This window comes from Glycine soja, chromosome 16, assembly GCF_004193775.1.
Source record: "Glycine soja cultivar W05 chromosome 16, ASM419377v2, whole genome shotgun sequence".
Classification (NCBI taxonomy): domain Eukaryota; kingdom Viridiplantae; phylum Streptophyta; class Magnoliopsida; order Fabales; family Fabaceae; genus Glycine; species Glycine soja.
The window spans coordinates 3849524-3919537 of NC_041017.1; the positions used below are offsets into that span (position 1 = coordinate 3849524).

At 32.1% G+C, this 70014-nt stretch overlaps 10 protein-coding genes across 15 annotated transcripts in view; 6 read left to right on the plus strand and 4 right to left on the minus strand.

Annotated features, from left to right (window-relative positions):
• The first annotated feature begins 3154 nt into the window (after window positions 1-3154).
• LOC114390547 (YTH domain-containing protein ECT4-like) lies at window positions 3155-7455 on the plus strand. Of its 2 annotated transcripts, XM_028351299.1 has the most exons (9): window positions 3155-3285; window positions 3848-3924; window positions 4194-4299; window positions 4441-4508; window positions 4797-5396; window positions 5783-6358; window positions 6452-6664; window positions 6751-6897; window positions 7053-7455. In XM_028351299.1, the coding sequence occupies exons 1-9, from the start codon at window positions 3258-3260 to the stop codon at window positions 7227-7229; spliced, it is 1992 nt and encodes a 663-aa protein (XP_028207100.1). In that variant the 5' UTR covers window positions 3155-3257; the 3' UTR covers window positions 7230-7455. The 2 variants fall into 2 exon arrangements, with proteins under 2 accessions (XP_028207100.1, XP_028207101.1); XM_028351300.1 differs by lacking the exons at window positions 3155-3285; window positions 3848-3924 and having other exon boundaries at window positions 4194-4304.
• Window positions 7456-8906: 1451 nt separating this feature from the next.
• Window positions 8907-11570, plus strand: LOC114389180 (photosynthetic NDH subunit of subcomplex B 2, chloroplastic-like). Its single transcript, XM_028349800.1, has 3 exons — window positions 8907-9481; window positions 10006-10446; window positions 11062-11570. Exons 1-3 carry the CDS (start codon window positions 9041-9043, stop codon window positions 11257-11259), a joined length of 1080 nt encoding a protein of 359 aa, XP_028205601.1. The 5' UTR covers window positions 8907-9040; the 3' UTR covers window positions 11260-11570.
• Window positions 11571-13255: 1685 nt separating this feature from the next.
• LOC114389555 (protein SINE1-like) lies at window positions 13256-16467 on the minus strand. Its single transcript, XM_028350251.1, has 3 exons — window positions 16390-16467; window positions 14609-15921; window positions 13256-13985 (listed from the first exon to the last, which is right to left on the minus strand). The coding sequence occupies exons 2-3, from the start codon at window positions 15911-15913 to the stop codon at window positions 13518-13520; spliced, it is 1773 nt and encodes a 590-aa protein (XP_028206052.1). The 5' UTR covers window positions 15914-15921; window positions 16390-16467; the 3' UTR covers window positions 13256-13517.
• A 3254-nt stretch (window positions 16468-19721) lies between these two features.
• Window positions 19722-23993, minus strand: LOC114389392 (PHD finger protein ING2-like). 2 transcript variants are annotated; one of them, XM_028350059.1, is made up of 7 exons: window positions 23752-23990; window positions 23581-23652; window positions 23213-23430; window positions 22096-22159; window positions 21009-21265; window positions 20838-20876; window positions 19722-20165 (listed from the first exon to the last, which is right to left on the minus strand). In XM_028350059.1, exons 1-7 carry the CDS (start codon window positions 23795-23797, stop codon window positions 20052-20054), a joined length of 810 nt encoding a protein of 269 aa, XP_028205860.1. In that variant the 5' UTR covers window positions 23798-23990; the 3' UTR covers window positions 19722-20051. The 2 variants fall into 2 exon arrangements, 1 of the variants encoding a protein (XP_028205860.1); XR_003661763.1 differs by having other exon boundaries at window positions 20063-20165; window positions 20961-21265; window positions 23752-23993.
• Window positions 23994-26089: 2096 nt separating this feature from the next.
• On the plus strand, window positions 26090-27133 carry LOC114390930 (NADPH-dependent aldehyde reductase-like protein, chloroplastic). The gene has a single exon (XM_028351860.1). It carries the CDS (start codon window positions 26127-26129, stop codon window positions 26922-26924), a length of 798 nt encoding a protein of 265 aa, XP_028207661.1. The 5' UTR covers window positions 26090-26126; the 3' UTR covers window positions 26925-27133.
• A 3483-nt stretch (window positions 27134-30616) lies between these two features.
• Window positions 30617-32054, plus strand: LOC114391078. Its single transcript, XM_028352069.1, has 3 exons — window positions 30617-30826; window positions 30958-31040; window positions 31814-32054. The coding sequence occupies exons 1-3, from the start codon at window positions 30617-30619 to the stop codon at window positions 32052-32054; spliced, it is 534 nt and encodes a 177-aa protein (XP_028207870.1).
• A 2008-nt stretch (window positions 32055-34062) lies between these two features.
• LOC114389168 lies at window positions 34063-41009 on the plus strand. Of its 2 annotated transcripts, XM_028349786.1 has the most exons (8): window positions 34063-34619; window positions 35919-35973; window positions 36392-36466; window positions 36673-36764; window positions 38127-38208; window positions 39315-39395; window positions 40226-40309; window positions 40507-41009. In XM_028349786.1, the coding sequence occupies exons 1-8, from the start codon at window positions 34273-34275 to the stop codon at window positions 40618-40620; spliced, it is 930 nt and encodes a 309-aa protein (XP_028205587.1). In that variant the 5' UTR covers window positions 34063-34272; the 3' UTR covers window positions 40621-41009. The 2 variants fall into 2 exon arrangements, with proteins under 2 accessions (XP_028205587.1, XP_028205588.1); XM_028349787.1 differs by lacking the exon at window positions 39315-39395 and having other exon boundaries at window positions 34065-34619.
• Window positions 41010-47291: 6282 nt separating this feature from the next.
• LOC114389330 (GATA transcription factor 9-like) lies at window positions 47292-48700 on the plus strand. Its single transcript, XM_028349979.1, has 2 exons — window positions 47292-47559; window positions 47802-48700. The coding sequence occupies exons 1-2, from the start codon at window positions 47446-47448 to the stop codon at window positions 48531-48533; spliced, it is 846 nt and encodes a 281-aa protein (XP_028205780.1). The 5' UTR covers window positions 47292-47445; the 3' UTR covers window positions 48534-48700.
• An 8136-nt stretch (window positions 48701-56836) lies between these two features.
• On the minus strand, window positions 56837-60777 carry LOC114390735 (glucan endo-1,3-beta-glucosidase 8-like). The gene is made up of 2 exons (XM_028351604.1): window positions 59700-60777; window positions 56837-58062 (listed from the first exon to the last, which is right to left on the minus strand). The coding sequence occupies exons 1-2, from the start codon at window positions 60026-60028 to the stop codon at window positions 56955-56957; spliced, it is 1437 nt and encodes a 478-aa protein (XP_028207405.1). The 5' UTR covers window positions 60029-60777; the 3' UTR covers window positions 56837-56954.
• A 4531-nt stretch (window positions 60778-65308) lies between these two features.
• The window catches only part of LOC114390734 (CCR4-NOT transcription complex subunit 3-like), a 10938-nt gene continuing 6232 nt past the window's right edge, over window positions 65309-70014 (minus strand). For 2 of the 3 annotated variants that reach the window (XM_028351601.1, XM_028351603.1), the window contains exons 10-17: window positions 69828-69995; window positions 68928-69075; window positions 68188-68333; window positions 67292-67570; window positions 67039-67173; window positions 66782-66963; window positions 66561-66640; window positions 65309-65570 (exon numbers count right to left, since the gene is read on the minus strand). In XM_028351601.1, coding sequence (XP_028207402.1) covers window positions 66574-66640; window positions 66782-66963; window positions 67039-67173; window positions 67292-67570; window positions 68188-68333; window positions 68928-69075; window positions 69828-69995 — 1125 coding nt within the window. In that variant the 3' untranslated portion in view covers window positions 65309-65570; window positions 66561-66573. Of the gene's footprint in view, window positions 65571-65616; window positions 65800-66560; window positions 66641-66781; window positions 66964-67038; window positions 67174-67291; window positions 67571-68187; window positions 68334-68927; window positions 69076-69827; window positions 69996-70014 lie in introns of those variants that run through there. The other variant, XM_028351602.1, reaches the window with a different exon arrangement.

Consider the following 70014-nt stretch of genomic DNA (forward strand, 5'->3'; position numbering starts at 1 on the left):
ACATGTATCCACACTAAAGACAATTTTAAGATTCTAATTAATCCAAAACCTCTAAAGTTGGAATAAACTCACACTATTTGATTTACATACCTGGTGATATAAATACATATTTTAGATTTATGATGAATAATTTATATTGTTATTTTTAATTACTGATAATTTACTTGAAAACTATTGAATTTCAAGTTAGAACTAAAAACATTGAAAATGATAAAAAAAAAATTAAGTTAAACAATCCGTCGATAATAAAACTATAATAGGATATATTAAATGCATGTTAGGCTCATGCTTGAATTTTGAATATAACATATAAAGAGATGAAGGATAAAATTAGTTGGTATAACTTTAAAAAAGTTACAGCAATTTTTACCCATTGATTTAATTTTAATCTTGAGGCCTTAAATCCTGAGGTGACTAACTTGTTAACCTGCCATGTAACTACCTAAAACTAAGACCCTGAAACACATCTCCTACGCTCCTACTCCCATTCAAAAGCAACCTGGAAATCCCCAAATCAGCGTATTTGTTTGTTTCTCTCTGCTTAGCAAATCCCTCATGGATGCTCCAAGCAACCTGTTAATCTTCGTGGAGCTTCCTCATCGTCCCCGAAACCGGCGTCTCATGCAATCTCTACCGTCCAATTTCACCCCCAAAAACTCGTGGTCACGGTGCTGGTTCTGGCATGGGCAGTGGTCATATGGTAGCACAATACCTTCAAGCATTGGGAATCATTTGCATGGATCAAAATGTTCATAAGGTGTTTGATGGAATGTCTGTAATGTTGCACAAGGTTATCATCCGGGAAAATTGGGTCACATCCTTGAGCTTGCATAGAGCATAACATCTCAAATTGTGACAGTTGCAACTATGAGGTGGGGGGCGAGGAAGGGGAAACCGTATAAGGTGCATAATGAGAAGTCGTGGTATGAGGTAGGGAGCCATAGGTTGTATATAAGATCAATGCAGTAATAACAGGCAAATTCAGTAATAATAATCCACTTTTCATTAATTAATTATAATAAATTTTCAAATAAATAATTTTTGTTATTAATAGATATATTCAAAACTTTTTTTTATCAAAAAAGTAATTAATAAAAATTTATATTTGAAAATATATTCAAAATTTTCTCCTTGTAAATTTAATCATAACAAAATTAATATTAATATTAAATTTATAAACATATTTTTAAATATATATATATATATATATATAAATCAGTTTAAAGTATTAAAAAAATACAGTTATTAAAGTTTGAATTACGAAAGATATGTCTGATTTTAATGACAAATAAATATATTAATATTTAAATTTAATTTAAAATTGAATCAAATTATTACGAACCGATGATGACACTCGTCATCTAAACCTTACGAGATTACCTTATTTCAAAACTTGTCATCTACACCTATTTTGTGTTTCCAAATTTAAATTATAAATTTGAGATCAAAAGAGTAAGTAAGAAATGGTCAATATGCCTAATTGTTGGATGTATATATTAAGGTATAAAGAAATGTTTTTGTTTTCCCAAAGAGTGTAGTTGAGGGGGAGAAGATTTTTAGGCTGAGTATAACAGCCAAATGGTTAGGAGAGATAAAGTGGGTTCAACCTGCCAACTCACTTATTTTTGGTGGGCTGAATTGATGTTTACAAATTGTCAATCTACTTTAATTTGGCCCATGCTAAAAAAATGGATTGAGAAAAAAATGAGACAAATTGACCCACCAATCCATTTTTTAAAAATAAATTTAATATTTTATTGATACTTTATATGTTTATTATTAATTTTTATTGTATTTTTTGTCTAAACAAATTATTATTTAAAATTTAATGTAATACATTCAAATTTTTAGTAAGTATTTATTATTTAATATTTATAAAAAATAAAATTAATAAAGTGTATTTATTATTTTAATTTTTGTGTTTGGTAGCTCAACTCAAGCATATAGGACATGAACGTAAATTCTCAATCCACTTTTCTTTGTGAGGTGGTACAGTCCAATCTATTTTTTACAAGGTGGGATGAGTTGACCCGTTTTATCACTCCACCGTGCTTGGAAAAAATATATTAAATGAATATCCACTAATTGTAATATTTTCCTGTACATGTTTAGGTTCATAATTCTGATGTACTTGTTGCATATTAAACTTTGTTGCCATCAACATCTATATATAAGTCATGGTAACGCATTACAATTTCTCTTAAATTATTTTAAAGCTTTATAGATGGCACGGTATATGACATGGTGAGGATATTTTGTAGATATAATTTACTCTTTTCATACAATTAAAACTTTCTCATAGTCAAGAATGTTAAATGAATATTTGATAGGCGATTTTTTTTTTAGTTTCCTAAAAATTTTAGATTGAGAAATTTAGTTTCTCATGTTTAGTACCTATTTTAGAAAATAACATTCCTATGAAAGAAGGTTTTTTGGGAAAAAAAATTAGCTAGTTTTTGGTAAAAGCTTTTCCATGAGGGAGATGAAATCTAATTTTTTCGAGTTAAATATCTTTTTAATTGCAATAAAAATATCATCAACCAAATAGATTTTAGAAATCATAACTCTAAGAATTTATAATTTTGAGGAATTATGATTCTCGGACAAAATAAAACTTTTTTCCCTCACCTTCTGGTAAAAAAGTTACAAACCTGAGTAAAATCATTCTTATGAAACATACTTTCTTGTGAGTGCTTATTTTTTAAAAAACAAATATCAAATATGGAAATCAAGTTTTTTGTCTACGATTCTCAAGAAATCAAAGACTTCTTCCTTATCAAAGCCATACGAGTAATTTATATAAAATTATAGATTCAAACTTTATTGATATTATTGTAAAAAAAACAAAAATGAATGGCACTGAAAAGTATGATAAATATAAAATCCAAATGATATAGCTTATAATTTTTTTAAATTTTATTTGTGAGAAAAATACATTAAAATTAGAAAAGTAAATTTGTGATATTTTGAATTAGTTAAGTACAATGACAATAACTGGATTATACTTTATAATTACTATTTTCTACATATTTTTATTTACAGCCATATTTTATAAAAATACATGCGGACGATAAAAAGTAATTTAAGAAATCCCCTTAGAAGATTCTGATGCTCAAAGTAAGCAACTTTTTTTTTTGGTAATTACTAATATAAATAGTTACATAGGTTCTTCTTAAATCTCCCTCTTCTCTCTTTCTGTGTCTCAAACCCAAAGAACACGGAGTTGGCGGCGACCCTTTCTCTCTCTGATTTCGATCATGGCAGCTGTTGCTCCTTCTTCTGACAGTATCCTTTTCTCGTCAAAACCCTTTTTTTGTTTTTTCGTTTCTGTGGTTCCCATTACCTAAAGTTTCAATCTTTTTTTCTTCAATTCTCTGGGCTATCTAGATTCTATGTTTTTTTACATGTGGGTTTTCTTTTTACATCTCGTGTGTAATTCACTCATAAGGGTTTCCTATGGGTTCTCTCTGTAATCACTGTTATGCACCATTCATTGGTTTTTAGATGTTTAGGTCATTACTGAAACATGGTGGTCAATTATTGCTTTGAAGTAAAAAATCCTCTTTTTTATTTATTCTTTTTGTGAACACTTATACACACTCTAGGGTTTTTAGTATGCTGTAAAAAACAAAAAAAAAAAATAATCTAGTAGGTGTATGTTAAGAGTCATAATTTTTCTGAGAGAATTTTATTGTGGTGTATAATAATGTTTAGTTGCTCAAATTTTCTTGTTTTTTGTTTTGTTCTGTTTTGCTGTTTATCTGAAGTGTTTTTTTTAAATCTCTTGTGTTTGTGAATTATGATGTTAGATTAGAGGTAAATTGTTTTCCTTTACCATACTATGTAGAAACTGCAGATTTATTGCAGAATTTGACCCTGGACTCTGAGTCCAAACCCATTGGAGTTGCTGAGCCTGCGAAGAAGGTACTTAACTGCTTTCCATTTCAATTTCATTGCTTCACTTTTTTTTTCTTGGTTAGTGAGCTATCTAAAGCATTAGAGTAGTTGGCGTTGTGCTAAGTTTTTATTTTTTATCGGCCTATGTTAGTTGTTAGGTGTTAGTTTTTGTTAGGGAAAGGGATTCAAACCCACAGGCCACAACCTCTTCCTCCTCGTCTCCCTTCAACCACCTAGCCAATCTTATAACTTTGTTGTGCTAAGTTGACTGATTATTTTATTCTATTTGTGTGCAGAATGGACCCACTTTTTCCAGTGGTGCAGCTAAAGGGAGGGCCAAGCCATTCAATCCAAATTCATGCTTTGTTCCAAATGGATACCCTTCTGCGTATTATTATGGAGGTAAGGTAAGCTACTATGGCTCCTGAGGATAGATATGTTGATTGATTACACCATATGGGTGCAAAGATTTTCCGATAAATATTTGAATGACCTGTATTATTCATTTTTGGGGAAATGACATGGTGTTAAGTGTTTTTTCAGGTTATGATGGGCAAGGTGATTGGAATGCTTATTCCAGATATATGAACCTTGATGGAGGGATGGCTCAAGTAAGAACCTTGTTCTCTAGTTTCCAGACTTGTGATGATTGTGTCTTTTTATCCTGTCATTGAATATCAATTGTTAAATTTGTAGTTTGATGAGCATGCAATTGCATCCTTCTTCCATCTTTCTCAGAAGTGTCATCTTGTGTCTTGTTATTTTTTATTTTATTGTTTTTATCCTTCTGTGTTATGATCTGTTTCTTATCATTTTTATATGATAATATATAGATTTCAGAAAAAAGGGGAAGCCTATAAGTATCTAATGAAGATTTTATTTGTTGGATCTAATGACAGGGTGTTTATGGGGATAACTGCTCTTATATGTACCATCAAGGTTATGGTTATGCACCATATGGAACATATGCATCTCCCAATTCCTCTTCTCCGATGATTCAACAGGATGGTCAGCAGTACGGGCTGCAACAGTACCAGTATCCATGTTCTTATTACAAATCTCCAGCTTCTGCTGATGTGTCATTTACTACCAACAAAATCAGTCTTCCAGAAGGAGAAATATCAACTACTGTTGATGTTGCTGATTGTGTTTCTTCAACAAATGCTATGAATAAAGGAAACAATGTTAACGTGGGCAATAGTAATTTCACTGATAAAAATGGGTTAAATCCATTTTTAACTAGTTCACAGCACACATCTTTGAATACAAATGATTCTTATCAAGGGGCTAGCTTGCCAGCTTATGCTCCTTTGTCAGGATATCAGGGTCCAAGAAGCACCCATGGTACACAACTGCCAGTCCCTTCGGATGCGTCCTTAGTATCTGACGGACAGGCCAAATATGGAGCCAAGGTTGGATTATCTTCATCAGTAGTGCCTGTCAAAGATTTTTCATCTCAAAGAAATCAAAGACTTCCTCAGCCACTTCCCCAATACTCAGTATGTTGGAATGGTCATCCCTTTTCCTGATTGCAATTTTCCATGCAGAAAAAGTGAACTTGAATTATTTGAGTTTTTTTTTCCTCTTAACACGATAAAACCTTTAACCTAAGCCTGTATTTTGTATTTTCTTAATTGAAAGTGTTCTAAAAATTAATTATATGTTCATCAATCAACTTGCTATTTATATTATTTTTGTCATTAGTGTTGCTGTTGTGATACAAGTTTTAATTGTTTCGGAATATCAGTGATGTCTTATTGTAATCTCTCCTGTAAATGCTGCTTGTCTTGCAGCAGATGCAGTAGACCTCTATCTGTTCAATATTGTGGCTTAAACTTCTAGAATCAATTCAAAATTCAACTTAAATATGATTTCTTAATTGCAGAACATGAGTGGTTCCAGACATCCTTCTGGACTTGACCTGGTTTCTGGATTCATGAACGGGATGTATCCGAGCAACAGGATGTACAGCCAATATGGAAACACATTCAGGCCTAATTCTCATTTCGGATCTGCTGCGTATGGATCTAGAATGGGCTCTTTCGATAGCAAACATAATGGTGCAGGGTATGGCTGCGGTCTTAACCATTTTAAAAAAAGTATGGATGGTTTCAGCGAGCTAAATAAGGGACCCAGAGCTGCCAAGAGTTCTGATAATAAAAACATCAAAAGTCTTGGACCTGTCACATTATTACACAAGGGACAGAACCTTTCAGTGAAGAGTGACAACAAAGAAGTTCCTTTGGTTCCCGACAAGGAACAGTACAATGGGAAAGATTTGGCTGAGAATTATTCTGATGCCAAGTTTTTTGTCATCAAATCCTATAGTGAGGATGATATTCATAAAAGCATAAAATACAGCGCTTGGGCAAGCACCCCTAACGGCAACAAAAAGCTGGATTCGGCATATCAGGAAGCCAAGGAGAAGCCCGGTGGCTGTCCCATATTTTTGTTATTTTCGGTCAGTGTCATAGGCAGCATTTAATTGGTAAATTCTTAGATTTTCTTGGTTTCTCTAACATGCTTGTTTCTTGTCATTCGTTTTTTGCTACAGGTCAACACTAGTGGGCAATTTGTTGGTTTAGCCGAGATGTTGGGTCCTGTTGATTTTGGTAAAACCGTAGATTATTGGCAGCAGGACAGGTGGACTGGTTGCTTTTCTGTGAAGTGGCATGTCATCAAGGATATCCCAAATAGCGTGTTGAGGCACATAACGCTTGAAAACAATGAAAACAAACCTGTAACAAATAGTAGGGATACTCAGGAGGTATTTCCTTAGGGCCTTTTTTCATGATACCACATTAACTTCACCTATTCATTGCTAAATGCTATTATATGTCCATCCTTGTGCAGGTTAAGTTTGAGAAGGGTGTTCAACTTGTCAAAATATTCAAGGAGCATTCAAGCCAAACATGCATCTTGGATGATTTTGGGTTCTACGAGGATCGTGAAAAGGTGACTCAGGAGAAAAAGTCTAAGGAACAGCAGTTACCAAAACAGGTAATCTAATGCCTTTTACATCTTGTGGTACAAGTTCTCACACTTTACATGTTTCTATAAAATTTTCAGTCCTTTCTTTTGTCAATTTCCTCCTTTTACATGCCAGCTAAATTGAGGATCACACCATCTATTTATTGATACTTTGTTCAAAACAGATCAGCAAGCCCAGTGATTTCACATTTGGGACGGTTACATTTCCGAAGTCTCTTGATGCAACCTTGATCAATGAATCTGCTACTGCAAATGCAGCAGATGGAAGAATGAATGCAGAAGGGCTGTTAGAAGGGAATGGATCGACTACAGCACTTGAAGATGCTTCTAAGAGCTGTTAAAGCAATGATAGTCATTGGCTGATTTTTGTTTTTGTTTGTTTATTCCCTATTGCTTTAGTCATGTAGTGAGTGGTGGTGTTTTTCAGTTTCAAATTATCTGTTATGTGATCTTGGTCTTGGTTTGGAGTGGAGCATCTAATTTTAGCGTTTTTCTTTGGTCTCGTTCAATAAAATGTGATTGTTTTTAGTAGTCATAAGTTTCATGGTGGGCCAAAGGAAGTTTTAATCAAAATATATTGTGTTATTGTAGTAATTGAGGTCTTTTTAAGTGTTTTTTAAAAACTAAAATGTTGACGAATCAATAGGATTTTATCATCAAGGGAAGGGAATCTAATTCAGTTAGTTAAGCATGACACATGAATTTATGTAAATCTTGATCACAAATTCAATAGGATTTTTCTCTCACAAATTTCCTTTTAAACAGCCTACTTTCTCCCTGAACTGTTTCGGTTTACTACTTAGCTGATGGCATATCTACTCCGAAATTGAAGTACAATAACATCTGTTGCTATAAATCTAGTTCTGCAGTTCAGATAGAGATTTATTTTTTCAATTTAATTCCTCACGTCAAATTATGTATCATGATTCCTATACAGCAGTTGCACATAAAAAAGCCTTGCTTTACATTGGACGAGAGATCGGAAAATAATGATTATCGTTTTTTCTTGAGCTGGAAAATAATAAATTTCTCTTTAAAATAAAGGTGTTCATACTGCTAATGATTATGTGATGTGGCATACGTGATGGAAAAGAAACAAGAGTTTTAACGAGGTTGAGAAAAATCTCAAATTTTCATTCAATAATAATCTTCTCCTTCAAAGGTCTTCGATATGAATATATAAGAAAAGAAAAGAAAAATTCTAATATTACTAATTAATATATTCGTAAGTTAATGCTATAAATATGATAAAGATATACTATCTTTATTAAAAAGAATAAAAACAAAATATAATAGTATTTATAATTTTCCTATTAAATCTTAATTAATTTCGAAAGGATACCTTTTTAAGTGATTTTTTCATTTTAAATTTTGTACTAATCTCTTGAGAAGTTGAATTTTGATACTAAAACTGTGATATCCTCTCTCATACTTTGATCCTTTTTTAGCTCATAGTTGCACCATATTTCTGCATCATTATCCAAGACTCCTGGTGATGTAAGACTTATTTTCTTTTTATTTTAAATCTGAAGGTAAAGAGGTGGGTTTGGGGGGAGAGTAAATTCATGTGATGCCACCAACATCCATGTACCCTTTTTTTTGGTTTCTAATGTGCTGGACTTAATTAACAACTCAAAAAATATTATGTATTATTAATATAAAAACTTTTATTCCGTTAATTAATAAAAAAATTATTGTTCATATAACTTTTGTAGTTATCATAAAAATCAATAATTTTTTTATTATATATTATGATTTATGATTATATGATATGTAAAATTATTTTACACACCGATAATGTATATCGTATTTTTTTAATTTAATTACTTGAAACTTTCCCCGACAGTAGCCAAATAAAAAAAAAGGAAAGAAAAATACACTAAAGCCAAAATGGATAACAAGGGAGACTTGTGGCACTGCTGAGTTGCATTTGTTGTCCGTTTAGAAATCATTGGATTGACCCTTTCAAGCTTTTACTTGGCAACATAAATCCCCGTTTTAGAGTAAGCAAAAAGCCAACAAAAAGCGCTTTTTTTATCCAAAGACAATAGTTGTGTTGTGTTCAGTTAAGGGTGAACCTTAGCAACAGCATGCTCATCACTATTCTGTGTGGAACCTGTTAAATGTGCTATAGCTTTATTTCAACTTCTCCATGGCTTCTTTTCTTTCCTTATCTCTTCCCAAGTTAAACTTAATAAAGGCCTCTTCAGCAGCTAACACCACTACAACAACAACAACCACTCTTCCCACAGCTGAGACACTCAATGAGAAATTTGGCAGAAAAGGCATCAAGTTCTTGGAGTCTGATAACACTCCCATAGTTGACTTAACAGTGAGAAATGGCAGCTCCTTGAGGCTGAGGATACCTGATGCTCATGTGACATCATACAAACCAAAAGTTAATTGGAAAGATGATGGATTTCAGGAGGTTCTTTACACAATTCCTGCAACTGAAACTGGCCCTTACAAGGCCAAAGGTGGTGTTGGTTTGGTCATGAATGAAGTGCTGCAACCTGGAGCCAAAGGGTTACTACCTTCCACTTTAGAGTGGACTGTAAATGATGTTGACTCTGATTCCATAGATGCTCTCCAGGTACCTTTGATATACCATTTTGCTTATGTGATTCTGATTTATCTATCACTCACCTTACCATTTACCACAACGTGCATGTTTGGATTGAAGTTAGGAGAGCTCAAAAGTACTTTTACTTTAGAAATAACATCCCCCCCCCCCCCTCAATTCATGCATTGGAACATACAATTTTACATTGAAATTTGCAAAAGTACTTTTGTAACTTTAAATCAAACATTGGCATAGTTAGTTTATGTTCGGATATTAGTTCAGAGTTCAAAAGTATTTTTACTTTTGTAACTTTAAATCAAACATTGGCATCCAAATATGCTTGAAAAGAAGACTAATGTTATTATGTTTGGATAAGAATTGAGAACATGCTTTTGAATTGTGTTTGGCATCCAAATATTCACCAATTCAAAAGCATGTTCTCAATTCTTATCCAAACATAATAACATTAGTCTTCTTTTGTACTGTGAAGCACTGAAACTTTGAATTTGCTTTTGTTGCTTGCTTCAATGCTTCTTCTATCCTCTATCTTGCAGGTTGAATTGAGCTGCACTAGTAGATTCTTTGACATCACTTACATAGTGACCCTCTATCCTGTGAGTATGGCCACAGCAGTTGTAGCCAAGAACATTGGCCCCAAGCCTGCCACTCTAACCAATGCTATTCTAAGCCATTTTAGATTCAAGAACAGACGTGGGACAGCAATTAAAGGCCTCAGAAGCTGCTCATATATTCCACATGCTCCTCTTTCTTCTCCCTTTCAAATCTTGACTCCATCAGAAGCTACCATATCTGAGCCTCCTAGATGGCTTTCCTTTGGTAATGAGACTGAAGCCAAGCCTGGCACGTGGGGTCAGCAGGCTTTGTCTATTACCCTCCTTGAGAATAAGATGAGTAGAGTTTATGCTGCACCTCCAAAAGAAAGATTAAAGGCATTCTATAACACCCCTCCTTCCAAGTATGAAACCATTGACCAGGTTAGAATGATCAACAAAGTTTACCCTCTTACCAAACATCCAAATTTTGTTAGGTAAAATATGTTTTCAGTACCTAAAAGTATTTTGAAATTCAAGTTTAGTAGTTATAAAAATTTAATAGTTTAGTCCTTGCATTTGAGGGCGAGCAAAGTTGTGCTTGGTGACTAGTTGGTCATGCGTTCGAATCTAGAAACACATAAGACTGTATATAATAACCTTTTCTCATACTTTTGCACGAGGAGGAGCTTTCTGCCACCGGAATATGTTGAAAATACTTGGTTATGTTAAAATGTAAGAACTAAAAACTTATTAAATTTAGAGAAAATAGGTGATGCACTGATATTATAAAAATGTTTTACACTAATATTTAATTACTAATTATTATGTATGATAATAAGTCTGTACCTCGAACGTCAACCAACAATGATTTCAAAATAATTGACACTATAAAACGGCACTTATGGTGAATATCATTAAACTCTTATATTTATATAGGAACTAAAACTAACATTTTAAAGTATTTTTAAGAGACAAAAACATATACTATCCGAGAATTTTGTTCATGCACAAAATTTAGTGAAAGCTTTTACTGAATAGTTCCTGTTGGATTTTCAGGGACGTGGGCTATGCTTCAGGGTGATAAGAATGGGTTTTGAGGATATTTATTTATCAAGCCCTGGTTCCTTGTCAGAGAAATATGGAAAGGACTACTTCATCTGCACTGGCCCTGCTTCAATACTGGTGCCTGTGACTGTTAATCCTGGGGAAGAATGGAGAGGTGCACAAGTTATTGAGCATGATAATTTGACATGATTAGCTTGTTCAAGAATTCATTGAGAAGTAAGAAATCGCGTCTAAGATGTGAAAGCTATAATATGACTATTAGCTGCTCAGTAAAGATGAAAAACCACGCTAAACATAAAAAATCTTTCCCTTCTTTCTTTCTTTCTTCCCTCCTGCTTCTTCTCCATTTTGATTTTTTTTTTTAGTTTTTTTTCTTGGAGCAGGATTTGTATTGTTCTTCCCTAAAACTATGTATATTTTGTTAATTTGATTTATGTCCAATAGTCAAATACTATATCAATAAAAGAGGTTACATAATGCTTGCATATTTTTCATTTCAATGGATTCCTAAACTACATTTTGGTGCCTTAAGGATGAAAAATACTTCTCATACTGTATTTTACATTTTATGCTTGATATGAGATAAAACCTATTATTTGAGTAAGAAGAACAAGAATGAATTTGCTATCTATTCCGGATTTTTGTGGCTCTAAATTACTACGCTTCCAACAAATAATAACGCTGGCAACACCTCCCTAAGGCATATTAGCTTAAAACCGAGGCCAGTGAAATCCTTATTATGTCATTTTACTTTGCTCTACTGTTTAAAGAAATTCAGTTTTCACACATGGAGTGCACTGATAATAACGCTCTCTCAAACTTGATGCTTCCGATGCTGTGAAGTGTGAACCATTCTGATAAATCTTGGACATTATGAACATGTTTGATTTTTCGGTTAGAGAATTGATTCCAAGTAGATAATTAATTTTAGATAATTTTTAATATGTTTTACTTTTGAGAAGAGTTCAAAATTGGTTTTGAAATTGATTTCAAGTTAAAATAACTTTTATGTTTGATAAAAAAATTATACTGAATTTCATTTCTAATTTAATATTGAATTTAATGTTTATGTGCTGACAATGTAAAATAATTTTATAACATTATTTAATTATAGACTATCATTTAAATTACTTTAAGATAATTATTTTGATAATTAATAAACTTATTATGGTGAATAGTGATCAAATGACTATAAAACTTTTTACATGGTCAGTATATAACTATTTTTCTCTTTAATTTCTAATAAAAACATTTTAACGTGAATCACGCCTTTAAAATTTACTTTAACCAAAATCAACTTTACTAATGCTCGGCCAAACAAACTAATGTTAATTATGTACAAAGATCACAGATATTATGAAAATTGTTCCATTAATCCTTTAATTTGTTATTTTTGTTACTCCAATTAAAAAGAATATTTTAAGATTAAATATTTCAAATATCAAATTTATACCAGCTAAAACAATATATTATATGTATTATATATTTATTTGTTCATTCAGTAACTTGCATTTAATCTTATTTAATTCACTGATAACATGTTTAGATACTCTTTAAAATTGGCTACCTCAAAATCACGGTGACATCATGATTTTTTCAAAACAAACTATATGTTACTTCACATTCATTATGGTTTCATAATTAATTTTAGCTCACCTCACGGCCAACCCTAAACATGCTATAAGACCAACTTTATCGGCAGATCTCGCATAGTATTTGAGGCAAGGGAATTGGTTCCAAACTGGTATCAGGAATGCGACGGTATGGGTATGGTGTTGAGTTTCTCCTTTTAGCACCGGTTCTCAAATTTAAAATGGTAGGACATGTTAGTTTTTTTTTTGGTTAAAAGAAACAGAAAAATGAGTGTATAGTGGTTGTATTGTAAAGAGTAAAAATAGGTAATATGTACATGTAGGACCCAATTAAGAACCTAAACAGAGATATTGGATTGTAGATGCTCAAAGAATATGTAAGATAAACTCAACTTATGCTGTTGCACCGTTCTACTGAAGTGCACGATTTACGTGTTATAAAGATTGTAAGGGTGCAGTGAGCCTTCGTGCATCAAGAGTCTTAAGTTTCAATGCTCGTTACAAATCATAGACAAGATGAGGTAAAACTTCTAAAAACATAGAATCCACCAATGCTATAATAAAAAATCAAAATATATTCATCACATCTAGTCTTCATATGTGCATCACCAGCTTCAATTTTAACTGAACATAACCCAAAGATTCAATTGTGTTTCCACTTTACTAGAAAGTAAAATTCAATAAAACAAGTTCTCAAATTGTTTACAGGAAAACAAAATGCACATTGAAGATGCTCAATGGAACAGAACATTACTAAATACACCTGCTATACTAAATTTTCCAACACTGTTGGAATTAACAACTACTTTCACATTAGCGTACCTAAAAGTGCTCTTAATTTTCAGGATCTACAATTTATGTTGGGACAAGATAATGGCCTTCATCTTGATTATTGATCCAAAGCAATGGAGTAGCCACTGCAAGTAGAACGCATGAAAGACCACAAACCAATTTGTATTTAGTCTTGGCATTTCTATTTTCAGGAACCACTTTGGTATGCATCTGCTTTTCGACATCTACAAGAATGTTGTTGTCATTTGTTGATGAGACTGACTCTGAGCCACCTTGAAACTCAACCTCAGCACAACCTTCGATTACTTCGCTATCACACTTGTTCATGTCATCTGAGAAACCGTTTTGGTTATACTTACAAGATGGACTCCACTCCATGTTGTCGTCTGAGGATAGACTCCTATACCTTCCATTCTGCTCCTTCTTAGAGCAACCCAAAGACAGATCACTTGAATCTTGAAGAGAGTGGATGAGCTTCCTAGGGGTCTCAAAGATTTTTATGCTGTCAACAGTTGCCTGAGTGCGTGACCTCTGTGATTAACAAGAGCAAAAACACAATGTGTGAACTCCATGAGTAAACAAGTGATTAAACCAGAAACATTGCAGCATTGAAATACTGCACTAAAATAGACAGCTTTTATTAAAGCATGCTAAAAACAAGTTTGCATAAAGATCTATGCATTCGAAGACTCTATTTAGGAGAATGATGCATAAAAATAAATATTATTCTCAATAAAGAAACATTGCAAACATTACATTCATAAACACTTTTGAGGGTATAAAAAAGTTAACCATTTCTCAATAAATAAATGGATGATAAGTCAAACTATTCCAAATGTTAACCAACTCTAAGAAAAGTTGCTTCTGTTAGAATTTTCCCGATTCTACAATTTGCAGTAGAAAAAAATGAGTCCAGGAGGTCAAGACTAGAAATAAGATGAATTTGGGATGAAAGAAAAGGACTCATACTCCATGGTTCTATTGGTAATTGGTATGTTCTGTCCTGTTAACTTTTCTCTAATATGGGAAAAAAGAATGCAACATTCAACCATTTAATGTTGACAAGGTTGGATATGAAAACCAGGGTACAAAATGACTATAGGAAATGTCTCCAATGTACAAACAATAGAAATATGACAAAAGGAGAAACTTACTAGTGGACTTGTGGTGGTACTTTTGGACACTCCATGGCTGGTATTTCTGCCCATGAAACCAGCAAACTCCTCTGTATAGTCTCCCTCTCCATCAGAAAACTCTGGAATCAATGAATGCTCTAACAAAGCACTTTCTTTTCCTATTTGTGAAAACAAACCATCCTTTAGAGACACATCAACTCCTCCATTTTCATTACTCCAAAGCTTCCTAGTCACACTTCTTCGTCCAAAGTTGCTTGAAATAGGAGAATCAACATATTCATATCCAGGGAAAAAGTCAAATGTCCGCGATTCAGGTGTAAGAGAAGAAGGAGTATGTTCTCCATCACCAGAAGAAGTATTCTCTCCCTCCATATAGTCTTCCTCTCTCCTACTAAAATTTGATCCTGTCACTGAAGCCGGACTTTTTGCATATCTTGGCTTTTTATCACTTGCAATTCTCTTGGCAGTTTGCAAAGCCTCAAGTGCTGCACCTTGCACAAATGCCATTTTATCAGATTGGCACTTGTCCATCTCCTCAATTATCAATTCAATCTCTGAGAATATGCTTCTGGAGTCCAAACTTCTCATCAAGTAGTTGATCATCTGAATTGATGAAAGCCTTTTCTGAGAATTCCCCTCCACAAGGCCAGCATTCAGTATTCTTATTCCAGATTGTATGAGCAACCTTGCATACGCTTCAATGATCAACGCATTGCGCCTGGCCAACGACATAACCAGACCAAGATGGGAGTTGGTTTGACCAGACTTTCCATCTAATGCCGCAGCAACATTCTGGCAAACCCGATTGACCAATTCATCTGAAGCAAACCTCCAATTATCAGAATCCACCAGAGCCTTCAAGCAAAGGGCAGCACCCGAAGTAAGGCTCTCCTGAGAACTCGAGAGAGAATTGGAAAGAGGCGTGCAAAGGGACCAAATTATGTGCCTCCTTTTGTCTTCTGGGGTTGAGGGGTCAATTCCATATCTTGCAACTGCAGGAACCACCTTTGAGCAAGCCTGTTGGAGAGGGAAGGACCCTGCACTTGAAGCCAAAGTCTTTACTATGGTTCTCATGATGTTGTCTATCAAAGGAACAATTTTGACACCGTGAACCCTAGCAAGAACTTCAAAGATTGAAATTGTGAACTCCCCTGAACAATTTTCTTTGCTCTCAGAAACTTTTGCGAGAAAGAAAGGAATGGCCTCTAAATCCAAATCTTTCACATAAGATTTCAACGCCTTCATGGCGGATTTGCGGCTATCTTCATCTTTCTCAAGATTTGCCAGCTCTTGCCTCACCAAAGGGCTTAGACTCCTACCCATTTTTTGAACTACAACCAAGCACACACCACTATAAGCAATAATGAAAATGAAGTAAATATATATATATATATATATATATATATATATATATATATATATATATATATATATATATATATATATATATATATATATATATAAACACCAAGTGCAAACATTTCAAGGACATTGCAGTAAGACAAATTAAAAGTTCACAACTTTTCTAAAATAAAAAAAAGGGTGAAAAAGGCACTAGCATGAAACCCTATTGAATCCTTCCCCTAACACTAAATCTTCCACCATTATCAACCATTAAACATAAAAACAGAATCTTTTGGGACATTCAAACATTCAAGAGAAGGGTAAGCTCAGTTTTTTGTTTTTTCCTTGAAAAGAAAACGTGTAAATTCAGTTAGTCCAAGAAAGAAGGAAAATGATGATAATTAAACTAGTGGAGAGGGAAAAGGTTGAAAATTGGACAAAACAAAAAAACTCACCTTAGCGTGAAGAAGATGCAGAGATTGCGCAGCTGTTGAGTGAAGGAATGCAGAAAGAGATCTTAAGAAGAAGCAGTGAGAGTATGAGACCAATATTCAAAAATATGTTCTTTCAAATTCCGCCGCTCTCCCTCACTGTGGGCCCCACACGATTCAATCTATGCTTCCGAAATTGCCCTTGATTTCATGACTTTTTGCATATTATTACCGGTAACTAACCATAATAAAAGAGCTTTGACCAGCATATAAATATATAATTAAGAGCTTTGACCAGCAAAATCCTACCAATTACCAAAGCATTCTTTAATATTTGTATTACTATTATTTGGTTACTGAGAAAAATTATTAGAAATTTATAAATTTATTTAATAATTTTCACTCATAATTTAATAATTTTTAGTCAACAACAAAAAAAAATATATTAAAAAATGTACTAATATCACTTTTTTTTTAAATTAAAACCAATGTTTATCCCACCTAAGCTTGTTTTAAAGCCCAACTTGAATAAATTAATTATTTGTCTATAAATATTTATTAAAAATAAGAAGATAAATTTGAATTGGTTCATAAAAAACTTAATTTATTTCTTTTTTATTTTATTTTTCTATCGGTTATTTTGGTGATTTTTTTTTCAAAAATGAGGTCATATTTATTTCACAAAAAATGCTATATGTTGCGATTGTGTCTTTCGTCAAAATCACACTATTGGTTATTTGTATCAAATTTTGTCTTTGTTGTTTTCAATATTTTTAATCAGGATTTACTTTAAAAAAATCACAATCGTTTATTTCACTTTTCGTGCAATTCGTGTGTTTATGTTACAAATATTTACAAAAAAAAGTTTTTCTTAACAAATAGAACAGCTCTTTATTTTATTATTGTTATTATTATTATTATTTCTTGGTAGTATTTTTGCAAAGTTGAAATAGAAAAACACATTAATAAAATGATAAATTAATTTAGTCAGATGTAATCACTTTTTGTAATTGAAAGAATTTGATAATTTTTGTTAATCTTTATACAAAAACCTTAGTGACTAATATTCTATAACGGATATAAAATCTTTCCTTAAAAAAATTAACGGATATAAAATCTTAATCAATATTACAAAAATATAATTATTTAAAGATAACATTTGATTTAATAGCATACAATAACATATCATTGCATCATTTGGCCTATCATGTTAATTATTGAAAGAGTTAAATTCTTTTTGAATATATCAATTTGTTATTTAATCATAAGTTTACCATGATATGATCGAACTTCTGAATCAAACTCTAATTTTAACAGGTGATCATTAATACAACAATTTTTTTCCATATGAAGCGAATAATTTTTTTGGTGAATAGAAGCGAATAAATATGATACAAAAGAATTTTTCTATTTAGTCAAAATTTAATAAAATATTTTGAAAAAAGGAAAATATTCTGATTATTTAGTTTTTTTTTCTTGGAAAAGTTTAAATGAAGATATTACCCGAGTCTAAAAGATAGGAAAAACTTTCGGACACAAAATTTTTACAGAATGCAGATTCTGTCATGTTTTCCTTGATTAACTCCTTAGAATTATCATTATTATTAATCAGTACAACCTTTATTTTTTTTAAAAAAAGAATATATTAACTACAACACCGCACACTTAATAAACAAGCTCACAATGATGTAAATAAAACGTAGATAAACACCCAAAAAAAAAGGAGGCTGTTTGATGGGACCGCAGAAGAAAAATAGTAATTGTTATCCCAGTGTAATTTTTTATCATTTTCAATTGTAATGTACTTTTTAACTTGTTAATTACTTTTTTTTTTCTAAACAAAAAACTTAAACTTTTTTGGGTGGATCAGTTCAATGTATTAATAAAAACAAAATCGTACACTCAATGATTACTCAATTATAGTCCAAAATGATGCCCAAATAATGTGTGTATTTGAATTAAGTTATACTATAGTATTGGTAAGAGGGTAATATCGTCGTGTGGTTTTGAATTTGTCCTTTAGCCTTTGATTTTGTCTTGTTTGCTCTAACCGCGCAGTGCTTTCTTCCGATATTCATCATAGCTTTTGGTAGGACCGTTTCCCGCCTTTAAAATTTGTGTGTTGAAACTTCAAAAAACGCACCCTGTTACTACTTACTAGTTACTAGTAATGCTCCCGTTAGATATGTCATGTGGGGTAATTATTTAAAGCATCTCATACTTGTTTTGATGTATCCAAGTGTATTATGGATTGCTGTATAAATACAGATTGTCCAATCCGTAGTTTACTTCGGATATACGAAAATAAGTAATGAAATGGTCATGGACTGGACTGTGCATGAAGACTGTTAGGTGCCACTCATATTTGCACTAATCTTTAGTTTTAGTAGATTTATATAGACAGTTTTGTTATGAGATATAATAAGAGAGAGTATATGCCACTAGACAATCTTTCATCAGAAAAACAAAAAATTGAATCTTAGGTAGAGTGAGCTGAATCAACTTCACTAGTTTAGCTTTTCATTCAAAGGTGCTCGGATGCCATTGATATACAATAACCCAATAAATGTTAAATGTGTGTTTGGTTTCATGTTCAAACCATAAAACATGCATTAAAAAGTGTGACAAAGTGAAAGCTATGTATTATTGCTTCACTTATAATGTGAAAATTTGAATTGATTTTAGCAAAAGTGAAGCAAAACCAAAATGTTACAGATAATTCAAAATCATGTTAAAATATCATGATATTAGATAAATATTCACATGTTTAGTTTTACATAGAAAAATTGATAGAATTCAAACAACTTTAAATAGTTTTTGTATTAGATTAAAATTTTATACTGAATTTTATTACTTACTTTAGAAATAAAAAATCAAACATAAATCACTTTACTTAAAATTCAATTTTAATTAGAATCAACTTTGCAAAATCCCAGTATATGCATTTTTTACATGATTTTCCATGTCTCCAATAAACCTATCCATTGTTGCTTTCATGTGTTTTAAGTATTTGGATGTGATTTTCTACATCCAAAATGTGTCCATACAAAGTCGGAGCGTGCTTGATTTAGGTAACAATGTGTTTGGATAGCTACCAGGATCAATTTTGGTCTCCAAAATCATAGCAAAAAATTTAAAAAGTAGAAGCAACTATTGTTGTGTTGGCTTTCAACATTAAATTGGAATTGATTCTAGGAAAAATGATTCTAATCCAAACACGCTAACTTACCTGTATAATGAGAACATGTAAACATAAATTACATCATTTTACAATCAAATTAAACCAAAATCGATTTCATTCATAATCAATTTTGTGAATAAAATAAGAGTTTTTGGGTGAGTTGTTGCAAAATTGATTTTGAATTAAAAAATTTAGGTTAATTTTTTTCTCTGGTCTCCCTCTCTCACCTTGAAAGAGGTTTCCAAACAAATATCTCCATTCTTATACAACCACACGCGCCTATACTTCTGCATTTCACATGTAATTAACTTTCTCCAAAATTCATATCTGAAATCACTTCTCTCAAATCTTAGAGGACTTTATACATGAGGCCTGATAGAGCCCACTTGGCCTCTTTGCCAAGCACAAATGACCAAGCAATATAGAAGACAAATAATTCACTAAAAAGTGACAATTCTATTGAAACAGTGGTCATTTATGAATGTAATTTAGTTCGTGCAAAGATTCATCGTTGACATTGTGGGAGTAATATGCAAGTCGGACAGTACCACTTTCCCTTGAACCTTGTCTCTTGCGTTAGCCCAACGCACGAATAGTGGAACCATTCACCTCCTTGGCACTATCATGAAAAACATAGTAAAGCTCAGTCGAAATAACCATGGCAAGAATAACAAAAGTCAATCATCGGAAAAGAACAATATCATAAAAACAAAACTGAATAATTAGACTAGAATGCAATAATCCAGAAATAAAGAACTGTTTTGCAAGTCAAGGTATAAACATTCATCAGTAATCTTGTAGGAGAAATCTATATCTTGTTTCTTGCCAAAACATGGATTTATAAATTATGTAAAGTGCGTATGGGGCAAACACCATCCAACAATTTTATTTTTCTTGGGGGATGGGGGTTAGAAAGAAACATCTCCTGAACTATCTTCAAAGTCCCTCTAAATGCTCAGAATGGGAAAATTTATAACAAGCAAACCCAAAATAAATATGAAATTACATGCCTGATTGTAACCTGTAAGATGGTCAATGTTACATTACACCAATTTTTTATATGATCCCATGAACAATATAACTTGAGCATTGTAAATTATCTAAAGAATTTTGTTATTGTATCCAGCCTTCAATAAAGGTATAAATTTATAAATGGAGATGAACTCCATACAGCAACTAAACTTGATGTGGGAAACCAAAATACAATATGCATTCTGCCAAGCCCAAGTTCCCTGGAAACAAGTCGGGAAACTTAGATAGCACAAGAGAGAGAAAACTATAATGTACTTACATTTTCATTGTCACAAGCAATCATATCTCCAAAAGATACCTGAATGATCAGAATAGAACTAACTCAGTCTCTTACTTTAACATTTAAAGCAAAAATAAATGACAATATGGCATAATTGCTCACATGGAGATATTAGAATTATGTGATATATTATGAGCAACTAATCTGAACCTGATGACAAACACAGTATGTCGGTTCATTTGGATCAATGGGTTGATCAACATCCATCGGGGTAGCATACTCCTTTTTATGACTTCCTGGTGGAGGCATCAGCTCAAAGTCCCTATCACGCTCCCTATCCCAATCTCTATCCCTGTAATCAATTCTCTTTGATTGAGGAGTTACATATATGGGTTTACGCTTTTCAGGTTTAGGGACTATAGGCAACGGGGGCAGAATTGCTGGTTCATCTGGTGCTATTTTACCCTCTGACAAAATAAAATGCAGCAAAGAACAAAATAAGTTAAGAAAGCTCATTACTTGATAATGTACCACAAAAACAATTTTGTTTTGATAAAAAATAATTTAGAAGAAAGCATAGATATAAATGCAAGAGGTCATGAAATCCTCAAAAACTATATACCAAGAGTGAAAGAATTTTTTTAAGAAAACAAAACATTTAAACCCAGCATGCCAGTCTCTCTATCTACAGATCTACCAAGGACACCCCCTAAAAAGATCATTTGCAGAATACCACAAAGGAGCTAAGTGAACTTCTGGATCTCAAATGAACTCAAGAGTCAAGAGGCTACAATTGACCAATTAAATTATGGCATTTCTTTCCAACTAGATACACACCATACAGTGCAAAAATGATTTAGAAAAAAAATACCCCTAAATTCCAAAACAATATTCCCTTATGTTTTTGCAATTTATTTCTAATATATAACATGATATTTATACAGGTCCATAAACACCCCAATTATCCACTATTCCACAGTCTTCTACCTCAAATTAAAATATACTTCTAATTGTTATCAATCAAAAGCAAAATATGTATATATACTTCTGGGAAAATATTAGATAAACTTATTGCTTTTAGTACAGAGGCATTATCCCATTGATAACGGGTGAAGACATAACTGCTTCCTTTTATAAGTTACTGCACTCTTACACCTGATCCTTTTACTGGCAAACTTTTTAACCATAATCAATATAAAAGTAAGAGTTGAATATTATACTAATTTTGTTGTGTAATTTTGAAAATTGTAAATACATGACACAATAAATCAGAATGCAAATTACATGATTATTTTACCTTGCTTTAAATCTTCGGCAAAGTTGTTTAAATCCTCATCAAGTCGTTTTATATGACTATCTATCTGAAGCAAATACAAAAAGATTGAAACTTGTAAACTTTAGCAATGGTCCTTCTATGCATAAGAAGAAGCAAAAAGCTAAAAATCCACATGGTCTCCAAGATAAGAGCAATGATCATTGATCAAAGTGCGCATCAGGATCAATGCAAAGCAACTTTTTCCACAGTATACAAGTGTATATGATCAAAACATAGAACCTTATTCCTTACTGTCTATCTTCAGTCATATAATGTAAATAGACATAACACACCAAAAAGAAGAATCTGGAGATTCCTAGAGAAGAACTGCAAGGGGATGTTAAATGATAGCATCTCATCAAAACAAAATAAAAGCTACATACATGCAAATATTATCTAAAATACAAAAGAACTTGTAAGAACTCAGTTATACTAGTTCAAGGAAAGGAATCAAGAAAAATGATTGACAAAATCAGTACACTACGAATGGTTCCACTTCCAAACTTTCACTATAGCAACCAGCCCCATGTTAGGTATGTTATGGCTAAGATCCAAAGCACATTAAATGTATTTTACGCAAATACAGATTGTAAAGGATTGTAAAAATTAGAAAATATTTCATGAGTACGGCATATTGGATTAGATGAAATAACTATTTGCAGAAGCTAATATAAAAAGAAAAAGGAAATCATTTAGAATACACCAAAGAAGCATAATATATAGAATTTAAGCACATATTCTGTGCTTATTTTAAAAACAATTTAAGCACATTAGCGTAATGGTTATACATGTAATAATCTAGATGACATGTTCCGTTCTTATTTCAAAAACAATTTAAGCACATTAGCATTAAAGTCTTCCCCTATTCAGTAGATATCATGCTATAAAAATTGTTTTATTCACCAAATGTAAAGCATTTGTTCCCTTGCTTAAACCATGATGTCAAGCTTCATATTCAATGAATCATTTGATCATTCTGCCTCAAATTTTGTCCATTAGCCTGATATATATGATATACATTAAATTCTCTTATCCAATCCACAAAAGCAATAGTTATAGACACAACAATGATTAAAAATAAAAAATAAAACAAACTGACCAGGTCATATGCTTGTCGCGCCAGCAAAACCTTCTCAGTACAAAGACTCAATGCACTATCCTGATTTGCCTCGATTTCTTTTCGCATTTTCTCAATAGCGGCATTGTCGTCCTCATTCCCATAATTGTTATTATAACTGTGATGATTACCCTTCTTAGAGCCATGTGATGAGAACCCCATACAGTACTTCGTCTGCTGCCTGGTCTGGGTTATCATAGCTATGGCACACCACACAAACCACAACACAAAATTAAAATTAACATACGTTAAAAAAATCAATCAAGAGATACATTGATGTAAACATTAAAAAAAAATACTTATTAACAAACAACATATAAAATGGAATAAAATTTCGAGAAAGCATTTACATTGGGATCGATCATCGAGTTCCCGAACAGTGTTGAGCAGCCTCTGAAGTTCAGCGGGTAATGTGCTCGCGTCTGTGGGAATGGAAAATTCCACAACGAAATCGATAAGAAATTTATAGGAAAATAGGGGGGGGGGGGGGGGGGAGAGAGAGAGAAATAAAAAGCGCTTACACTCCAAATAGTCGTCGACGTAGACTCCAGTGCGTGCAATTGCCATTTTTGGGGTATGATTATCGCAATTGGTTAGGGTTAGGGTTTTCGATTGCGAGATTCTGAAGAAAACTTGCTTGTTCAGACGAAAGGGGGAAGAAAGATCTGAAACGCTGTCGTTCGGGCGTGGGGTGTTTTTTATGTAAGGCAAGAAAAGTTTTAACGAAACGAGCGGTACGGCACAATGACCGTTGTTTGTTGGTAATTGGTAAGGCGGGGGTTTTCTCCCTTTCTGTTTCCGTATATTTTTTTTCCCACTCTTAAGGGAAAATATAAAAAAAGAATGAGATAATTTACATGAAAATATAAAGGCTTCAATATGTTTTTTCCCCTCCAATCTAGAATTTATTCATTTTTGTTGCTGAAAAAAACATTTTAGTCCTTGAAAAATTTAATTGTTTTATTTTTTTTCTTATAATACTTTAGATAATATTTTTTTATTATTTAAAATATTTTTTATTGTTTAAAATTCTCTTTATAGTACTTTAAGATAAAAAATAAAATATTTACATTTTTAAGGACTAAAAAATTTTTGTTTTGCAGAAATAAAAATGAAAAAAATACTAAATTATAAGGATAAAAAACATATTTAACTTAAATATAAAAATATGAAAAATAATCTCCTTAAAATCACATTTTCTCATTTAAAATATAATTGTATTTGATTTTTATTGGATCGACCAGCCTGAGGCCTATCAACTTAAACGCCAAATGATCCTACTCATATATGATATTATTATATAACTTATAATAAACATTGTCTCCTATTTTCATGATAAAATCTAGATGAAAACAAATCTATGTTGATTTCAATGGGGGAAATTGTTCCTACTAATTTTTTTATACTTAAATGTATTAAATAATTAGTGCTTTTCTTCCATAAAAAAATAGTGTTGTCCCCACAAAATATTTTTTTTAAAGAAAGAACAAAAAAATTATAATAGATAAAATAAATTAATACTAATTTTATTCTTTTAAATTTGTAAAATGTTAGATAAGAAATATTTATTGATTTTGTTAAATAAAAAAATAGTGTTGTCCCCACAAAATATATTACTATTCAATATTATATTTTGATTTCAAATTATGTTCTCATACCCTTTGATAAGAAATATTTATCAATTTTGTTGATGATTAGTTTTTATAAAAAAATTTAACTAGTCATTTATATTAAAACTCAGATCTAAAATAATACTTAACATATGTAAGCTTAGTATCATTTGGATCAGATTCCAAATTATTTGTAATCAATATATAATTGATAATAATTTAAGATTATATCCTCAATTTTCTCTCGAGTTTCATTTTGAGGATGATTCCAAGTTCAACACTAAACCTAAAATTCCATTCGCTTCATTCTCGTTCATTCATATACCAGCCTTCTAAAGCCCTCTATTTTCCCTCCTGAAAATTAAGACACACACTAACCCTTCTCCCTCATCATTATCTTCCTTTTTCTCTCTTAGAAGCTTGAGGCTTCAAGGTTCCCACCCATCTCCATCTTCAAGGCCTTAGATCTTCCATTATCCACCACTATTCAAGTTTTCGCGAAGCTTCTTCTTCACCCATTTTTCTTCTTCCATTATGCACGTATTCTCCCCATTTTTGTCATCATATTTTTCTCATTTTCTTCTATCATTCTTTGGTTTAAGAAGTGCTGTTGGTGATTTGATAGCCTTTTTTGTGTTTAAATAAGGCTTTCTCAACCTTGTCTTCATATTACAAGAGTGTTTCATGGTTGAGGAAATCTCATACTAGTTTTCTCTTGTTTTCTTTTATCCTTCTACTGCCCAGCTTTTTACTATGTTTCCTTGTGTATTAAAACGTTTTCCCAATCATTTTTGTAAAAACAACTTTGTTGAAAAAAATAAAATTTATTTCGGTGATCTTTATATCTTATAACCTTCGGTTATGAAAATTTTCCTTTTAAGAAGAAAAAAATAATTCCTCGTGATTTATGAACTTAAAACACCCTATATGTTCATATAAATTTGTAATGATGCATAAAGCTTTCATCTTGCAATCTTTTTAGTATCATATACGGAAAAAGTTTTTATAATAATTATTTGTATGATAATTTATAATTAATTTAACATATGAAAGTTTTTACGATGAGATACATAAAAATTGAACTAGAAATTTTTTTAGCGTCTAAGTTAATTGTTTGCTTAACTTTCTTTCCTTCTAGTAATTACTGTGTTGTTCAAGTTAATACATTATATGACGTATGGTCTCACGCAATAATGTATTCTGGAAGTTTCCAAAAACACGTAGTAAACGCTATAAAAAGAGAAGCCAAAATTTGATGCTCACATTCAAGTGAACTAACGCAAAAAATGGCTTCTAGTTCAGAATCTCAATCTCAGTCTAAACCGCTCCAAGACCGAGTTGCAATCGTCACCGGCTCGTCCCGCGGAATCGGCCGAGAAATCGCGCTTCACCTCGCCTCACTCGGCGCGCGACTCGTCGTCAACTACACCTCCAACTCGGCCCAAGCCGACTCAGTCGCGGCGCAGATCAACGCCGGTTCCGCCACCACGACACCGCGCGCCGTCGTGGTCCAAGCCGACGTGTCCGATCCGGCTCAGGTGAAGTCGCTCTTCGACTCGGCCGAGCGCGCCTTCGACTCGCCGATCCACATCCTTGTCAACTCGGCGGGCGTGATCGACGGCACGTATCCCTCCGTCGCCGACACCACCGTGGAGTCCTTCGACCGCACTTTCGCGGTGAACGCGCGTGGCGCCTTCGCGTGCGCCAGGGAGGCCGCGAACCGCCTCAAGCGCGGCGGCGGAGGGCGGATCATTCTACTGACGACATCGCAGGTGGTGGCGCTGAGGCCGGGGTACGGGGCGTACGCGGCGTCGAAGGCGGCGGTGGAGGCAATGGTGAAGATCCTGGCGAAGGAACTGAAAGGGACGCAGATAACGGCGAATTGCGTTGCGCCGGGACCGATTGCGACGGAGATGTTCTTCGAGGGTAAGACGGAGGAGGTGGTGAATCGGATCGTGCAAGAGAGTCCCTTGGGGAGGCTCGGTGAGACCAAAGACGTGGCACCCGTTGTGGGATTCTTGGCCACTGATGCTTCTGAATGGGTCAACGGTCAAATTGTTCGTGTCAACGGTGGCTATATTTAGTGATGATTTTTTTTAAAATAATAACAATAATAATAATTAGTGTATTTTCTTTCACTTTGTCACTACTTGGCATGAAATAAATCACCTTCCGAGAAAAATACTTAATTTATGTGCGATCATAATCGTGGCAAAAATTAGTTATCGCATTCAATGCAACCTTGTATCAATACCTGAGAATAAAGAAGAAGAAAGGGGATGTGTGTTGAATATGAGTTGAGTAATTAAAAATGTTAGAACTATTAGTCTATCAGGTTATGCTTTTATAAAAGAACTACTAGCGTTTTACTTCGAAAGTTAAAACCCTGCGTACGCTGAAACCGGGAATTTTGAGGATTTTAATTTTCATCAGTAAATGGCATAAATTCTAACAGACCAGCACATTAATACTTGGATTTTTTTGGGAATTGAGGACAAGAGGATTGTGAACTGGGCATTAGGGGCTCTTCCAGTGGTTGATTGAATAAAGAAAAAGAAATGGTCACTTTCTCGGGACTGCATTGAAAATTTTCGTGGGCAACTAAAGTGTGAGTTCCTTTTGCTAGCTGATAGTGATAATCTACTGTCAAATCATCAAAGCTTATATAATAAGAGTGGCCGAATTATTCAGTAATAAACATATATAGTAAATGGGAGAATCACAACATTTTGTGTTTTTCAGTCCCCAATGCTAAATTTCAATAAAATGGCTTACTTGTAGATGTGTTTCCAAACCAAGTTTTATATAGCTGAATAGCATCCTACAAATGGAAAACTAGAAAAGTAAATGATTAAGCTAGAGGCTCTTTTACTGCTACGAATGGAATAATGAAAAAGTAATATGAGGCTTTTTCTTGGATTGGAGATGCATCGAAATTTTAATTACCAAATGAATTGTGGAGTTTGATTTGCCATCTGATAATTTACCTACTGATCAATGTTTATCTGCAACGGAGATATGAGATATCATTCTCACTATCATTAATATGATAAACATCATACAACTTTAGGATCAAATATTTGATATGATGGATAATTGGTAATTCTAATCGAGACCTGGTGAATCTTTTATAGAGTAAATGCAAGAGGGGCATTCCTATTCTGTAGAGAGGGCCAGCAAACCGTGGTGGTGGAATTATCATATTATTGTCCACATCATTGATGGTTGCTTTGAGGCCAAGACTCATACACCGGTAAAAGAGCAAGGAACAAAAATTACTGCTAAGTGTGTTGCTCCTACAGGTCCAATTGCAACTGACATGTACTTTGATGAGCAAGTGAAAGGCAATTGCAGAGTCTGCACTAGGTAGGTTTGGTGGCTATGTTTAGCTCTTGAACCATACTCTTTGTGGCTTAAAATTATGAAAAATGATGATCTAGTATCGCACACAGACAAATTCAATATACAAAAAATAAAAGAGACCAATTGTAGTAAATTAAAGTTAGTTGAAATTTTCTTATTTTCTTCTTATATTTAAGACCAGAGGGAGTCATCATTTTCAAGGCTCTTTAAATACAGCTATATGTACCTATTCTACTCAGGTTCAAGTATTGAAAATCTCCAATAACTTATTTTTTGGCAAGATTTCGGAAAATTTAGGTAATTGTTCCTCTCTTCAGCATCTGTCCATTGATGGAAATGATTTGTCAGGAACCATCCCAGATAGTATTTTTTAGCCGCATTATTTGAGTGTACTAAACCTGCAGGATAATAAGCTATTGGTCCTTTGAAAAAAGGAACTGGTAAACTTTCAAATCTAGTGGAATTAGACATATTTCTTCTGCCTTAAAGTTGTTTCAAATACAGAAACAACATATAAGATGATCAACCCCGACTCCTCCAAGTGGCTTCTCAGTTGTCAAAGCTTGGCTCAACCCTTCCACAACGACCACTTCATCCTCATAAATTTTATAATTTTTTTTTATATTTGCATTGGAGTTGTTCTTAGAAAAAGAAAATTAATGAGTTTAATTTTCATTCATATTATTGATGTAAATAAATATATATTATCAACCGATTTCAAACTATTTTGAATATAATTTGTAAATAATTATAATAAAAATTAACAGGTTTATCAATGCCCTATTTAATAATCCATCGTTAGATTGATAATATAAAAAAGTCTTTACATTATTATTACATTTTGCTTAAATTAAAATATTATCGGTGCAAAAAATTAACTTACATTATGTATGAAATATCAAGTTTAATTTATTGTTTTATGTATTGCGATGACGGAATTTTCGTAGGCTAGCTTTTTGGTGTTTTGTCTACAAAGTCGTACAAGGAGCCACATAATCTATAAAAATTTCCACATTTATTGTTTTAAATAATATTGTGATGACAATGTCTTTTCTAAATTAAAGGAGCCACGCCGGCCACTTCATAAAAATTTCCACAATTATTATCTTAAATAATGCGATGACGGAGGCCAAGTTACTTTCATAGAAATTTCCAATTATCTGTTTTCCAGGGCCAACAAATTCATATATTCAAGATGTAGATATTCACAAAACATCAGAAAATCAACACAAAACCCATGACATCTATGAAGATTAAATTATTATCAACAAAATTCATGACTTATACGGACCATGCATATGCATTGAATACTACTTATACATGCGTAAAAGTTACACGTTTAGCTTGATATCATCAAGAAATTTTGTGTGGATAATTTTTTTAAAAGATGTTTAGCTTCATAGAAAAGGAGGATCTCTGACAACAAAAATGAAAGAAAAGATGAGTCTGTATGGGTAACAAGTGTGAGTAAAAGAAGCTCTACCAAAAAAAATGAATGAAAAAGGTTTATTATCTTTTTTAGTTTTTAATGAAAGAAAAGACGAGTCTGTATGAATAAACCTTTTTATATTTTTGCTTTTAATTTTTAATAAATGTTTTAGTGTTTTTGGTCATTCTAATTTTTCTCTGTTACCAGTTTTGGTCTTTATTAACAAGTAACAATTACTTAAATAGCTTATAAATTAAAATAAGCTAACTAATAGGTTATTAATTTGTTTTTCTTAATTTTGCCCTTTGTAAGAGACTAAATCCTTTCCCTGTACCTAACTTTTCTTGGTATTTTTTAATTTATATTTAATTCACATATTACAAATTAAAATTAAAAAATTATGTTTGATATATAATAGTTCGTCATATTTTTTTACAACAAAATAAGAAATAAATATATCAAATACTTAGATCTTGCTTGGAATTTTCTCCATGGTTCAATCCCTTCTCAACTTGCAGCATCTTGATCTCAGCATCAATATTGATTTGTCGAACAATCATTTTTTTAGAAGAAACCCCAGTGAAAACAGAGAATTTATTTGCATTGGTCTCATTAAATTTATCAAGAAACAAATTGACTGGAAAAATTCCTTCAAATATTAGAAACCTAAGGTCGCTTGAATTTTTTGATTTGTTAAGAAACCTGCTAGATGGTTCAATTCCTCAAAGTCTTACTCAAGTTAATCGACTCTTCATGTTAGATATTTCAAGGCATGCCTTAAGTTCAATATTCACTTTTTGTGATGGCTTTTCTGGAATTCTTCCTAATATCTTTGGGAGCCTCACAAGGCTTAAGGTTTTCTCTGCTGAGTCAAATAGTTTCACTGGTTAATTGCCTGCATCACTGGTGAATTCCCCATCTCTTCAGATGCTTATTATGAACAATAATTCTTTGAGTGGTTCAATTAATTTGAACTGTTCTGCAATGAAAAATCTAACCTCCCTTGGTCTTGGTTCCAATCAATTCCATGTTCCAATCTCTAGAAATCTATCAGGTTGTCTAAGATTGGAAGCCATTAATCTTGCTAGGAACCATCTCAATGCTGGAGTACCTGTCACTCTCAAGAATCTTCAGTCCTTAACCCAACTTTCAGTTTCAAACTCCAGCTTGCATAATTTGTCTGCAACACTAGAGGTTTTAGGTCACTGCAAACTTAAGTACAGTAGTCGTCACAAGTCACAATGAACTTCTACAATGAAGAAATGCCACTAGGTCAAAATCTAGTGTTCAGTAATCTCAAGGTGTTTGTTTATCCTTGCCAACAGTCAGAGCAAAGGTTCAATCCCAAAGTGGTTAAGTCGACGCAAGAAGCTGCAGATGCTGGATCTGTCATGGAATCATCTCAGTGGTAGCATTCCCTCATGGTTTGGCAAATTTGACAACCTCTTTTACTTGGACTTATCAAACAACTCTTTCACTGGCAACAACCACAGAGTTTGACTATGGTCTTGAGTCTCCAACACCGGAATTTCTCATTAGAAGGAACTCTCTCTCACTTTCCCTTTTACACTGGAGGAAACTATGTAAAGGGTATGAAGTACAAAAAAGTTTCAAGTTTCAGTCCATCTTTGTTCCTCAGTTACAACTAGCTTCAAGGACCAATATGGCCAAGTTTTGGTAACCTGAAAGGGCTACATGTGATGCAACTGAAACATAATAGCCTAAAAGGACCAATTCCACACCAGCTATCAGGTATGACAATGTCAGAAATTTTGGATCTATCTCACAACAAACTCTCTGAAGAAATACCACAAACATTGGTGAAACTTACTTTCTTGTCCACATTTGATGTGTCTTACAATCAGTTGCATGGGGAAATCCCAATAGGGGCCAGTTTGATACTTTTTCCTATGAAGCACGAACATCTCTTGTTTAAAGTATTGTCGTGTCAAACATATTTCCAACACTAACACTTATTTGATACTTATTATTAGGTGCCCAATTTTAAAATTATTTTTTGTTAACTTGGACACTTAAACTACACTTTTACATAACTAAGACACTTGAAAAAATATAGAAGGATGGTTAAAAAAATGAATATACCATCAATTTAAATATTTTGTTATAGGTTGTTATTATATTTCATTTCATTATAATGTTTTTCTTTGTCTATGTATGCAGTGTCCCCATATCTTATATTTTAGATATTAGTCGTGTCAAAATGTCCGTATTTGTGTCATGTTCGATGTTTGTGCTTCATAGACTTTTCCATCTACAAGCTTTGAAGGGAACAGGGGTCTCTACTACCATTATGGCACTTCAGCATGATCACCAGAAGTTGGAGATCATTGGTTTTCCATTTGGATTTGATGCTGTTGCTGGTTTTCTTATAACCATCGCCATTTGTTTCACTTCTGGATGAATCTTTTTTTTCTTCCATAGAATGAAGAATGCCACTACAATGAGTTGATAGATAGTTGAATTAAAGTTCAATTCATAGCTGTATCTGTAGAAAATATTTTATTAAACTCGTTAGCATTGTTATATTTTTTTTTTCCTTTTTCTTTTTGATAAGCAACTAGCTTGCTGCCTAGCTCCCGTTGGCTGTGCTCAACATTTTTGAATCACTTGAAGTTATGGTCACGAGACATGCATTATTAACTCTCTGGAATTATGATTCGTCCATTGAAAATAACAATTATGTATAAGAATATAGTATTTTACTTTTCTCTGCACTTAATAAAAAAAAACTACTAGCAATAATTTGTAATAGACAATAAACCAATCCTCCATAGTCCAAAGTCCATAGTCCAAACTCCAATGAGGAGCGGATCCGGAAATATAAGGGAGGGGTAGAATATTAAAGAAATAAACTTTACATACGTTAACGAGTTTTCAGTGCATATGTAGTTATTTGTTAAATTTATATAAAATCCTAAAATATATGAAAGAAGAAAATATCACCATTATCAAACAGTTAATAAAGAAATATATAACTAAAAGTATTATCATTGCTAAGAATAGAGATATTATCATACAAATTAAAGAGACAAGACTTGACATTAACGAGTAAAATAAAGAAATAAATTAACTACAAAAAAAAAAAACTATAGAAATAAATTATGTAAATCAACTAGTAAAAAAGACCTGCCAAACTCACTTGCATTTTATAGATATAGAAAGTTTTGGATAAACAGCAGGAAAATAGAATGAATTAAATTTAAGTAATACCAATGGTCTTGGTTTCCTATGATAATTATCGTAAGGATTATTCAATAGCGTATCGGGTTCGAATCCAATAAAAGAGCATACAAACCAAAAACTAAATTTAAGTAATAATGCATTTGAGAAAAATAAAAATGAGAAAATAGCATATTGTTATGATTGAGGGAGAACTCAGATTGATGAGTGTTCTTACCGAGTTCTTCACTCGTCCAATCTGTCAAATGTTATCTTCTCCTTGTTCCGAATTTCGTCACCAGCAAGGGGTTTAGAAACTTGAAAAAAGACTTTGATTGTAAAGTAAGTAATATGTCTGAGGTGTTTGTAATGAGATCAATGAGACTTACCTTCTCTTCTGGTGTTATATGTCTTATAATGGTCGTAGCTATCAAGTTGGTAAATCCCGAGCAATCACCCACTACGAACATGTGAGTATGGTGGGCATTGTACAGTACACAAGCCCTCCAAACTATGAGTCTGATTTGGATGAAAGAGCTTCATGATGATGGATGTTTCAACAAAGATGGCCGAGTTGGATTGATGAGGGTTTTCTCTGATGTGTCGCGGTATATAAAGTATTTGACCATGAAGGTGATGTCTAACATGATTGATGGAGGTGTTTTAAAGACTGAGATGATTGATTTGTTTGTCTTCGATTAACTATTGTGACGTAGATGTTTAGACAGGATGACAACTTTTTCAGACAAAAATTTAATAGGCACTGTAATAGTGTTTTCCATTGATAGGACATAATGATGATTCTTGAAAACTTTATCACTTGTTGAGAGGTTTGGTGTTAGAAGGAGTATCTAAGTTATTCTTGTCCCTTATTTTCAATTGTAGGTTTGTTCTAATAATTCCAAAATATTATATTGTTTAGGAATCAAGATAGGTTTGTTCTAATAATTCAAAAATATTATATTGTTTAGGAATCAAGATTAAAAATTATTTATAAACACAATTTTAGACATTTTGACTAAAGATAAAATTACAACGATCGATCAAATATCTAAACAGATAATATCTCAGGAAACTTAATTCATATAATAATTCATGCATTATCTTCAACCAATTAAATTAAATTCTGCTTAGTGTGAAATTTTGTTTAGCTCAATTGTTCGAATCTATTATCTAATATTAAGTGGCATATTCGTAAATTCTGACCAAACACAGAGGATATTAGGAGGAGCACAGGATAACGTGTGGTAAAGGATTTTTCCGTGGTACAAACGAATTTCTCAGTATTTTTTGTTTTTTTCCCGCAAAGATCAATGTCTCAGCATTTCAAGTTTCTCTCCCACCAATAATGGGGTCCTGTTGTTGAATGATCGACCAATAAAACTATACCCTCTGTTCGAAGCCAAAGTTTCAGAAGTGAAAAAGGTACAATCTTTCCAAGTTTGAAGGGTATTACTATTATGGCACAGTTCACTACGCAGGGTCGCCTGAAGCTGCTCTTCAATGGGGAGGGTGTGTCTTCTGTTTTGGAGCACAACAAGGACCCTTTTCTCTACAACAAGTGCAGATCAGTTCAAACCCACAAGAGAAGAACAACAAGGTGCATAGGTTCTTCTGCCAGAATTTACTATGTATCATCATCTCTAAGTAACAAAACCCACCTTTGTAATGCGGAGGCATGGCTCACTTCTGGCAATGGGAGTGTTCATGATGAATATGATGATGATGTGGAGGATGATGATGATGATGTGTTTGACCGAGATGGGTTGTCTTGTTTCCGGGGTTTGGTGTTGGACATAGCTTACAGGTCACTTTATTCTTTAGAAGAATTGTATCTTTTTAACTATTGTCAAGCATGCACAGCAATAATTTGATGTTGTAACTTGTAACTTTTTTTTTCTCCTGAATTTGTGCTTTACGGGATTGGGAAAGTTCATTTGGGGTTTTACACTTCAGGGTGGTCTTATGCTTTTATAATTCCTTTTTTCTGTACTACTTTTTTTTATTCTGAACCTTTCCAGCTGGTTTTATAGTAAGTTTTTTTTTGGTAGGTTGTTCTGTCACTCTAGGAAGACTAAGTGAGTTGATGTGGTGCTTTGGGAGTTTCATGATAAGGTGTTGATTGTGATGCATTATTCTAATTGGAGTGATGATAATAATTCCTTTATTATGGAGTTTCATGGAAAAATTATGAGAAAGCCCGTTGTGTTAAATAACGGCCATGGTGGAATGGCGTGGTGGATTTTTTCGCCAACCATAGGCAATTTGTGAAGGGAGGCCTGCCATGGCGATGCCATAAGGCACAATGGTGTGTATATATTGCGGAATTTTGGCCTTCCGCCACGAACTTCCATCTTCCATGGATAACACTGAAACAGTTGGTTTGATTAATTAATAATTACCAAAAAGATGGTTCTTGAAGCCTGGTGTTGTGTAAATGGATACTTCTGCCATGAATGGTAGATGCATGAGTTAGTTCATGAGGTGAGGATTCAATGTGGGATTGCCACACACTCTCCTCCAATGTGAGGGCTATGATAGGTTTTCATAAGTTTTCATACCTTCTTGAGTTTGGACTGGACTTAATTTAACACCAAAAAGCTAGCTCATGAGGTGAAGATTATCTAAGCCTTTATAAACTCTACTTTGGCTATATCTGTAGTCGATGTGGATCTCAATATGTGTATTTTACTTTGGTTATATCTATAGTTGATGTGAGATCAATATGTGTATTTTATCTATGAGTGACTATTTTATGACATATTTGTTGTTTGCTTCGGGAAATTCAGGATCGCTATCCAGGTGAATTTGCATTATTTGTGATGTGGGTTCTACACACATGCGTGTTTGTATTTCTCACTTTATTATTTTTTGTATTTGCTATCGAGATAAGATAAATGTAAGAACCAAAATTGATAACGAGTTGGTTGATTATGCATGCTTTCAAAAAACGATGTTGTGTGAAATAGTGTACTTTATAGCCTCAGTGTTTAATGTGTGAATAGTATGAAATTGTGACGATTTATTTTCTCTTGTATAGTCATCAATATCAAGACACCTGCTCAGTTGTTTGCTTATGGTTCTGACTGCTGTCATCCTGCTCCAGGCCAGTAAATGTCGTAGGCTGGAAACGTGCTATATGTTTGGAGTTTATGGAGAAGGTCAGATACCTTTGCTCAGCCTTTTCATTTGTTATGTTAATTATTGTGTGCAATTAGACTACTTAAAGTAATTTATCATTTTGGGATCGACATGAATATGTGTAAAGTTTAAAAATCCCTTGGTACTTGATGCTTGATTAAGCCATGCCATAGCATTTGCATAATGTATTGGTGCAATTTCTTAATGCATGTCATTTCCAGGAGTTGAGCGTATTTCTGAACTTAGCTTCCATTTATTCGCTTTTTGGTTCAATGTGTAATCTAAACCTGTTTTGTTCCCCAGGCCTAATGGTCAATTTGCACATACCAAGACACAAACACAAATACTGATTCCAGCAACAATTGTTGACTTTCTATTTCTTTCTCTTTTTAAACAAACACTGAAATATGGTTATGTTTTGAAATCTCGCATTTCCAGGCTGATGTACTGGAGTATTATGCTAAGACAGTGAACTCCCCCAGTGGTTCTTTCTATATACCAGCTGTTTTAAGGGTAAGCGCGCAGTAATGCTTTTGGTTTATTAATATTTCTGGTGCTTGGCCACCAGTGAAACCAGTGACTTTACTATCAGCATGTTTATTTTTTTATGTTATTATAAATGAATATTAAGCAAACAGTTATTGCTGAGAATTTTCTTGTTAATTGTCTGCTCCAATAAAGACGAGCTCAACTTAATCTTCTTTTGGTTATTGGTACAGGTTCCTCAATTACTTCAGGTTGTTAAAAGAAGAATAGTCAAGAACAATCTTAGCCGAAAAAATATACTATTTCGGGACAATTACACCTGTCAGTAAGTGCTTTATATTGAACTTTAATTTTTAATAAATCTAAAAATGTTTAATTTCAGTCATTCAGCACAATAAACAGAAACTCCTTTTTTCCTAGCCCATCCAAATCCAGGGTTAAGGAGGAGGGTTGTGTTAGGCCCTGGGCAGCCAACATAAAACTCAATATATCGAACACGTTAGTAGGCCAGGTTGAATAATCAATCAGGATTATCACTGCTGGAGGAAATTTAGGGTCCTTCATATATTCTGTAAAACTGATCATTCAACACCAGTACTGAAAAGATTCAACTGTGTGTTACGAGTTAGGACAGAATCATAGTTGCTTGGAGGATTAAAGGTAAGAAAAAGTAGTTACTAGTTAGTTAAGACTGATAGTTAGAGGGTATTGGTTAAATAGATGAATTGGGAGAGGATTCAGGGAAATGAATTTAGACAGAACCCAACAAGGGCTTGCTCAATTATGAAAAGGGAAACTAATGGAGGAGAGATCTTTCTCCTTGTTCTGTTCGCTTTCACTCAAGCAATATAATCATGCTTTTCTTTTCTATATTTCCATTGTGGGTTCCTAACATCATGTATAGATATTGGAATTGCAAATAGAACATTTTGTTATGTGGATGGATGATATCCGTGGTGTTAACTGTTAACAATTTAGTGCATACTTCTGGGAAAAGCCCAATCGGTCATGCTTTCAGTTGTGCTATTTAAGTTTATGCTCCCATCCCACTATCAAAGTAAGGAAATCCTAGAAGTTGATTTTCTCTTTTGCTATTAAAAGGAATGATTCTCCATCTGTGGGTTGTGGGAGACTTGAGACCTAGAAAAGAATTCCCTACTCCTTAACTTTCGGAATAAAACTATTGAACTGGGCATCAATTTACAGAACTATAACACCTTAATTCAGCTGAATTTTACCTTTGGTTGGGATGTTTTCAAATATAAAATCCCTAATCATGTCCCCCAATCTCTAGTTTGGCACAGCAAGATTCATTCACTTAGTAATTTATTAGAATAAACCATCTTATAATATGAGTTGGTCATAATTCAACCTCAAAAGCTCATAGGGTGAAAGTTGCACCCAACTTGTGTATATTATTTTGGCACTATCTCTAGTCAACATGGGTGGGACTTGGGTTTTTCCCAATACACCCCTTCATGCCTAGATAATATGGTAGGTGGCCCAATAACGAATCTGGGATAGGCTCTAATACTACCTTAGAATAGGGGTTTATGCCTAACTCAACCCCTAAAAGCTTTTTATGAAATTACCAAAAAAAGGATGCAATGGTGATCTTGCCTTTTAAGTAATTAGGTTAGTTGAGATACAAGTCCTTGCACTGATATGATATTTACCTTATCAACAGGTATTGTTCTTCGCATGAGAATTTGACCATTGATCATGTTATGCCCACTGCACTAGGTGGAGAATGGACATGGGAAAATCTAGTAAGATAATCTTTTATGCATGTAGAAAATACTGTTGGAAACTACATAATAATAAACATGTTCTATTTTCTAAGTTGCCAAGATTCATTATAACTTAAAAGAATAAAGTTAGAATTATTAGCCTAATTATTCTTTCTTGTAAATTGTATATTGTATTTGTTTTTTCCATGTAATTATTCTGTATATATATATCCCTAGGCTGAGTGTGTTTTTCACTCAAGCAAATTTCAGACAAGTATTTTCTCCTCCCTTAGAGTTTTTAGTTGGTATCAGACTGGCTGAGTGGCTGACTGGGTTAATCCCATCTCTGCTGTGCATCCAACCTTTGCCAAGGCTGAATCTCAGTCCCATGTTCATTGTTCCTCGGACTTGGCCTTATTTTCTGTCTCTCCTGGGAATTTATGGCCAACCTTTGAAGTCTCTTCACCAGAATTCATCTTTGTTGTTTTCTTTGTTCCAAAATTTTTTGTGGAAGCACTGTTCACAGTACTGTTTGCCCATACTGTTCACTGGGTGCTTTCCAGAGGCTGTTTTCTCTGTCTGTTCTCTGACATTGTTTGCTATTCGATTTGGACAGTGGGTTATTGTATCCATCATTATTGAAGTCTTGGCTGTTCATGTTTTTCATCCTTTACCCCTATGATGCTGCTCCTATTTCGTTACATTTGTTAAATACATCTTAACAGCTTTTTGGCCAACCTTTGATTCCTCCAACATTCTGTTAGATAGTGAATACAAGGAATACTTTCAACTTAAAGCAGCCCAATGAGGATCATCTTCAAATGCTGTAGTCCATACCAGTAATTCTACAACTTTTCTCTCATTCTGTGCTAGTTGGATCCTTGATGTTGGATTCTAGTGCTTTTGATCACATTGCTAGTAATCATTCTCTTTTCTCAAATTTTTCATCCTCATTTCATCACCCTTGGTGATGGTTCAAAGGCTAAAGCCATTGGAATCGGTGAAGCTGTACCTCTTCTTTCATTAACTTTGTATTCAATTCTTTTTATATTTAGGTGCCCTTTTATCTTTAATTCCATTAGTTAACTTACTAGCACTCTTAATTGTTCCATAACCTTTTTTTACTGAGTCTTTTTCATATGCAGAATTGGAGAATTAGAAATGTAATTGGCATAGGCTTTGAATCACAAGGACTACTATCTTTCAACCTTCATTATCTACCACAGGTGCTATTTTAGCATCCCCTAACCTTCACTGTCATTTAGGTCACCTAAAGTATACAATTTAAAAAGATGATTCCTCATCTCTCCGATTTACAATCTTTTGAATTGAGTCTTGTCAGCTTGGGAAACATGTTCAGGCTACATTCCAAAGAAGGACAATAGTCAGTTAGATCCTCCCTTTGATATTTGTTCATTCAACTGCTTGGGGTCCTAGTCCTGTTAGTTATCCGAGGTTATAGGCATTTTGTTTCTTTCATTGATGATTTCTCAAAATGCACTTAGATATTCTTAATGAAAAATCATTCTAAATGTTTTTCTTCTTCTAAATTTGTGTTCTAATATTAGTACTACACTTGGGAAAACTAGCTGTATTTTACGTAGTGACAATTCAAGAGTGTTTTTCTCCACTCTTCAATTCTTTTACGTCTTCCTATGGTATGATCCATGAATCTAGTTCTAATTCACGCAACAAAATGGAATTGCAGAAAGAAAATACTGTCACCTTCTTGACCTTCCTGGGGATAGGGGGTTGCTATTCTTATAGCAAGCTATTAATAAACTGTATGTCATCTTCAGTTTATGTAACCAAGTTCCTAGCTGTGTATTTAGTTGTACTTGTTTTGAGCATGATCTTTCTCTTGCAAAGATATATTATTTGCTTGTGTTTTCAAATGCATTTTTTTTTTTTAACTATCCAATTGTTAATCTTCATATTTTGAATCCTCAAGAGTCAATCTTCCCAACCACAATAATTTTTCCTTGCTCACTCATCACTTATCAGCTTCATCTTTGGCATATGGCTCTAGAACTCATACAATATTTGCTGATGACAGGTGACTGCTTGTGCCAAATGCAACTGCAAAAAGGGTAGAAAAACTTTAGAGGAAGCAAAAATGAAGTTGATTAAGCCCCCAAAGGTACCACCTACTTAACTAACTACAACATATATGCTTTCTTTCTACGATGTCTTGATTGCTACCAAGAAGGGGTTGCCAATGTTATAATTCCAACTTTCAATTACGTTGTTTTGAAACACACTACCTATTTCAACATATTCATGCATTTTAATGTTTCCTCTTTCGTGATTAAATAGAATGTTACTCTTGTAATTCAGGTCCCAAAGGACTATGACATTCTCGCCATACCTCTAACTGCCGCAGCTCTAAGAATGCTGACATTAAGAAAGGGAACACCTGAAGAATGGCGTCAGTATCTAAGGTCTCCTTGAGTTAATCATCAAGGTTGTTGTATAGTCCTGTATGTCATGCCATCCACACTAAATTTATCCTTGCTCACCCCCCTCCCCCCCGCCCCCCCAAAAAAAAACAAAAGAAATTAAAGGAAGAAAAAAAAATCCTGATTTTTAGTTTATTTCAAGGCACTTCAATTTTATAAAGAAATTCATTGTAAACAGTGCTCTTCAGTCCTAATGATTGTGTAAAATCTATGCATATTAATTCCTATCTGCAGTTGTATATTAACGTTACTTAGCAGACCTTCATCACTTGGATAAATATGTGGTACTCTTGGTGAAATTAAGAATTGATATGTAACTAATCTAATCCTCAGAATATTTACCTCATCTATTATGTTTGTTCACCCTTGTGAGTTGGACTAGTTGTGTTGTGTCTGTCCTAACCTTGACTAGGGCAACCATCTCATTCTAAATTTGAATATTTCATCCCAAAAAATTTAGAACGGATTATCATGCTTCCAAAATATAGTAATGGGATCACCTTGTATTGCCTTTAGTGCACCCACATTCAATTTCATATTTGATGATAATGTAGAGTTGGTGCAAGATCCGTACTAGTAAGTAATGCATGCCCTGAGAAAAAACTAAGCAACATACACAAACTGTTGATACTACTTTAGCAAGAGTAATGCTTCTTACAAGAGTTTAAATTCAAGTGCAATCAATCTAACCTTAACCTGTAGTGGTGTAAGGTCCTCTTACGTTAACACAAAATGAAAATAATCTATTTAGCAGAAGAATCTGTATTCGATTCTCATTATATGTAAAATTTCGTTAAGCAAGTAATAGTCACAGTGAGTTGGAGACACCCATTATTTTTTACCACCACAAAAAAAAAAAAAAAAGACAATCAATCTTGGTATTAGAAGACATTTACTTAGGATACTAAAACTAAAAAAAAAGTAATATCCAATCATGTTAAGCAAAATGTTGCTATGACATTCTTTTTATGGGGTGTAAGTTATTTAATTATCTTAATGCTTTAAAATTTATAAAACAGGAGGTTTTGTAAAAGACCTGACAAATGAAATGAATTATATATATATATATATATATATATATATATATATATATATATGTTTAACAACTTGGAAATGTTGAGTTCTGATCCATCTTTCGTTCTCATGCTATAGTACCATGTTCAGTCTTTTTCAGAGTTTGAAAATGGTATTTTCAGACATAATAAATGTCCTCTAAATTTTATATGGTTGCACAGTAGGAGTCTTCTGTTCTGGCTGGCACTTCACATGGTTCTCTGTTTCAATGGAGAAACTTGTGTAGTGTGTTGATCTGCAAATAGCACGACTATTATGCATTGGTTCAGAAATGGACCTAACGCATGACCTGCTGTAGTTATGCCACTAGAAGTTTTATTTTGCTTCAATATATAGATTCAAGTTAATATATATATATATATATATATATATATTATAATATCGAAAATAGTATTTAATTAAAGCCAATTTAATGGCATTCGACAATTATTGAAATAATGAATTGTAAATTAGTTTCTTTATCAATTTAATTATGGATGTAATTTTAAAAATATTGCGTATAAGTGAGATAACATTTTTTTTTTGTGCAAATCACAATTCGAAACAATTTTACAAGAACTATGTAAGATTGATTTGAGTGACAAAATTCTCCCTCAAATATTTAGCATAATTATATATCAACAACTTAAACTCAAAACTATTGAATAAACTAAAACAATTTCAAACCAATTAATTTACACATTTGGTGCTAACATGAAGGGTTCTTCAAGTAACGTTATTCATACTATTAATCATTTGGTATCTTGCGTGGGAAAAATGACAAGGGAAAATAATTTCACTCACAACTTTGTGCATTACAATGGTGTAAAAAAAAATCTAATGTGGGCTTGGTGTGGATATAATTAAACTCTGTGTTGGTGTAAAAGTGACGTGGATTGCAAATAGCACAAATCAAGGAAAAAAGGGAAGAATTTAAAAGTGGCATGTGGCACAGCCGCACAGGTCGTTCGAGCAGATTGATGGATCATGAAAAGAATCCATCCTAATTCCAGCATATCCAATTATCCATGGGGTGGGCACATTCCTATGCCACATTATTGTTTAAGCATATTTTATAGTAATATTTTTTTTAACATACTTTCTATAAAGTTAAGGTTATATTCACCAAAAAAAATTTAAGGTTATATACTCGTAGAGTAAAATTTTTATATTATTAATTAATAAAAAATTATTATTAATATAACTTATAAGATAATTATTATAAAATTAACTAACTTTTCATATATTTTGGTTTGCAATGGAATATTTTATATTGTTAATGTATAATTTATTTCCTTCTTTTTATTATTAACTACATTTATGAAATTTTACAAAATAATACTATTAATGAATTTCACGTGTAATTTTATGAGTTTGAATAAATTTTATCCAATAGGAGGATGCTACTTAATCAAATGAGCACGTGAATTAGATAACATAAAACTGTTTTAGTTTAATTAATGACTATAGATTTGAGTATTTAAATATGCATTAATTGTGATAATGGTTTTATTAACATGTGTTCTAATAATATTGATTAAAAAATTTAAAAAAATCATATGACAACACATTTAAAAATTATAAGGGACACATTTTATCACATTCTAATATTATTTTTTCATTTTATTTTTTTAACTAATGGCCTTAGAATACTTATTAGCATTTATCTTATGTTTAATATATGATTTTTTTATCTATAAAAATAAAAAATAAATATAAAAAAATTTACAACAATTTAAACATTCTCCTTCCTCAACGGAGTTACACTCACTAGCTAGAAAATTTTACTTTTATACTAAGGTCTTCCACCAATAAACCAATAAAGAGTGTGTTACCTAAAAATTTTCCATTTATTTAATCCAATGTTTTCCATGAATCCCTGTCACCTCTCACGCCTCATCTGATGAAATTATTGCTTGCGGTGCCCCTCATAAGTACAGTCAAGAGTCATGATTCATAAGACCACATATCCATTCCCATTTCCAATCAAACAAGGGAATAGTGCCCCCTTCATTATTTTAATTTCTTCCAACCCAGGCCAGTAGTCATAGACATCAAGTTAAAACTCAGCCAAGTCAAAGAAGCATAAGAAAGAGGTCACTCACTTACTGAACACTTTTAAATGCAGTTTGATGGCTGCGAATTGTAGTACCATGTGTATGTATGTCTGGTCACTCACAGTCACAAAAAGCAAGGCTAATTCATGCTTCATTTTCAAGCACTTGTTGGGTGGTGATTTAAGTGGCTACTTGTTCAAACCCAAATTGTGTGTTTGAAGCTCAGCATTTATACCAAGTTCTTCCCATAAAAAATAGTGATAAATCTTTGTTAGAATTATAAGTATATATAAAATAAATATTTCTCTTTTAATATAATTTATAGTTAATCATCAATCATGATTCGAACTTTAAATCAGTTAATTAAAGTATAAAAATTACGATTATTTATGTCAATCATTATTTGGTAATGACGTAGTAGTCTTGTTGTTGTTAGCATGATCAAGATGCATGAATCATCAATCAATAGGTGATAATACAAGAATGCATGGGTATATATTATTGTGGTTGATAGGAAGATTGAACCCTTTTATTTAGACAGCATGGCATGGGGAGATTTTGGATTGGAAGAGACCAAAGGCCCATTTGTTGTTATGTGCAAGGCCACGAGATGAGAGGAATAAGAGCTACATTCAGTTCGTTATGTAACTCTCTAGGATCTGTTTCAAGCTGTTTCTTTCAAAGACCATTCATTTTCAATTAATTACTCATCCAACTTTGGTCCCACCATAAATAATAATTCATCATGCGCACATATTGGTGGTGGATTTTCGTTTTGTTTTAATTCTTTAGTTGTCAAGCAATCAATCAGAAACCATATTGTAATTGGGGTTTCGCGGCAATGGATTCAGTGATAAAATTCAAATATGCATTCATTCATGAGGTTATAAGGTCAAATGTGAAACCTTGACATTTCCTTTTATTTACTACTTCTGAAGTTAATTATCTTTTGGCTATTTTATATATAATTTTACATAACACTTTATAATGTTAAAATACATTTCTTTCAATAACCTCGCAACATTCTTGGGAAGTCAATTCATACTGTTCTAAAGATTTGGGACAATTCTCTTTAAAAAAAAAAAGATTTGGGACATAGCATATTGGGATAGTTTACACAATGACCATTGACAGCAGGTTTAAACATTTCAAGCTTAATTTATTACAAACTTTTCAAATTGGATAAAAAGGAAATAAGGAATTCCATAAAACAAATGGATAAAAGCAATTCACAAATCACAATCCTATGTTGGTGGAATTGGAAGAAATTTGTCGCAGCAGACTTGGTGAATAAAACACCGCTTATTTTGCGGTGGAATGTGGACAACATGTTAATCCTAATCATAAATGAGTGTAGTTTTAATTTTATATATACATATATATATATATATATATATATATATATATATATGTATGTATGTATATAAATTTTTTTATAAGCAGCATCGTATGATTAGGATAGTTAGATTGTACATCATATGGATTCATAAGGAAAAATGTTTTTGGTAGATTCAGAGATGAACAGATTTTTTTTTAAACGTGCAATATCACTATAAGGATATAAAAATATAAATGTTATATTTGATGGTAACTTTGTTTTATGATGGCACGTAAGAAGGACTTATAAAACCCTATTTTATTAAATTTGATATTTCTAATCATTTTTTAAAGATAAAATATGTTTTTATTCTCTCTAAAATTACTAAAAGTTTGCACTTTAGCCATAATTTATTGTATTGTTAGAAAATGAAATTTATGTGTGAAAAGTAAAAATAATTAGGCTAAATATATCAGGTTAAATTGTAATTTATCCTTACTTTTATGATTTTCAGTACAAATCCTTAATTTTATGTTAAAATAGGTTAAAAGGTGTAAGTTACATTAATTCATTCAATAATTTTTTATGAAATTTTCTATATAATTAATTTTTTACCATTATATTAACTAGAACTAAAAATACTAAATATATATGTAGTTGGTGTGACCTATTTTAAAAAATATAACTGAAATTGGAAGTTAAAGTAAAATTAAAAAGATGTAATTGAAATTGGAAGTTTATAAATTTTTGGGGATAAAAATATCCATTAAAAAAATGGACATCAAATAAAGTTGTATTCTTTATAATAGTTATAGATAATCTTTTAATATATTTCTCTTTTTTCTCTTTTTGTTGTACAATTTTTTTTTTAAGATTGTATAAGTATAGATGCAGTTTTTCTAACCAAAATTTAATAATAGCAGTTCGTGAACAACTCAACAACGTTACAGCGGTAAGACTTATTGAACGCGTATCTCATAAAACCAATGCTTCTTTTAATCTAGAACTAGAACCACCTATATTTAGATACCACATTGAGCATTTAAGTAATCCAACTTGAGTATATTAAGTTCACTATAAATAGTTATATTAAGAACTTTCATTTTCTGTATTTTTAAGTCATCTGCGTCCTTAAGAACTCAAACTCAATGGTTACAAAACTAACATTGTTATGCTTCTTTTGTGCACATTATCACCGATTAGTTTGATCAAAATATAATGTTGTCTATTCATCAGAATTTTGAAAGTCATACTTGTGTTAGATTAACAAAATTTGATGAAGTTGATCATAAATAGTTAGGTTTCTAATAAGATGAATAAAGATTTAATTTCTAACCACATATAAAAAAAAGACATTATTAAAAGAAGTAAATTTCATTTCTCAAGAATTTGAGTTCGATCTAAGTAAGAAATATTAAGTGTGACCGAGTTGTGGATCAAAAATTAATTTCAATTAATCCAAAGGACTAAAAGTTTATGAAAATAACTCGGATCCATTACTTATCGGTTGTAAAATATGCCTCGTGTACCTAAAAAAAAGGGATGTGTTACAAAATAAAATCTATATATGACAATAAAAAGCAGGTTAGTTAAATTGTAATTTGCCTTTAATGTTAAGTATCTGGGTATTCATAAAATTTCCCTCCCCTCCCCATTATAGGACCACAATATTGAAGTCACTAAAACTTGCCAAAAGTTAAAAGATTTTGGAAGAATCTGAATGATAAAACATTTAAAATGAATCTGTGAAAGTGGCAGAACCAGTCTGTGTGCCCTGCCCTCTTGGACTCTTACAATGCATCTTTTGAGATGTTTAGCAAAGCAAAAGTGAAAGGAGAGCATCTAATAGTTACTTCTGTCTGCAAAGCTAACTGCACTATTAATATTTTACCCTCAAAACAAAAGGGAAATTCCCGTAAAGAAATTAATAACTTTATTTTGCTTAATGGAGAAAAAACAATTTATAGTTTATTCTATTTACATGCCAAAGGCTGAAAAAAAGCAATGGATGAACATAAGAGGGAAATATGAAAGGTAAGTAAGGAATATGTATATAAACAAATAAATGATGTTTTGGGGTAAGCAAGGTTAATGTAAGATGAGAGATGGTTATTGGTGTGTGTCTGCATGAGATAGTGATGTGAGCTCTCACTGATAAATTTGATTTGCTTTCTTTTTTGCTTTTTTTAACCTTTTATCTGCCGACAAAATAGCAATGGTCATATTAAATAAAGGGTGCCCAGAGACAAAGGTTGAGTTCTAACTTGAAAAACCAATTTTGGCTCTCTCTATTTCTCTTTCTTCTCTTTCTTCTCTTTCATTTCCCCTCTCTTGTTGGTTCAAATTACTCTCTCTCTCTCTCTCTCTCTCTCTCTAAGTTTTAACCCTTATGAACATGGATATGTGCCAAAATGTATCAGTTTCCGGTGAGTGCCAACAAGTGCAGGTTTTTGCCCCTTCTTGCTCAAGCAGCCTTGATGACCTCTTCTCTGCTCAGAACACGGTCAGTGTGTCACTTTAAAAAGTTCATTTTTCTACCTTATCTCATTTCTGCTTTTAGGACTGTTCTAGCTTAATTAATTTCCCTTGCACCCTCCTAGTTCTTTGCAAGTTAATTCTACTGTCATGTTTTCTTTCTCGGTTTGAGAAAGTGGTTGTTTTGTTATATATCTTTACCAAGTTTGAAGCTTTAGTGTTATACCACATATGCTAAATTTTGGATTTCTTTCAAATAAAAATGTGTAGGAAGTGGATGTTGAGTTGGAGTGGCTTTCAGAATTTGTTGAAGACTGTTTTTCAAGCCCACCAAGCTGTGTCTTGGTACCTGTTGGTGTTAAGACTACAAGTACAAAAAGCACAAGCACAAGCATCAACCCTTCTTTGAAGAGACCTCAACAACAAAATGAGCCACCTTTGCAAAACTTTGCTGTGCCAGGGAAGGCAAGGAGCAAAAGGAAGAGGCTTTCAGCACCAAGAACCAACAAAGACCCTCTAAGCATATGGTCACACCATTTGAACCCTCAAAATGAGGCCTTGTGTTCTGACCCTCCTCTACTCAAACAGGCTTATTGGTTGGCAGACAGTGAACTCATCATGCCAAAGCCAAAGGATAAGGAGGAGCAACAAGAAGAGGTTGTGATCATGGCCAAAGAGGATGAAGAAAAAGTGATTATTAATGTGAGCAAGGAAATAAGCTTTGGGGACTCTGAACTTGATGAGGGTAGCAATGGTCAACAACAACCAATGCCAAGAAGGTGCACACATTGCTTGGCTCAGAGGACCCCACAGTGGAGGGCAGGACCATTAGGTCCAAAGACACTATGCAATGCATGTGGAGTGAGGTACAAGTCTGGTAGGTTGCTACCAGAGTATAGGCCAGCCAAGAGTCCTACTTTTGTGAGCTACTTGCACTCCAATTCCCACAAGAAAGTCATGGAGATGAGGATGTCTGTTTACTCCATTTCTAGTGAGCAGTAGTAGTGGTGGTTGTTAGAGGTATATTTTTATGTAAAAAAAATTGCAAATTTTAGGAAAAAAACTATTTGGCAAACAGAGAGATACTGTTAAGGGGAGTGATTAGTGCTATGATTGATTATAGGCACATTTATTTACATGACTTGTTATCCACTTTCATTTTGTTCTTCTCTTCCTTCGAGCTATTTGCTTTGCACTTTCACTTAGTAAAGTACTAAAGAGCCTATTTGGATACAAGTATTTTTTTTTTTTAGTTTTTCAAAATTTCTCTACTGAAAATAAATTTTATATTTTCAGTTGAAAAACTCTAAAAATAATATTTATGATTTGTATTCAAACAGTTTTTAAGTAGCATTTATCTTTATAAAGAATATTACCAATACACTTTGTAGTACATTTTTTTTATTGGTTAAAATTTATTAAAAATTACATGTAAAACTCATTTAATAGTGATTTTTTTAATAAATTTCACTCAAAAATAAAAAATGTTAGAAAAATGTGTTAAAAGAGTATATTGTTCACAAAAAGAATTTATAGTGCAAGATAAAACCTTCTGGTCTTAAATCTTAATCCCTTCATATTGTCAATGGTATTTTTCCATTTCTATTTTCTACCATAAGATTAGGATAGAAGTAGAACCAGAAAGCAACCATATAACTGAAAATAAATGAATACAGATAGATAATAGAACTACCAACACCAAGGGGTATGCATGTCATTGTCAATGGTGATCAATGAAGTCTTTGCCTATGAGTAATGGCAATTCCTTGACTTTGCCCTTCTTTCCCATCTTCCTCTGGCCATTTTTACCTTTGAATATTTCTTTAAAACAACAACGACGTGAATTTTGTTCCACTGGGTATCGTATTCTGTCAGTATAAGCATGTGGGAGTGCTCTTAATTTATTTATATATACTTGGCAGTTGGCATGCACTACCCTAGAGAAGATAAGGTCATCATCCATTCCGATATATGCACATGCACGTGACTTTCAAATTCTCAAGACTCTTATCAAAGGTAAACAAAATGGAAGGAAGAAGATGAGAATTTCCTCAAATTTCAATATTTTATTCTTCTTAATTAGTATGCTTTGATTCTATTTCTGAAAAAAGGCATATGTGGGAAACAGTTTTTTTTTTCAAGAAATTCTTGAGGTGGTGTTCCTCTCCAACCCATTTATATTCGATGCTCTTTGAAAGAGAAACACCTGGCTGAAAAATCAGACAATAAGAGAATTATAAATATATAGCATTTCTTTGGATTATTTTATTAAGATTTAATTGTATATTTTACCATTCAAATATCATTATTTTATCGTTTTTATCACTTTTATCACTCAAGTTTTTTTTATAGAAATTTTACCGCCTAATTTTTTATTTTTTGCATGTGTTTTTTTACTATTCCCTGTTGCCGTAAAGAGTTACCATCATTATTAAATCTTCGACAAAGTCAAATTTCGTGTATCTGACATCATTCAATTTATTAATTTTATACTTTATTACATGATTTACTCTGACTTTAGCTGTTTAATTTTTTTTAGAAGACTTTAACAACAACTAACAAGTTACAAACTTGAATTATTCAAATGAAAAAAACATTAAAATGAAATTGAAGTGGTGAATGCTCAAATCTCAAATATAAATAATTCAGCATCTATTGATTAAACAAAGCAAGTTTGTAAGATCAGACTTATATTTTATAACTTTATATATATATATACTCGTATCTCATGTAATATTCCCCTATTAAATTCATTTGAAAAAGAAAAAAATAACTATTTGAGGTCAGAAACGAAATTTCGATCTACCCGAATTTCATTAACGCTCAAATGTGGTATTTACAGGTTAAGAATGAATTACCTGAATAGAAATTATAGAATGCGAACTCATGCAAACTTTAGAACTTTTTTCTTCATTTTTATTAATATTAACATCAGTTCAATCAAGATGAAGAATACTTAAAGGTAGAGACCTTCTAAATGGTTGTCTGTGCATTTAAAGGTACCAAAAGTAGAAGTATCTCTTTTATTGTTTTGGAAAAAATGTTAGTTACGTTTAATGAAACTAGTTCCCAAACACAAATTCAATAGTTTGAGAAGATCTTCTCCAGGTTAACTTTAGTGTAATATTTGTAAGGAGTTTGATGTTAAAGTTAGTGTTTGCAGAAGAGATAAAAGGTATGTATAGTTAGAGAATCCTTTACCTGAGACTTGTAGGGCTTATTTCTCTTCCATGATAATGCATAGGAGATGTCTCAAAGGTTATGATTCCATGCTTTGCACCTTTGAGAGTCTTGGTGGAGGGAAAGGTTCTCAAGTTTATGATTAAATAATTGAGCTGGGTGATATTTGACTAGCATGCTAGACTTAAGTAGTCCCAGAGAGACTAGAAAATTAAATTTATTAAATTAAAATGGTGGCGGTTTCGGAACCGTCGTTATTGGTGAATTTCAAAAAAATTATATTTTTTAAAATAAATATTATTAAATTATTATAGTGGCAGTTCCAAAACTGTTACTTTATGCAAATTATTTAGTATCAATTTTAAACTGTTACAAGTGCAATGACATTAGCATGATGTGTGCCTTTCGTAACTGCAAGTTCAATTTAAGCAATAGAATCAAACTGATTCAATTTTAAAAATTAGAAGACATAACTAAAGCATTTAAAAATTTGAAGGATTAAATCAACCTGAAAAATAAATTAGTGACAAAAATAATAATTTAACCTAAATATTTTTCCTCAAGTTTGTATCCATGACAAAATGTATATGCAAAATGTAAGATGAATTAAATGGGTACATTTTGGTTTGAATACTTAGAACCAATATTAATTAAACGGATATAAATAAGCCCAAATTATAAATTCATCAGAAGAACCAAAGCTTAATATTATTATTATTTTTATTATCTAGGTCTCATTTTGTGCGACTTAGAAGCTTGAATGGATCCTTTGCAAAGCCTACGAAGAAGGGCAAGGAAAGGAGACAAGAGAGTATTTACTATTGGTTAAATTAATTTGTATGTCACTAAATTATTTGATATTTGAGATTTTTTAATTGGATCTTTAATTTATTTTTTTCAATTAGGTTCCTGAACTTTTGTTTCTTTTTAATTAGGTTTCTATTGTTAAATCTGTTAATGATAAGGATCAAATTTTTTAAAAAATAGAATTTTAGGAACCAATAATTGTTTAGGGAACTAATTAAAAGTTTTCAAATAGTTTAGTGAAAACTTAAAAGTAAATTTTTGGATAAAAGGGGCCTAAGCCAAATTACAACCGCACTTTACACAGAAACAAAATACCTACAAAATCAGTCCACAATAAATGATAAACTTCCTTTGGAGGCTGATCCAACCAGAGAAAACTCATTTGGGAGATTGTATCCTAATCTTGCAAGTCAATCCGCAACACAATTACCTTATGGAAAATTATAATATATATTAACTAAATGAATATGAAGTTTAAAATATTTATATTTTAAAAAAATACAATATAGTATAATATAATATACATTTTAAGGGATTTATATTTTAATATTAATATTTCAGAAATAATAAAATTTTTATGAATAATAATGTAATGTAATATATTTTGTATTAATTTACAATATTAATATTAATAACATTATAAATAATTTATAAAAAAATATAAGTAAAAATATCAAATTATTATTTCAAAATTATTTTAAAAATTAATAAAGTGATTTATTATTAATTATTTTTCTAATAAGTATTATAATTAGTAATACAGGAAAATCCATCATAATAGATACACTTTTGAATATACAATTGCTTTATTAGTTCATTCACTAACTTGAGCATTAGATTTTTTTATGTATAAATATTAATTGTTAATTTATTAATTTTTTTACTTTTATTAATAGAGATATTAAATCTGTAACATTTTCATTCTTTTCTTTTAATTATTCAATTAATCTTATATCTCGTCCTTTAACATTAAAATTCTTTTACAAATACCTCGTATATATCTTCATCTAATCATGAACCAAGTCCATTCTCCTTATCTCCAAACATGAATTAAATCTCCAATTTTTCGTGCTCTCTAGAGTTAAAATTTCCAAACACAACTTTCCTCTGTTATGCTTATCTGTTTGTTAGGATTTTTTTTTGTTCTGATCATCTTTTATGAAAATTTAAAAAGTATAATGAATCATACATATATATTTACAAGAGATGTAAATTTAGCTCATTAATTAGTCTAATGGTTAAAAAGATGTTACTAATTTAAATTGTTTTTGTAAAAATATTGCAAAGATTCTTATGATTCCTTGTTCCAAATCCAAGCCGACATTGTTTTGGCACATCAGGCACCATGCACCTGACTCTTCAGAGTACTAACTTTGCAGCAATCGTATAAAGACATCAACTTGTTGGAGTTGGAGATTCGAGCCATTAAGATACATTTTAAATGATATCTATCCACCTTGAAACTATTGATCATAGTACTGTGAACATTATATCACTAATGTTAAAAGCAAAATAAAATAATCCATCAAATTCCCACTAATTCCAAATTTTAAATTTTAAATGTGAGAGGCTCAGTCAAAGTTAGATGGAATCGTTGATTATGAGGCTCTCTCTGTCCGTGTCCAATACATAGGTACAAAAGTAAACAACTTTAACCCGCGCCACATTGCGCATGGAATATATATATATATATATATATATATATATATATATAGAGAGAGAGAGAGAGAGAGAGAGAGAGAGAGAGAGAGAGAGAGAGAGAGAGAGAAGCATGCATATCACAAAGCACAAGCAGAATGAATGGCCCTGTCTTAGAGCTGTAAAGAATATGAATTATTGGAAAGATGTTTAAATGGTGTCTAATTATTAGTAACAAAAGTCAAAAGAAGTCCAAGAAAAAATGTAGAGTGCAAATGCATCTAGTATCTCTTTATCAGGAATTATAACAGCTAGGTGGGTGTAAATATGCTGTTGGCTGAGGTGGTGCTACGTGTATCAATGCTCTAGTGTTGCTTTGGAACCAATTTATATTTACATGTTCACCTTTTTTTCATTTTAGAAAAAAATAAATATAGATTCACAATGTAAAATAAATCTAATCACATGTATGTTATTACGTATGATGTGTTTATTAACTTTTACAATAACTTATAAGTGATAGGTTTAATTATCTATTTAATTTTTATAATTTTTAAATTTATTATTTTTAGTCCTTATAATTAATAAGTGTATTTTTTAATCCTTAAAATTTATATTTTAATTTTTAAAAGATCTTTGTTGTTAAAATTCTTTGATTAATAGTCATCTTTTGAAAATTTAAATTTTAGGAACCAAAATATTTATTTATTAACTATAGGGACTAAAGAAAATAAGTTTAGAAATTATAAAGATTAAATGAGTAATTAAACCTAAGTTATATTAATAATTATTTGTGATTAACTCATAATGTACAATTATTTTATTTTAGCTGCAAAGTAATCAGTATATAACTATCATTTTTTTTTTCAATTTCTCCCTTTTCTTCACCAACATTCACCCCAATGTGGGTGAACATAATCACTACTCTAACTTTTTTACCAGTAAGGTATAATTTTTTTTCATTTTTTTTTCATATGGGGTATATTTTACACAAAATTTTTCAAAAATTGTAATAAGTGTTACAACTTTTAAGTTAAAAGTGTAACATCTGTTATGATTTATTATTTTTATTTTTTTAATGGAAGTCATAAAATTATTTATGATTTCAATATAATTTTTTTTATTTACAACCTCAAAGTTGTTAAGTTTTTTTTTTTAATTTTATGACTTCAAAGTCTTAAGATTTTTTTTTTAACCAATGACTTCAAAGTCGTAAATTTTGTTTTTATTTATTTATTTTTATTTTTATGACTTTGAAGTCATTTTGTTTTTTATTTTTTTTTATTTTTTTATGTTTAAAGTTTTTAATTTTAGAATATTTTATTTAATTTTATTTTCTTTTTTTTCAATTTTTTTTAAATTAAATAATTTTATTTATTTAATTATCAAAAAAGTATAATATATTTTAAGTAAAAAACATTAAAAAATATATGACATATTAAAATAAAAATAATAATAAGTCAAATTAAAACTATTTATTTAGTAATTAAATAAATAAAAATATTTACAATTTTTTTAAAAACTTGAAAACAAAACAAAAAGTAAAATACAAGTAAATAAAAAATTTTAAAATTAAAAACTTTAAACGTAAAAAAATGACTTTAAAGTTGTAAAAAGAAAAAAAAACTTATAACTTTAAAACTGTAAGTTAAAAAAAATAACTTATGATTTAAAGTTGTAAAATTAAAAAAAAAATATATATATAATGACTTTAAAATCGTAAATAAAAAAATTACATTGGAATTATAAATAATTTTATGACTTTAATTATAAAAAAATAACAAATTAATAAATAATAAGTTATAATACCTATTACAATTTATCCCATTTTATGAAATAATTTAAAAAGTATCCCTATATGAAAAAAAGGGAAAAATTTACCCCTTAATGATAAAAAAGCCCACTACTCTTTTATGACAGAGAGATCACATCTGCCAAATACGCAGGATGAGCTTGGTAGGTGTTGGGGGATGCATGCATAATTGAGACTAGAAAGTAGAAAGCAACCTCGTCCAATGAGTTTCAATTTCTTTGTCTGCCTCCCAAAAATCAAATGGTCCCACCATGATATAAGTGATCACATGAAGGAGAGAGAGACACAGAAACACAACAGGTAACTAAGCATAATTTGATTCTAAAAAAAGTACAGGGAGCTGTGTATGCATTTTTTTTTCAGTGAATGTGTGATTAGAGTTGGCCCAATTCAAATACAACGGCTTAAAGGGTAACAACCATGAAGAGTCCTCCAGAGATCAAGCTCTTCAATTGTCTTTCACATCAATTTAATTTCTTAATATTTAAACTGCACATTAATTTACACTTTTTAAATTTAATTTCTATTTATTCTTAGTATAAAATACTTAACATTATCAACTAATCAAAATCATGATAAGTATGATTTTGAAGATAGTCACTGGAAAAGTTAGTAGACGAATTGTTTTTACCAAGTTTTTCACTTATTTAATCTACTAAATATTATCTTCTTTTTATGTTTAGTTTCTTTTCAAACGTCTGGAAAAGAACTCTAATGATAAAATTAGTACTTATTTGAGGTGTATATGCAGCTATGAAATATCGACATGGATACCGGACACGACACGGATATGAACACATGGACACCTGTAATGTCTACAATATAGAACATAGTAAGGTGTCGTGTCGGTGTTGGACACTGACACAGACGCGTGTCAGACACCAAACACGACAAGGGATTGGAGTATCCGTCTTTCATAGATATGTAGTGAATTCAATGTTAATTACCTTCCTCATGCCTCTATGCCTGCTATATGGGAAACTCTTTCAGGTTAAAACTTATATACTACTATACTATATTGCATATTTTTATATTTTTTCCGTTTGAATTTTTCAAATCATCTTTTGGTCCCACTATTTTAATGTTTGGTATCGTGGCATGCTCCCTCTTTTCTGGGGTTAAAGCTCATTCGCCATTTCATTGTCGGCATTCACCAAATCGATGAGCCTTGCTTTTCGTTAGTCTCTCTCCTTATTATAGATTTAGTATATGAAAGGTAAAGTGCTTTCTATTAGAGATATTCAATTCAATTAGCCTTTTTTTTTTTTTTACAAATGCAAAAAATTCTCCCATAATCATCTTATGTTGTTTTCACTTGTACATACTTTCATTATATTATTTGCTTGATTTCCATGAAAAATAAACATGGGAGGGGGAAGAGACCAAAGCAAGAAGGGAAGAAGGATATGACCCAGGTATGGGTAGTCCCCTCAAGCATATCATGTGAAGCTTTTGTATTTTTTTTTTATCTGTAAGAGGAATCAAAGACAGGTATAAAGAGATTTACAATAACTCATGTACATTATTCAATTAACTGAACTAAACCCCAAGTTTAAAATAGAAGAATAGAGTGAATAATGTTAATGAAGTAATTTTCTAGTTATCAAATACAAACTTCCACTTGAACCATCCAACTATCTCAATACCTGGGAGACCCAAATCAGACCACCTAAACATGTCTGATGTCCATTTTGTAATAACAAGAACTCTAAATTGAACCCAATTCGAAGTTCAAACCACGAGTAATAAAAAGGAGAAAACTTAGGTACAAAGCCTAAGTTATTCTAAAAAAAATGTATTATAAAGTGTGTTGTTAGCATTATTCTAAAAATAAATATATAACTTGACTACTTATCTGAGATCAATGTGAGAAATTCAGTATTGAAAGAAACTGTAAACTAATTAATATCATCCAGACTATATCTCCAAGAAATAATGAAACCATAAATAAAAAATAACATCTCTAATGTATGTACAAAGAAATCCTAAGAAAACAGAATCAAGAATAAACTAACAAACAAGATAGCAACTAGTGAGGGCATCATCAAAGAAGAGGCTGAAGAATTAACTATCTGAACGATAAAATTGCAAGTGGGTGTTGAGATATTATCCGTTGTAAGCTTGGCCAAACCTTGAAAATTGCATGCCATGGGGTTCTGATTTTGCACTTGGAAGTACATATTGAACGCGTAAGAGGCATTCCCATTTGCATCCAAATTGTTGCACGAAGAACCATATCCAAGCGCGGTGCAATCTCCAAAGGTGCAAGCATAGTTAATGTTATCTGGAAGTTTGCTGAGATCCTTGGCATCAGGATTAAACATGCACCACCTAGGAGCAAGATATTTCACGTTCTGTGCACCTATGAGAAATTTGTTTTGGTTCTGACCAGAAAGGTCCATTGGAAACTTAGGTTGTCCATCGTATCTGAATATTCCCCAATGGCGTTCGAAGTTTCCTGGCGCAATGCTCTTGGCATCCTCGTCGATGAGTCCAAATAGATAAACTTCAATGTATCCAGGGCGGCGTGGGGTGCCTCTATTTGCTGCAAGCCTTGGCAGAAGGCCATTATAGAATCTCAAAGCATTGCCTGCGTTGGCATTCTTGTCCCCTTCAGTAGGCCATCCTACTTCTCCCACCAAAATAGGCAGGTCCCCAAACCCAACTGATTTGAGAGCAGCAACCAAGGTATCAAAATTTGCATCAAAGACATTGGTGTATGGAGTACCGTTATCGTTTACCGGATTGTCCACACCGTCGAAGAAGGCATAGTTGAAAGGAAAATCGTCGTTACCATAAAGGCTCAAGAAGGGGTAAATGTTCACGGTAAATGGGGCACCATTCTTGCTGAGAAATTGCACTATCTGTGTCATGAGACCACTGATATCAGGCCTAAATATTCCTGCAGAAGGAACAGGATTACTCTCTGGAGACTGATACACATCAGCATTTAAGGGCACTGTAGCCTTTATTTTGTCTCCAAGACCTGCTTCATTAAGGGCATTTTGAATGTTCTGCAGTGCAGGGAGGGTGATATTCAAGAATGAATTGTTGTAGGATTTTAAAAATGGCTCGTTCCCGACCGCTACATACCTACAAGAGAATATAGATAAGTATGCATAAATCTACATTTAAATTGGTCAAAAGAGGGAAATCAACAAAGAGAGTTTGGCAGGGAAAGAAAATATAAATTTCATTGTAAATAAATATTTCCAAAATCAAAATTGACAAAAGGGTTTTCACACCAGGAGGACAGTATTAATGCTTTAGTGCTTCCTGCTAAAGGTGTCAGTGATATATATTTGTGAAGAATTGCTTGGAACACCATTATTTGAGAGCTTGACCAATCCAATGACTAAAACAGACTCTACCAATGTTGCTACTTATGCTATAGCCAAGATCCTAAGCCTAACATAGCTCCAAATTATTCCCAACAAAAATACTTAACAAGTTTGCTTAACAAGGACAAAAAATAGCATCACAAGAGAAGTTGATACAAATAATTTCGGATTTCCATCCAATAAAGTATAACAAGTGGCATTTAATAATAATAGGCAGGCAGTTTGCATCTAAATGTTCAACAAGTCTCATGAAACTACGAAAATATCATTTTTAACCCCTAAACTTCTAGCAGCCTTAAAATTATTAAAATTTCTCATTAACCAATGCAAAAGGAAAAACTGGAGAACTGCAAGCCGCAGCACCAACAAGCATGCCCTATATAGTGTGTTTGTTTATACGTTTTCACACTTTCCAGTGCAGTTCATTGTGACTGCAACAAATTGATGTATTCAACATTCAAACAGAGGCTTAAGTTCTCATTGTTCTGTTAGGGATCTTGTCTAAGGCTTGGTATCAGTTATTTAATACCCCCCAAAAAAATACACACAAAAAACAATATTCTCTTCCCCTAAAATAATACATAAGCATACAAAATTCCTGACATTCATGGATTACTTGCAAAGATTAATAGAAATTAGGATAGATGATAAGACAACTATGTTAGAGAGAACTTTGACACATTAATATATCTCCCCCCCTAAATAATCCTACCTCCTCCGTTTCTTTTTATAAGAAAAAAGTTATAGAGTACTTTACATTATAAAAAGAAACTTATCAATCACCTCCTAAAACGGCAAAATTATTCTTGGAACAAATATCCTTCTCTTCAGCCACATACAAAGTTACAAAGGACTTATCAGGCATCACTACCAAAAAAAAGGATCTAATTCTAGGGAATCGCCCAATCCATAGAGCTTCCCTGATTAAAAAAAAAAAGAAACTTTTGGTTCACTTTTGAAAGATTCGTTTCACACTTTTCTATGTTCGGTCCCTAATCTCATCTGCAAAAAAAAAAAAAATACATAATATTATTCATTATTCTCTCCTTATGTGAATGATAATAGAACACAGGGCATCCAATATTTTCCATAAGGAGAAACATTAGCAGGCCACCATGAAGCATAATCAATGCAGGAATTAGAACGAGCCAGACATAAAAATTCCCCAAGAAATCCAACACAAAGAATCAAGGACCATGCATCAAATACACGTGATCAAAATGCCAAAACTAAACCAACAAGAAACAACCATATCTTTTACCAAATATAACCTCTAAACTTCATACAAAAACACAATCAAAGAAAGAAAGACCAATTTACATAACAGATTTAGAATAACAATAACTAATGCAGTCAACTGAAATTGAAATTTTTTGTTGCAAAACTCACTTGACATTAACTCCTCCATTGAAGTTGTAACGTGTGACATTTTTCTTGACCCATTGTTTGGCCCTGCCATAGTCATTCATCTCAGCAAGCTGATTATTAGGGATAGCCACCATGACTTCAATCCCAGTCCCAGCCAAAGCACTCATGGTGGAGTCATCTGAATCAAAAAGCTTCACTTTCTTAATCCCATTATCCTTCAACATCTGAACCACTGTGTCTGGTGGCAACTTGTGGGTTGCTTGAGTTCCCCAATTCACACCAATCCCTTCCACACTCAAACACATCAACCCCACCACAAAAATCCATCTCAAAACCCAGTTTTTCTCCATTGCAATAGCAACAAAAAAAAAAAAAAAACTTTCCCTCACAAACAAAGAAACACAAGAATGAAGAAGAAAAAAGGGTATGCAAAAATGGCTAAATGAACAGAAACGGAAACTCTCTTGTTTCTATATGGATGGAGACAGAGGGTGCAAGAGAAAGGAACCGTTTTTGAAAGTAGGGTTGGAAGAATCAGCGAAAATTTAGCAACTTTATCACACCCCACGAAGCCACGATGAATGAGACGGTGATGATAGTCTAAAGGATCAAGCAATCAAGAGAGGAACTATTATATAAAAGATCAAAATTGAACAAAAAAAAGATTGATTTAACAATATTTATAAACAAAAACCCATAAAAAAAAAAAGAATAGCTTATTCTTTTTTTTTTCCTCTCCCTGTTCTCTTATTGGTCTTGTTTGTTCTATCACAAAGAAAAAGAGAGGGCAGAGAATGTGATGTCCAAAACCCAGATGGACAAAAAGCAACCCAGTTTCTTTTATCTTCTTGTGAAGAAGGGAGAGAGAGAGAGAGAGATTAAGGAGTAAGAAGAAAAACTATGGAACTTGTGAAAGGGAAAGTGGGGTAGTGAAAATATATGAATGATAGAGACAAATTCCCTTACGCTTTTTTAATTATTATTAATTAATTATTTTGGGGCAACCATAACCGCTGTTCAAGATAGCTATAACGGCTATCACTTGAGAAGCTCAGAAACCAAGTGAAAAAACAAAAAGGGAGAGAACAATTGTGAAGAGTAAAGTAGAAGGAATAAAGTCTGAAGGAGAAAGGTATAATCAATAATCATAATCAAATTAAAGACTATAAACCTAAAGGTCGGAATAGTGGGTGAAAGATTTGGTTGCATTCATATAAGGATCCAATGAGTTGAGAAATACTTATGATCCATGAAAAAATAAATTAAATTAGAGTTTTTAACTTTTTATGTTATTGGTTAGAGGATGACGGAAGCCTTTTTGGTTGAAGGAAGGACCAAAGGAATGACGTTGGCATGGGAATAGGAATTTATTTAGTTTTATTTTGAAAGTGTTTTCATACTTTAGTTAAATTAGAGTTTAATTTTTAATAGAATTATATGTATCTTTTACTAGATACGTTTCTGTATTTGCATCTTATATTAATAGAGAAATATTTTGGATGAAGATATTGTAATCTTTTATTTATTTCCATCAACACTGTTTTATATCTTTTATCTTTCTTTTTTTTGTTAAAAAAATATCTTTTATCTTTTTGATAAATTATGATATAACGAAATTACATGTAATATTGATGTCTTTTTTAATTATGCGATTATTTTAAATATTTAAATTAGAATAAAGTTGCCTTCTATAAAAGATATATGTAATTTTAAGAAGAATATTCGCAATACACATTCTAATATTTCAATATATCTGTTATTATTAATTAAAATTTATTAAAAATTACAAAATTAAGGTAAAGGTTTATTAAATATGAGATTTATGATTCTTAATAAGAAAATGATATCTTAAATACTTTTAGAGTGTGTTTGGATAGAGAATTTTAACTGAGAAAAGTAAATTATCAGGAAATTTAAATTTTTGTAATTTAAAATTCATTTGTTTGGATATTTTTTATGAAGAATTTAAAATTTTAAAATTTTAAAACAGAATTTTAAACAACTAAAAATTTGAAATTTCAATTTCCTGAGCTCGGATTGTTTTTCTTTTTATCCGTATGGTCATAGTTTTATTACACGCATTAATTAAGATTTTTTTTTTCTTTGAAATGCTTGTAATAATTAATAAATGTATTAGATACAAAATTATATAAATTTAATTAAGTTTGTGATAGGTAATAGCCACTCCAGATTATATGTTATTATAATAGATTACATGTATTTAAAGATAATCACGTGTCATGAAAATTAATAGTTCTAGGTTATTGCAATTATGAGAAGACCAATTTTTGTGAACCTGTTGAGATTTATGTTTTAAAAAATAATAATATCTCTTACAACAATTGGCTTATTTCATTGAGAATCACAAATTCAATTTTACACGTAGACTACACGTGGGAAGAATCGGATCCCAACAATTACTAGTTTCTGTTCTTTAAATGAGAGTCTTGTAACAAAATTAAAAGTACAAAAAATTGTTGGAAAACAATGAATATTTTTTCCGAAAAATAGTTTATTTTTTATTAGAAATTTAAAAAAAAATGAGAAAAAAAAGAGAGAATGAGAGGATAAGATTAGCTTAGGCCACAGGCCACATAACATAACTTGACAGATAGATAACTTCAATTCCATTCCAATATCTAACATCATTCATAGATACTACTCGCATTGCTGGCTCCTGTATCACATCCACACATATGGATTATGAAGTGCATGATTGTTTTTCAGTTGCACATGAATATTCGGAGCAAAATAAAATTTACAAAAACATTTAGATTATTTTGTTTTTGTAAAATTAAATTTGTGAACCATTAAATTTATTTTGAAATTCGTGCATCATATCTTAAATCGAAATTCAAATATGCACGAAATTTGTTAGTGTTACGGGTTTACGACATTTCTTCGTTGCAATAATAACCAAAACGCGTTTACCTGCATGGAGTCAAAAGGGTTAAACATAGAAGAAAACTAGTATTTAATTAATATTTCAATGTCAACAAAGCCAGATTTATCACTCCCAGTCTGTTTTTTTTTTAATTGTAACAATCAACAATCCGAGTAAGGATTTAGGATTTAGTTTCAAGTTCAGTAGATAATTAAATGTTCAAGGCATGCAGATTAATTTTCAAAGATTTTGAAAAGGAAGGAGCGTCCCTTTGAAAAGCAACCTAAAGGAGTTAAAAGAGAAAAACAAGAAATCAATTGATGCGGGTGGTACAAGTGTCCAACAATCAACCGACAATTTTGAAAAAAGTGACACTTGTGGACAATTTCACTTTCATGGACTTAGTTTGACACAGGTAATTATATGAACCTAGAAAGTTTATTAGTCACTTGTCATTCAATAACTCATCAAAATGTCTAACGCTGCTATTTTTTTTTTTTACATTAATGCTGCTATTATTAGTGCAGTAGATTACTGTATTGAACACTTTCTCGCCCTAAAATCATTATCATTATTTACATTTTACACAAATTATCTGTTTCGAACTTAAGTGTACATATATTGTTATTATTGGAACAAATCTTCCAGTGGAGGCTAAGGAACAAAAGTTGTTTAGGTTTTAATAATAACGTTAATGTTTAGGCTTCAAATCTGCAGGTATAGTTAGGGTTCCTGATGTATTGTTCATTTAGATACTTGGTTGACTATCACGATTTTATTCTTATAAAATACAATTCGATAAATTGAGAGGAAAGAGTTTTTATAAATTACAACTTCAACTATTAAATAATATGAGACTTTGTGATTATTAAAACACTAACCTTAAAAAAAAGTATCTGTTTAGTTAGTTACTTTTTTTCCAACTTACAAGAAATTTTGTTGAAGCCTTTAAGTGTAAAACTAATTTTAAGATGAAAAGTTGAGTTTGTTCCTCTCACAATCACAAGAGTTAGGTATGAATCCTAAGCATTACATAAGCTTTTTCAAGAGAAATATAAGATTGATTTAATAGTAAAGTGAAAAGGGAATGGGAGAGAGATCAAGGATTCAAATTCTCAACTAACAAAAACTAACAATATTAACAACTAACATTTACCGATAAAAATAAAAAATAAAACATAGGAATTTCCTACCGTTGAACTGTGAGATTTAAAACAACGATAAATGTTAGTGTATGGATGGAGAAAGAAAAGTTGTTTTAAGAGAGGAAAGTTAATGTAGGAGAAAGTTAATATATCCATGCTAAATGAGAAGTTTGCCCATTGTTAGGGAAGTTACCATATTAGACATTACCAGACAACAATAAACAGCATGAAATAATAACGTTGCACTTTTACAGATAAACAAAAGCAACTTGAGACCAACTATTACCAACAGCATGAAATAATTATGGGTTTGGTAGTTTACTTGTGATTATGATCTTATTTTGATACTCGAGCAAGCGGAAGGAGTAAGGAATTAGGAAAATTTTCTTTGTGCACCCAGTGTTTTCCATATACATTCAATACTTTTTCATTTTTTCAATGGCCCATACAGAATTATTAAAATTTTTAATGTATATTTAATACACATATAAATTTACATAATAAATTTTGTGACAATTAATTTTGTTCTAATATATTTAATGCACCAAAATTGATTGTCACAATTTATTATGTAAATTTACATGTGCATTAAATATACATTAAAAATTTTAATGTTACATATAATAATATTAATTATTTTATAACATAATTGATCTATTAGTTCCATTGATTAGAACGTCATGTTAATAATCTAAAAGTCACAGGTTCAAATCCTACATGAGTAATTAATTTGTAAAATATTTTTAAAAAGAATTAAAAAATCTGTAATCGTAAGCTTGTGGATTACGAATCCATAAGTTTACCAAGGGTAATTTTGGAAAAATAAAAAAGTGTTGGGTGTACAAGAAAATCAGTGGGTGCACAAAGAAATTCTCAAAACTAGGGCACAATCTGCAGTAGCCCAAAAAAAGGAAATAAATAATTAGCATGCTTCAAAATGATATAAAAGTATTAATTTATATAACATAAACATTCAAAGGATAATGTATAGCATACTTTTAAATTTAAATTTTATTTTATTTTAGTGGGGGTGTGGGATTTCGGTCCCTCCCCTTAATTTGAATTGTCTTAATCTGCCAACGACAACCCGCTATCAGTTGGTCTAAACAAGGACGAACAACTCCAATAAGAACACTTATCCTTAAAACAGCAAACACGGGCAAGAATATATTTTCCTCGAAAACGGGTTCGAAACTACGTACAAGAAAAATTATAGAAGAAAATGTTCAAACTGGGATGTAATCCATCATTTTTTTATTTAAAATATAAAAAATAACATTCTACGCATGTTTTCGTCGGTTGGTATTGATTAGACGATGATCAGGCAAAATTCAACTCGGACATGATTAAGATTTTGATTATTATGCTAATCAACTCTAAGTTTTTGAATAAAAATAAAGCTAAGCTCAATTTATAATTTGGTAATCTGCCAATGCAATTTCAATATAGACCCTTATTCGGATCTTAAAAGAAAACAAAACGACAAGATCGTATTAAACTGAGAAATTTGTTACGAAGAAACATTTTTTGTTGGGGGTCATTACAAATACGGTTTTAATATTTACTTAAATGTTAGCTGAATCTATTCCTTGACTTGCATAAAACCATGAACCCATCAAAGATATTTAACTCGTTAAACAATGAATAAGTTGTTATAAACTTCCAAGTACCAAAATTGATTCTTAAAAAAAAAATAACCCTCATCAATTCGGCTTGTGCCATCTTATCTTCAATTATAATTTGATTGTATGTCCAAACTTTTCTCTATTTGACAGTCACATTCAAACAAAGTTAATACATACCTCATCAATCTTCCCTTATTTTATCTTCACTTTAATCATATTTTCTTTCCTTTCAGTGTCCCTAAACAAGTTGAATAAGCAATCAGAGCTCAAATACAGACAAGATTAAAAGAAAAAATGTACATGTTTTAATCCTTGCAAACAGAGTATCAACCTAGGACAATTAGCATAAAAAACTAAATACAGAGGCACTGCTGTGACAAAGAACTGCAGCCTAATAACTTGCTAGTCACGATGTGCATTGAATAAATAACTTTCTAGTCAACAGTTCCAAACATATTTCGCAATACCCGGAAGGACATGGGCTGGCATTGATTAAAACCAACAAAACAATGTTTTGTAAAGCAGACTACCAATGTTTGTGAGGATAATGAGCCTATTAGCCAAAATGAGATGCGACACACGAACAGAGATTTGGAAGGGTCAATAATAAACGACATTCAGACCCAAAGAATCACTAATGCTCTCAAAAAAAGCACGGATCAAACTGTACATAGATATCTTCAAATAATAACTAGACTGTGTAGCAAACATTGGTAAATATGGGAAATCAGTCATACTTTTTGACTTTTCTAAATGTACAGCATTTCTCCAAATAATACAAAATGTAGATACCAGATTATGCATAAACAGGAAAAAAAAAAGGTGAAATATGCTTCAACTGCATAAATAACTACCATTAATTTTTCTTTCTTCAATATTTCTCTTTTTTGGGACTTATACCGGTAATTGTCATTTTAAAAATTGAAAGATGATAATAATTATAAACATTTCTAAAAATAGAGTCTGTAGGCAGAATAGCTGCCCTAGGACAATAAAGATTATAAACTTGACCAAATTGTTACTTTCAAATCTTTACCTGAAATTTATTCTAATTAACTAGTCTTTAAAAAGTTTAATAAATTTAATCACATTTTTCTTCCATTACATTTGTATTGGATTTTATTAGACTAGACTTCAAAGGTAAAACTAGCTTATCAGCCTAATAAGAAAATATTCCAATAAATTAAGCAGCAAAAGAAATATAAGAACCAAGAAGACATGTAGTTACCAGATGGCATCTTCTATACAAGAAGATCATCTTCAAGATAATTATACTCAAAAGTGAATTCAGTCTTGATTCTTTGACACCTGAATAACCACATCAAGATACAAACAAGTCAGCAGAAACAGAAGTGCAAAATCAAACAATGTATGGTATTGTTCACATATATGCTAAAATTAATAAATTATGACTGCAAATATCAGGACCTATATGTTTACTCAACATACCATCCATGTTGCATGTCATCATTTGCAATATGGAAATCAAAGTACACATAAGTTCCCTGCTCATATTCATCGGTTGCAACTTTGGGCTCTTCATGCCGCTGAAACCATGTGTTATACTTTCGGTGGTATCTCCAAGACTGCTTCTTTAACTCCTTTGCAGCCAAATATTGTTGGTAAGTATTCTGCAGAAAAAAATGGATATAAGCCCACATGACAGAAAAACACAATAATATTAATCACAGAGAAAGTTCAGGTACCTGTTGATAATAAAATGCAAAGAACAGAGTATCAGTACCAAATGGTTCAAGACCAACCCTCTCCCAAAAAGCAGGATTATTAACAATAGGTGCCTGTACTTGAGGATAGCTGGGAGGTGTAATTGCTGGGTGCTTCTGCGTAACCAAAGAAAAGGGGGGGGGGGGGGGGGGGGGGTTCATCAATGAGCATGTAATAGATTATTTAATAGATTATTCAATGAGCATGAGGGTGATTATAACTAGCAATTCATACAGGAGTGTAAGTCCTGGGACGTTCCGAGTCTTTGGGTAGTGGAATTTTGAAGTGGGCTGCCTCAAGCATTTGCAAATTATATAATTGATCACGCACTCCACCAGAACTAACATTCGACCCACTAAAATTATCACCAATGGCTCCATGCTCAGCACCATTTCTTCTTCCAATGACACCAAGGTTGCCAGTTAGTTGATTAGATTGTAATGGTTGGCCAGGAGACAAATCAATATCCCTGGAAGTTTGAGCAGATTCTGGAAGAGAGGCAGACACTGCTGCCTGCAGCATCAACAACAAATAGTCAACCCAGATCATCCTTGAATTATAGTGCATGCATGCGTGTGTGCGTGTGTGTCAGTGTGCATGTGTAATGTCAATCAAAATGCATATTTTGCTATCAGAAAATCAGGGAAGTCATAGTCATTTCAACTCAGCTCATACCTCTCATCAGCTTAACTCATTAAAGGACTACAATAGAGCTGGTCAACTGGTTATCAAATCAGATGCTATCTAAGTAATAAATTTGCTCACGTCTAACAACTAAATGGGAGAAGAATAAAAAATCTCCATGTATGCATGTGTTCTCTCTGCTCCCTTCAAATATATTTACAGATTTTATATTTTACTACAGTCTAAGAAAGAAATTGATCATGATTACAAGTGCAATTTATTGTAGTTCATTTCATAGGCCTACATAATTGAAAGACTAGGAAGGTCGACCCACTGGTTTTCCCCAGCTTATGATCCCAGGATTTATTTATACAATATACGATGTATTACTAGCACAGAAAAAGTAGGAAATATTAAAAAAAACATGGATATATGCTTCTGCAACTTATATAAGGGAGTAAGATATATGTTCAAGAATAAAACAAAAAAGGAATTAGTCAACATACAGGAGAATCTACAGTATATGCTGATTTTGAATCATCTTCATTTATGAGATTCTTGCCAATCCCAGTGCTAGCAATAGATTCTATTGTTGAATCATCAGGGAAATTCTGATGCTGCTGCTGTTCTTCAATCTTAGAATTGCCAACATCTGCATAATACAAATAGTATGATATAACCATCTCATAATAACAACAACATTGATATTTGGTATTCTTTTTATCTTAAACAATTATATTCTTATAATAAACGTGTCCATATATTGAACTAGATATTGATTCAGTCATTCCAGTAATATTTTAATCCACAGCCCAACAATACAGATATGTTATGATTGTTATTCCTGGTTGACTAGCTAGACCTTAAAACTAACACCTCTTTGATATTTATTTATTGGAGGGCAGGGGGCTGAAAAAAATAGTTTCCAAAAACAATATTTACCACAAAGGTAAAAATAACCACATTTTTTACAGGAGAGTCATCACCTTTTTAACCTTCATCATTCATGATAAAAAAAACTTTTTATCAGGCATTACTTTTTCAAATCTTCCCTTTTTTAGATAACGGGAATTTAGCAAAACATTAAATGTCTTCAGTATTGATTGCACAATAACCACGGCTGAATCATATATGTGTAGGAAATTGGGAACCGCCTAGATAAAATCTTACTATCTAAGCACACCGTTCTTCAGCAAAACACAACTAGTATATGAGACACAAAACATAGACGCATCTTTAGAAACACCTGGCATCAATGGCTGTTGACTAGAGGGGGAATGGACAGGATTGGGTGGCTGCTGTAGTGAAGCAGAAGAAATACCACCAAGACTTGTGGACTGGACCCCAAGTCCAATACCAGATTGAGAAGAAACAGATGAGCCATGAGAGTTAAACTGCACAGATTGCACTATGTCATACAAAATATATTTTTCTGATGCAGAAGAAATGAGGTTATACAAGGAGTTATAACTTATATATTATCATTCAACACAAAAATAAGCAATTAATCAGATTAAGTTAATTCATAGAGAAGAAGAGTACATCTGAAAGAAAAACTGAAAATGAAAACAAAATCTTCAAGAAAAATACCATTAAATTAAAATACGTGAATTAACAGTAATGTCATATTTACTGATACCGTGTGCAACTCAATCACACCACTATGAAAATTTTAATTGTACTCGACGCTACAGGATGAAATGCCAGGTGATTTGGGATGATCCATGAATTCACATTCTACCATGAGCACACAAAATTCTTTCCTTTAAATTCTATTTTTTCCAAAGCAAGCAGAAAAGGTCTTAACTTTTCCATTTCTATAAGTAGGATTCATAATTCAGTAATACACTTGTCATCAGACAAATTACCAGGCAGTAAACTAAAACCAACAGAAAAGGAAAAATATGAATTTTCTTCCTTTTCCCCCTTCAACTTTCTCCATCATTTAAGGTAGAGAAACATAGAAAACAAAAAATTGAATTCAAATTTAGCTTGGAATATTATCAAGAGGGTCAAAGCTTAATATTAGAAGAACATGCATGAAATGCATGTTTAGGCTAGACAACTCAATTTTGTTGGACATAATGAATCTTCCAATAAAGAACCAATAAGCAAAGTGAAGACAAATTTGATACACAAGAAGCACCTGCTGCAAAAGGGGATTTTGCTGCTGGGCAGAAAACTGCTTATGGTTTCCCCCAACAAGAGAAGGCATATTAAGAAGGGTACTATGCCCTTGTTGCACTTGCTGATACTTCTGCAAAAACTTTTCCCTTTGATCAGGAGCTATTTCAGTTCTTCCACGAAGCTGGCCCTGAAGTATTGATAATAAA

Excerpts from the sequence above, each read along its gene's own strand:
- LOC114389168 (XM_028349786.1), top strand. The coding sequence starts at position 34,273 with ATGGCACAGTTCACTACGCAGGGTCGCCTGAAGCTGCTCTTCAATGGG. Across the intron at positions 39,396-40,225 it reads ACCTTCATTATCTACCACAG|GTGACTGCTTGTGCCAAATG; the intron begins GTGCTATTTTAG and ends TGCTGATGACAG. Across the intron at positions 40,310-40,506 it reads AGTTGATTAAGCCCCCAAAG|GTCCCAAAGGACTATGACAT; the intron begins GTACCACCTACT and ends CTTGTAATTCAG.
- LOC114389555 (XM_028350251.1), bottom strand. The coding sequence starts at position 15,913 with ATGGGTAGGAGTCTAAGCCCTTTGGTGAGGCAAGAGCTGGCAAATCTT. Across the intron at positions 13,986-14,608 it reads GTACCACCACAAGTCCACTA|AGGTCACGCACTCAGGCAAC; the intron begins GTAAGTTTCTCC and ends TGTTAATCACAG.
- LOC114391078 (XM_028352069.1), top strand. The coding sequence starts at position 30,617 with ATGAAAAATCTAACCTCCCTTGGTCTTGGTTCCAATCAATTCCATGTT. Across the intron at positions 30,827-30,957 it reads ATTTGTCTGCAACACTAGAG|TCAGAGCAAAGGTTCAATCC; the intron begins GTTTTAGGTCAC and ends CCTTGCCAACAG. Across the intron at positions 31,041-31,813 it reads GTCATGGAATCATCTCAGTG|TGTCCCCATATCTTATATTT; the intron begins GTAGCATTCCCT and ends CTATGTATGCAG.
- LOC114389392 (XM_028350059.1), bottom strand. The coding sequence starts at position 23,797 with ATGGCAATTGCACGCACTGGAGTCTACGTCGACGACTATTTGGAGT. Across the intron at positions 23,431-23,580 it reads ACTCGATGATCGATCCCAAT|CTATGATAACCCAGACCAGG; the intron begins GTAAATGCTTTC and ends GGTGTGCCATAG. Across the intron at positions 21,266-22,095 it reads TGCCGAAGATTTAAAGCAAG|AGGGTAAAATAGCACCAGAT; the intron begins GTAAAATAATCA and ends TTATTTTGTCAG.
- LOC114389330 (XM_028349979.1), top strand. The coding sequence starts at position 47,446 with ATGAACATGGATATGTGCCAAAATGTATCAGTTTCCGGTGAGTGCCAA. Across the intron at positions 47,560-47,801 it reads TCTTCTCTGCTCAGAACACG|GAAGTGGATGTTGAGTTGGA; the intron begins GTCAGTGTGTCA and ends AAAAATGTGTAG.
- LOC114390930 (XM_028351860.1), top strand. The coding sequence starts at position 26,127 with ATGGCTTCTAGTTCAGAATCTCAATCTCAGTCTAAACCGCTCCAAGAC.
- LOC114390735 (XM_028351604.1), bottom strand. The coding sequence starts at position 60,028 with ATGGAGAAAAACTGGGTTTTGAGATGGATTTTTGTGGTGGGGTTGATG. Across the intron at positions 58,063-59,699 it reads AATGGAGGAGTTAATGTCAA|GTATGTAGCGGTCGGGAACG; the intron begins GTGAGTTTTGCA and ends ATTCTCTTGTAG.
- LOC114390547 (XM_028351299.1), top strand. The coding sequence starts at position 3,258 with ATGGCAGCTGTTGCTCCTTCTTCTGACA. Across the intron at positions 3,925-4,193 it reads TTGCTGAGCCTGCGAAGAAG|AATGGACCCACTTTTTCCAG; the intron begins GTACTTAACTGC and ends ATTTGTGTGCAG. Across the intron at positions 4,300-4,440 it reads TTCTGCGTATTATTATGGAG|GTTATGATGGGCAAGGTGAT; the intron begins GTAAGGTAAGCT and ends GTGTTTTTTCAG.
- LOC114389180 (XM_028349800.1), top strand. The coding sequence starts at position 9,041 with ATGGCTTCTTTTCTTTCCTTATCTCTTCCCAAGTTAAACTTAATAAAG. Across the intron at positions 9,482-10,005 it reads ATTCCATAGATGCTCTCCAG|GTTGAATTGAGCTGCACTAG; the intron begins GTACCTTTGATA and ends TCTATCTTGCAG. Across the intron at positions 10,447-11,061 it reads AGTATGAAACCATTGACCAG|GGACGTGGGCTATGCTTCAG; the intron begins GTTAGAATGATC and ends TTGGATTTTCAG.